The sequence below is a fragment of the Nicotiana sylvestris genome, chromosome 5 (assembly GCF_000393655.2).
Source record: "Nicotiana sylvestris chromosome 5, ASM39365v2, whole genome shotgun sequence".
Taxonomy (NCBI): Eukaryota; Viridiplantae; Streptophyta; class Magnoliopsida; order Solanales; family Solanaceae; genus Nicotiana; species Nicotiana sylvestris.
This window is the reverse complement of record NC_091061.1, coordinates 171,842,960-171,915,048: the sequence shown is the minus strand read 5'-3', so window position 1 is coordinate 171,915,048 and position 72,089 is coordinate 171,842,960. Positions and strand designations below refer to the sequence as shown.

Below are 72,089 nucleotides of genomic sequence, written 5' to 3'. Positions count from 1 at the left end.
CTGCTCGTTTCATTTGTATTACTTGGATCATGCCGAAAAGAAAGAAGGGGTATCCTTAACATACCTGAATCGATTCTTTTGACAATCCATTTAACACCCGTTGATTACAACAACACGTAACGGCAGATCGAAGTAGGAAAAAATCCATATGATATTCTTGAGAAAAATTATACCGTACTCTCTTAGAATTGTAAAATCTCGTTGCTACTACGCTGAGAAGTCTCATATGAATTCTTGTTGAGGTGATTCGCGTTGTCGGTGAAATGTACGATCTTTGTTGAATCATTTGGTAGATGATCCGTATGAGACTTCCCAATGAACGAATGGCTTTAGAAATATCACTTTTTATAGTGGTGTGGGCTCCACTTAATAATTCTTACCTTAGCCACCCACATCTCTTAAATTACCATCTAATAATGTAAGTAAGAGTCATTAAACATGGCTTGAGTTGCTCTACGTTTGGTTTTCCAAGTTTATCCAATAATTCCCGAATTTCCATCATTAACTTATTAAATTCCTCACTAATCTAATAATTAACCAATTACCCACATAATTGAGAATTATCTCAATTTACTTAAAATACTACTCACTTTTAACACACCTTATAAACCTCACTATCATGGTCATGTAGTACCTTGTATGGTACTAGTGCATAAATATCGAGTATTATAGCTCGAACCGTATTTTATTCCAAATTGACAAATTTCGATGAAACTCATTCTCTTCGATTTGCTTGCCCTCTCACCTTCACGAATTTACTTATCCCTTGTTTGAAATAGCATAATACTTATAATTCCAAAATAATCTCATTCCCGAGCTTACGTCGATTAACTTATGACGAAACATCAATGTACAAAAATGCAGGACGTAACATCTCATTTTCGATTTTATATCAATTTGCTTATGGCGTACTTCCACGTACGAAAACAAGGGGTGTAACATCATTCCCCCTTTGGAACATTTGTCCTCGAATGTTGACTGATACACTTATCATTCTCATAACCCATAGCTCTTGCGAATACTTTTAGTACTCCTCTTGCCATCTAAGCGACTATTCTGTGAATGAATCCCAAAGGCCAGGGCACTCCCCCATTTAAGCCTCTTTCTCACACCACGACTTGTAGTCGGAATCCTTCTAATCTCGTAACTTTTGCTACCTTCTATCATGCAGCCTTTACGACTCTAACTTTGTATGTGTGCCTATACGACTCTTCTCTTCTCTTTCCTCCAGCTTTTAGCCAATCTCTAGGCTTCACTTTGTGAACATAGACAAAATTATGTCAAGCTGTCCCTCTGGGGGTCATTAGCTTTACTACATCTATATAGGCCATACTATACCATAATTCTTACTTCGATTCATCGTTACTGAGGTCTGCTACCGAACTCCAGGTTACTCTCATTGCTTATCCTATATGCATAAAGCTAAGTCCTTTAATGCTTCTTAATTACCGTCCATCTTAAGACTGATGGCCCAATCTCATCTTGTACTTTGCAACTTTTACCCACCCATTGTTAATTCACCTCAACGTTGATCTACAATCATCCATTGATAACTTGAATTTTTTTACGTAATATATTCCCACTAGGGTTTACATTTTATCAGGGAACATCTGGAGTAATTTCCACAATCGTATTTCATAGTATCCCAATATGATTCACCTTATGGAGGGGGGGGTATCCAAATCCTGTGCCATCCATGAAATCTTTTTTTCTTCAAATCATTACTCAATCGAAGGTCCAAATGTCATTCTTTATCTACCATAATTACACCCTTATCTCTTCCAAATAATGTTAGTCTTAGGCTCTTTTGAGTTCATTCAGGATATACTGAGCTTTCTATAACTTAGAGAAACCATTAGCTCGCTTGTTTTCATGGGTTTAATCCTGAGGACTTATCCATTCTCGTCACCTTGTCACTCGCCTTTTTGTATCCTTACTCCTGCCTTCCTAAAACCTTGTCGCTTTGACATATTTAAGTTTGCGACCTAACCATATCTATTTACATTACTCACAACCTTCCTTCAACTTACTTGCATCATAGGTTTTCTTATGTCATTCTGGAACATCAAGCGAGACATCACATCGTCTCTAACTCTTCTTTATTGTCTTAATTAGCCTCCTCGATACCTAGAAAACATAGGCTAGAAGACATGCCACTGACGATGCCGCTATCATTCTTGGATACTGAATCATGGCGCTTCTAGCCTTCTGTCTGAAGTATGAATCATTCATAACCTTTTGCACTTGAGTATCTCGTACATTGTTCACCTTTACCTTACTCACCTTAAAATCTTGCATCACATCTTTAATTTCATTCATAACCTCCCTTCGACATAGGTATAATTCACATCCACAACTTGAAGCTCTATTATAATAATTGCACCTCTGGTGCATACACAATCCGGTGGGAGCTTCATACTGACTTCTTATGAGGCTGGTATTCTTCTAACAGGCTTTATCGTAGAGCCATTATAAAATATGGCTACTGTACAATCTCTCTTGTACCTCTAATATTAAGAGTGATTCTGCAATGTTCTCGATCATGATGTCTATAATTTTCTGGGTCCAATAATCAGACTCCTGATTTACTTGGTTGACATAACTCTTTAATTTACTCTTCCCTCTGATCAACATTTATGTAGGCTTAAGCTATCTTTCAATCTGTGGCTCATGCTATTAGTTATTACTTTAGCCTTTGATGGACGTTATGGAATATCTGTGATACCATCATCTAACAATTCAATTCTTGGTTTATGAGTTGGACTCAACTTTTTCCTTTTAGCTTTTACCGGAGTCTTTTACGGCTATATGATTGTCAACATATATGCGACATGGATAATACTCCAAAATCTTAAATGCGTTCATACTGTAACTAACCCTGGATAATTGATTGAATAATTCCTTTTGTTCCTTCTCAGCTTTCTTTAATGTAAGTTATTACTTTTCCTGGTCTTTCTGCCCCCTTTTTGTGTGCATACTTAGCTTGGTGCCCATGCATATTGGAATTCCATACAACTCATATGATCTTGAATATCATTTCTGATTTTACTTCCCGTTCATTAGCCATAGTAGATGCCATTTTCTTATGGAGTGCATACAATGTTGTTGTGAGACTATTTTTATAAGACCATTTCCTCCTTAGGTCACCCAGCTTAGGTTAAAGCTTCCTTCCTTACTTTCTCAGCTAGTCTTTCATTGTAGTATTTAGGGAGGATCCTCTTACTCTTGTAAAGATACGAGCTTATTACACCGAATACTTGACAATTTTTTTGCTGATGTCCTTTCTTGCCTATAATTATCCGTAGTTTACACTCGTGTGCTTGTAGGGTTGCTTCTGAACTTGATATTTTGACTGTCTTCCCAGTGGCTTTCTCTTTTATTTCAGTAACGCTCATATGGTACCTTTAACTATCCCGACTCCTATTTGAATATATCTCAAGTATTATAATGATATTACCGCGAGGCTGAATTCTCCATGTTGGGGTTTACTATATTTATCTTGCATGATCTGCTGATTTGTCTGTAACTTCTTGTCTAGTCATGACGAGGCTCCTCCTGAATCAACTACTAACTACTCGTCGGCCCATTCTAATATCTATATTCCGTGTAATCTTTCTTGGGTTATTTCCTTGTCTTAACTTACCTCACGTACTGGCTCCTTATCTATCAATAACATCTCGGGCATGAACTCTTACCTTTTTTTGATGTCGTGCCTACATAGCATTTTGGAATCATAACATATCTGTAACATTTGGATAAGTGCAATCTCATCTCTTTCTTATTTTTATCACGTTTTTCCTTTATCATTCCATATTCCCCCTTTATAGGGGAGTACTAAGACTTGGAACTATGACGACTTACCTATAGATGTTTTTCCTCTTCATCTTTGGCATCCTTTCACATCACCTTTACTTGCCTTACGGTAATCCTTCTGTACCAAGGATAACAAAATTCCTCACACGCGATGGTGACACTTAGTGTAACTGGCACATACAGTCCCTTAAGCTTAACTTTGCTCATATTGCTTGCCTTAAGGAAGCGTCTTCCTGAATGACCTTTCTCTGAATTTCTTATGAATCTTCTTCTGTTGTCAATTCTATTATCGTCGGAACACAATATGAAATTCTCATGATGCCAACCATAATCAAATCACTCAGTCCTTAATTCATGTTTAGTTTACCTTGTTCACCAGTCCATACTGATTTCTATTACTTTGGGCTCTAACTTTTCCTTTTGGTAGTCGCGTTGGAGTCACGAGCTTATTTCTCGAAATGAGGATGACTTTATGTCCAATATTCTTTTGTTGTCTCAAGGCCTTTCACCTCTCGTCTTTTCCTTCACTTGACTATAGAATCTGTAATACTGTCATATATTACTCATAATGCTTCATTAACCCTTTTATTGTTTCCCGCTAACATTTATGTCTATCACTTTATTTTGAAAACTCGAACAAAACATTCTTTTGCTTTTAGCTCCCTTTTGCTCCATCCAGTGGCTCTTTGGGTTGGTTAACGTTCTCTCTCTACTAGGAACGGGAGCCACACTAAAGTAATATTTATCCCTTCAAGGTTTCTAGTTCCTATCATTGTAGTACTCATATTCAGCTGAGTGCACCATCTGGGTGTCTCACAAGGAAATCTATTAGCACATTTACAATATCCTTCGGAAATGTCAACTAACACAAAAAATCCATTCACCATTTTGGATTACTCTAAACCCAGCCGGATCCTGCTATCCTACCCTTCTCTTAAACCATATCCGTTAGCTCCCATAGGGCATGAATGAGTTAGGTTTGGCCGATTGTACGTACATCTATTACTGTTGAAGGTAATTCAAAATGCTTATATCTCCCTTCCTGAATGGTAAATAATGATAATCTTTATTAACTGGGTACTTCGTACCCTTCTTCACCTTGTTTCTTTTACTTGCTGCAACTTGTGTCTAACTTCCGGTTCTATTATTTCTTTTTACCGTAAGAGTGGATAAGTATTCTTTCCTAAAAGATCCTTATCAAGAACCGTACACCTTTTAGTACACGCATGATCTATTGAAGACCTCACATTTACTCATTATAAGCAAGATGCAAAATCGAATTCCTCTAACTCAACATTTCCACAGCTATATCTCTTATCGATCGTCTTTCTGAATGTAGGCATCGTCTTATTACGAATAAAATAAAAGGTTGGAATTTGAATTCTTATAAGTGAGCTCTACCACACGATCTAGAGTAAGAAGAAAGAGTGACAGTCCTAAATGCCCTGTAGCCTCCTGCTTATAAGTGTGGTGCGCGACATACCCATAAACAAGACTCTACTAGACACGACTTGTAGATTCCCTAGGACAGAACTGCTCTGATACCACTTTTGTCACGACCCAAACCGATGGGCCACGATGAGCACCCGGTATCTTACTCAATCGAGTACCAACATAACATATCTTTTCGTATCATACTATCATAGATAACTGAGCCGGAGAGGATGTCGTGAGATAGGTAGAATACAACATGTAATACCAACTTATACATAAGACATATGGGCCTCTAAGACCAAAATAACCACTCATATACTGAACATATGCAGACAAGGCCATACAATCTTTTACGTACATGACATCTGTCTACAAGCCTTTAAGGATACATAATTATCATAAAGTTCGGGACAGAGCCCCGCCATACAAAACAATATATATCTAAATCATATTGACTAAACAAGCAACTCTGGAGCAAATTGAGAGCACCAACATCTTCCGTTGAGCTGATCGCCTACTTGGAGGACTCTCGACCTGTCTATCGAGATCTACGAGCATGAAACGCAGCGTCCCCAAGCAAAAGGGACGTCAGCACAAATAATGTACCGAGTATGTAAGGAACATAAATAAGTACGTAAAAGACATGGAAGATATATAGAGTAAATGACTCAACCTGTAAGTCTGGATAACTCTGTAAATCATAAAATACTTTTAGTGTCATGCATATACGTATGAATGTCATGTCGTGCATAGGTACATGTGTTCATAACATCATCAAACCTTTGAGGGCATCCTATCATATCATCTCAGCCACTGCGGGCAAAATCATCAACGTATACCAGCTGATCAGGTGGTGGTGCATATATAACACCGTAACTTCTTTCCCATATCCCATATAAATATAATATACATATATACGTGTATATAACTCCATCTGGTCATGGGTCAATGTACATGTATAAATGAATGAAATGCATAAGAAATACGTTAATAAGATTTTCTTGGAATGCTATAAAACTCAATATGCCTTTCGGATAAACTTTATCAAACACACATTTTTCTGAGACCCATGAAAAGAAGATATAATAATAATTTACATAGGGAATCAAGAATATGGACACCCTTAGTATTTCTATGAATAGAGTCATTTATAAAAGTTGCGTATTCTGCTCGTTTCATTTGTATTGCTTGGATCATGCCGAAAAGAAAGAATGGGTAGCCTTAACATACCTGAATCGATTCTCTTGACAATCCTTTTAACACCCATTAATTGCAACAACACGTAATGGCGGATCGAATTAGAGAAAAATCCGTATGATATTTTTGAGAAAAATTATACCGTGCTCCCTTAGAATTGCAAAATCCTATTGCTACTATGTTGAGAAGTCTCGTATAAATTCTTGTTGAGGTGATTCACGTTACCAATGAAATGTATGATCTTTGTTGAAGCATTTGATAGATGATCCGTATGAGACTTCCCAAGAAATTAATGAATGGCTTTATAAATGTCACTTTTTATGGCAGTGTGGGCCCCACTTAATAATTTTTACCTTAGCCCCCCACGTCTCTTAAATTGCCATCTAATAATGTAAGTAAGAGTCATCAAATATGGCTTGAGTTGCTGCCACATTTGGTTTTCCAAGTTTATCCAATAATTCCCTAATTTCCATCATTAACTTATTAAATTTCTCACTAATCCAATAATTAATCAATTACCCACATAATTAAAAATTATCTCAGTTTACTTAAAATACTACTCACTTTTAACACATCTTATACACCTCACTATCATGGCCATGTAGTATCTTGTATGATACTAGTCCATAAATACCGGGTATTATAGCTTGAACCGTATTTTATCCCAAATTGACAAACTTCGATGAAACTCGTTTTCTTCAATTTGCTTGCCCTCTCAGCTTCACGAATTCACTTATGCCTTGTTTGAAATAGCATAATACTTATAATTCTAAAATAATCTTATTCCCGAGCTTAAGTCGATTAACTTACGACGAAACATCAACATACAAAAATACGGGATGTAACATCTCATTTTCGATTTTATATCAATTTACTTATGGCGTACTTCCACTTAAGAAAACATGGGGTGTAACAGTAAGCACGTGGCGGTGCCTTCGCCTGAGGAAGTGATTACTACCCACATAGAGGGTTTTTAGGTGTTTACACTTATCCCTTCACGTTAGGCCCCTTGGATCCGGTCATCATTGCCTTCTGTAAGAGGTACGAGGTGACCCTCGATCAAATCCACCCCTCTTTCTAGAGGATAGTAATTCTCCTCTGCTTTTTCGTAAGCAAAATCGAGGGGTGTCCCTTCACCATCTATCACATCATGTGTTTGTACAGTCTCCGACTCTATCAAGGGAGATTAATAAAACTTTTTCATCGGGCCAGTAAGGCCCCATTCTTGAGTATAGACAAGGATTGGTCCCGAGGCTGGTTGGGCCGATTCGTTCGAGTAAAGACCTCGAATTTAATCCTGGCCGAGGACATGCCATTTCCTGATAAATGGAACATGAAATGTAAGTATATCCTTGCCTGTAAGATTTCGTTTATTGCTTTTCCTTTTCCCCTCTTCTTATCGATGTTTTGTGGTATAGCTGTTGCTCGAAAGATCAAGGAGCTTCAGTCCCAGTTGAATTTGGTCGTCTCTGATTGAGAAAATTTGGCCATGGAGCTTGAAGCGGCCAAGTCGGAGGCCAAAGCAATTAAGGCCGATGCCGATGAGATGGTGGTTGTTTATAAGGCCGATGCCAAGGCGGCTCAGGTTCGAGAAAAAGACATCATCGAGCATGCTAAGTGGCAATCTCGAAGGGAAGGCCTTAAGCAAATTCATACTCGGGGTTTCAACTTATCAGTTGAGATTGAGAGCTCCAAAGAGCCCGAAGCCGAGGCCAAAAAATTAGCCTATCCAGAAGACGACGAGGAGCTCGAAGACTTGGGAGAGTCCGAGGATGCCGAACATCCCAAGGGTGATGATGTTTCCCCTGACGAAGACTAGGCCACTTAGGCCTTTAGATGTTTTATTTTTATATTTTTGTTGAGGCCGTTCGGCCTTCGTAAAAGTTTTTATCGGGTTGTTTCGCCTATTACATCCCGTACCTTAGCATTAGGATGTGTCGTAGTATATCCATATGAGTTCGAAGAGATTATGTGTAACGACCCGGCCGGTCGTTTCATGAGTTACATCTCCTTTTCCTCCATTTCTGTTTCTTATTGTCTTGTTCAGATGTATTATGTGATATCAGGTTGGTTGGTTCGAGTTCGGAGAGGTTTTGGAAAGGAATGAGATACTTAGTCTCTTTTGAGTAAGCTTACGTTGGAAAAGTCAATTGGATGTTGACTTATGTGAAAAAGGGCTTGGATGTGAATTCTGATGGTTCACATAACTTCGGAAGGTGATTTGGGACTTAGGAGCATGATCGGAATGTGTTTTGAAGGTCCGGAGTAGATTTAGGCTTGAATTGGCAAAATTGGAATTTTGGCATTTTTCGGTTGAAAGGGGAGATTTTGATATAGGGGTCGGAATGGAATTGCGGAAGTTGGGGTAGGCCCGAGGTGTTATTTGTGACGTGTGTGCAAAACTTCAGGTCATTCGGACGAGGTTTGATAGACGTTTTGATCGAATTCGGAATTCGGAAGTTTTTGGGATTCTTACGCTTGAATCAGATGATGATTTGAGTTTTGATGTTGTTTTGAGCGTTCCGAGGGTTGGAACAAGTTTGAATGATGATATGGTATGTGTTGACATGTTTGGTTTAGGTCCCGAGGGCCTCGGGTGAGTTTCGGGTAGTTAAACGGATCAAATGCATGTTTGAGAAATTGTAAATTTTCTTCAGTTCTGCTGCAGGCATTTTGTTCTATGCGATCGCATAGTTAAGGCTGCGATCGCGTAGGCTTAGCCAAGCAGGGGTGAGATTTTATTCTATATGATCGCATATTTGAGGATGCGATCGCCTAAGGCTGTAAGATTGTTGTTCGCGAACGCGTGGGTTAGGTCGCGTCGCGTAAGGTTAAGTGGACCAGAGGTTGACCACGCGTTTGTTCATTGCGAATGCTGCCACTGCTTCATGATCGCGTAGGTGTAGGGCTACTGTGCATCGCATTCTCGTGGGAACGTGTTCGCGTAGGGTAAATTTTGAGTCAGCGAAGTTTGTGCTACGCGATCGCTGTTAAGGAATCGCTGGGCAGAATATTTAAAAGGTCATTTTCGCGATTTTTGGCCATAGTTCACCATGTTTGAGTCGGTTTTGGAGCTTCTTGATGGAGATTGAAGAGGGGATTCAAGAGAACTTCTTGGAGGTAAGATTTATGGACTTAATACTCGTTCTTATTGTGATTTCTACCTAATTAAATATGGAATTTGTGGAATCTAAAGCCTAAAATTAGAGAGTTAGGGCTTGAAATTTGAGACTTTGATTTGAGGATTTGAGGGGTCGTTTGTTGTCGGATTTTGATATATTTGATATGTAAACTCGTGGGAGTGTAAGGATTCTAGTTTTGTGATTTTTTATTGGAATCCGAGACGTACGCTCGGGGGTCGGGTTTGATCAATTTCCGGATTTTTGATTTAAATTGGTTATTTTCGAGTGAGCTTTGTTGCCTTAGCATATTTTGATGGTATAAATCTATTTTTGGTTAGATTTGGAGCATCCAGAGGCCGAGTTGAGAGGCAAAGGCATCGGGGGTTAGAGTTTGGACCGGACAGAGGTACGTAATGATTGTAAATGCTGTCATGAGGGTATGAAACCCCGGTTTCACATTGTTGTGCTACTTTGAGGTGACGCACACACTGGATGACGAGTGTGGAGTCGTGCACCATTGGGGATTGTGACTTAGTCCATCTTGTATGATTGTTAAGTCGCGTATTTGATTGAAAATTGTTTGATATCATTGTGTTTTGAAAAGTATTATCATGTTTTGGGTTGAATGCCATATTTGGGCCTCGTGACAATTGTTTTGGACCCTTAGGGGATTTTTACTACTATTCTTTACTGTTTTGACTTCATATTTGTACTCAGTCATGTTGTATTCTACTGTTTTCATAACTCAGCCATATTTACTCCGTTTTTGATATTTTAAATGATAGTTTGGGCTGAGCATCATGTTTTACTGTTGCCCGAGTGGCTTGAGAGATTTCTGACTGAGTGGGACCGAGGGCTTGTGTTGTGAGGTTATTATGGGATCGGGCTGCACGCCGCAGCAATGTTGTACTGATTTATGATTATGAGGTCGAGGGCCTAAATTGTTACGCCACGAGGTGGCTTGTTATGAGACCGAGGGCCAGTTTGATTATGCCACGAGATGGCTTGTTATAGCGCTTGGGCTGTAGGAGCCCCTCCGAAGTCTGCACACCCCCAGTGAGTTCGGGTATCCAGTGTGAGATATGATATTTCCCGAGGGGCTATTGTTGTTTCATGTTATTGCCCGAGATGCTGATATGAGTGATTGTGAGGTAGCCCGATGGGCTGGTTCTGCTGATATTATGCCCTAGGGGCGGTTGTGGTATATGTTTTGCCCGAGGGGCTATTTATGTTTCTATCCTTTTTCTCACTATTTTCATCACTTTTTTAAACTACTGAAAGATGTTTTAAAAAGGGTTTTACTGAACTGAGATGTTTTTACGAGTTTTACCGCTTTACTGCATTGTTTTGAACTTATAGTATTTTGTTGTAGCATTATGTTGTGGTTTGCATGTTTTCTTACTGCTCAGCTGCCTTTACTTTTATTACTTACTGAGTTGGTGGACTCACATTACTCCCTGCACCCTGTGTGCAGATCTAGGAGTCTTGGGTCACGAGTGTTGATTATCTTCTAACAGGCTTTTCGGAGTTGACTAGGTAGTTGCTTGGCATTCGCATCCCAGTGCTTCTCCTTCCTATCTTTATTCCGCTTTGTATTAGCTTTGTTTCATACTATGTTGTCTTTTCATATTTTTTAGATGAGTTGTAGTTGCTCATGACTGGTGACACGCCGATGTCGGGCTGTGTTTTGTTTCTGCACTGTTCTATTCTACCTTATACTATAGGATTTTAGCTTGTTAATGCCTTTAAATGACATATTATAATTTGTTTGGTTGGTTTTGGGGTTTGTGTTGGCTGGCCTAGTTTCACGATAGGCGCCATCACGACCGGGTCCGTTTTAGGGTCGTGACAAGTTGGTATCAGTGCTTAGGTTACATAGGTCTCACGAGTCATAAGCATGTTTAGTAGAGTCTCGCGGATCAGTACAGAGACGTCTGTATTTATCCTCAGGAGGCTGCAGAACCTTTAGGAAAAACTTCATATTCTTGAATTCTTGTCGTGCGAATCTGTTGATCCGAGTACTAAACTTTTGTTATTTTATTCTCTCACAGATGATGAGGACACGTGCTACCGGTCAGGATGGACGACCACCAGTACCACTAGCTGGGGTCACTAGAGGCCGAGGACGCGGTCGAGGCCATGGTAGGGGTAGGGGTGTAGGCCACACAACAGCTAGGGCAACACCTACAGATCCACCAACCGCCCCAGTTCATGATCAGGTCCCAGTTGTGGATGCTCCAGCAGCACCAGCTGTGCCTATTGTGATTCAAGGCCTTCAGGAGGCCCTGGCCCAGATTCTATCAGTATGCACTGGCCTAGCTCAAGCGGTCTCAGTTACTATAGTCGCAGCTACTTCTCAGGCCGAGGGAGGCACTCAGACTCCCGCCGCTTGCACACCAGAGGCACCTCTAGCCCAGCCGGTTACAGCTGCTCAAGACTATGCAGCTCCTATTATGCCAGAGGACGAGCAGCGCAGATTAGAGAGGTTTGGTAGACTTCAGCCTCCGACCTTTAGTGGTATAGAGGGCGAGGATGCCCAGGGTTTCTTGGACAAGTGTTAGAGGATTCTTTGTACAATGGATATTTTGGAGACCAGCGGGGTCGAATTTACTACTTTTTAGTTTTCTGGAGCTGCCTTCACTTGGTGGGAGGCTTGTGAGAGACGTATGCCTGTTGGTGCAGTGCCCCTTACCTAGCAGCAGTTCTCCGTCCTCTTTTTGGAGAAGTATGTGCCACAGTCTCATAGGGAGGAGCTGCGCAGGCAGTTCGAGTAGCTGCGTCAAGGGGATATGACTATGACACACTATGAGATCAGGTTTTTGGAGTTAGCTCGTCATGCTGTTTGGTTGGTTCCTACAGACAGAGAGAGGATAAGGAGGTTCGTTGATGGCCTCACATATCAGCTTTGGATTCTCATGACTAGGGAGAGGGTGTCAGGTGCTACTTTTGAGGAGGTTGTTGATATTGCTCGCGAGATTGAGTCAGTTTGCCGCCAGGAGAGAGATGAGAGGGAGGCAAGAGGCCTCGGGGATCTAGTAGTTTTGGTGGTGCCCCTTCGAGAGGTTAGTTTCAGCACGGCAGAGGCCATCCATTCAGGCATGCTCAGTCAGCTCGTCCAGGTTATCGTGGGGCATTATCAGGCTATGGTTCCCATAGTTCTTATTAGGGAAATTTATCACTCAGTGCCCTTCCAGCCTAGAGTTCGTCCCGTTCTCCAACAGTTCAGGGCTCTTCTATGCCAGACGCATCTGCTAGTCATCACGGTGCTCGGGGTTCCCTTCAGTCCCCGTCTCTAGCACCAGGGAGTTGTTATGAGTGTGGAGAGTTGAGTCACATATGGAGGCAGTGTCCTCGTCGTCTTAGAGGTTTGTCTCCGCAAAGGAGTCAGCCATCGGCTTCAGCACCAGTTACTTCACCACCCACCACCCAGCCAGTTAGGGGTGGTAGAGGACAGTCAGCTAAGGGTCGCCCTAGATGGGGAGGTCGATCAGGTGGTGGTCAGGCCCGTTTCTATGCACTTCCAGCTAGACCCGATGTTATTACTTCAGATGCTGTGATTACAAGTATTGTCTTAGTCTGCCACAAAGATGCCTCTGTATTATTTTATCCCGGTTCCACTTTTTCATATGTGTCATCATATTTTGCTCATTATTTGGATACGCCCCGTGAGTCTCTTGTTTCATCTATTCGTGTATCTACTCCGGTGGGCGATACTATTATTGTGGACTGTGTGTACCGGTCGTGTGTGGTGACTATTAGGGGTTTGGAGACCCGAGTGGACATGTTATTGCTTTGTATGGTGGACTTCGATGTGATATTGGACATGAATTGGCTATCTCTGTGTCGTGCTATTTTGGACTGTCATGCTAAGACAACGACATTGGCTATGCTGGGTGTGCCACGGATTGAGTGGCGAGGTTCGACTGATTTTGTCCCCAGTAGGGTGATTTCGTTCTTTAAGGCCCAGCGGATGGTTGAGAAAGGTTGTCTTTCATACTTTGCCTTTGTGAGGGATGTCAATGCAGAGATTCCTAGTATTGATTCTGTTTCTGTAGTGAGGGATTTTTTCGATGTGTTTCCTGCAGATCTGCCGGGCATGCCACCGGACAGGGATATTGATTTTGGTATTGATCTGGTGCTGGGAACTTAGCCTATTTCTATTCCACCGTATCGTATGGCACCAGCGGAGTTGAAGGAGCAACTTTAGGAACTCCTTGATAAGGGGTTTATTCAGCCTAGTGTGCCGCCTTGGGGTGTGCCTGTTCTATTTGTGAAGAAGAAGGATGGCACGAAGAGGATGTGCATTGATTACAGGCAGTTGAACAAAGTAACAATCAATAACAAGTATCATTTACCTCGTATCGATGATTTATTTGACCAGCTTCAGGGAGTGAGAGTGTTCTCCAAGATTGATCTCCATTCAGGGTATCACCAGCTAAAGATCAGGGACTTGGATATTCTTAAGACAACTTTCAGGACCTGATATGGTAATTATGAGTTCCTGGTGATATCTTTTGGGCTGACCAATGCCCCTGCGACATTCATGCATTTGATGAACAACGTGTTTCAGCCTTATCTTGACTTATTCGTGATTGTTTTCATTGATGATATTCTGGTATACTCGCGTAGTCAGGAGGAGCACACGGAGAATTTGAGAGTTGAGTTGCAAAGATTAAGGGAGGAGAAGCTTTATGCAAAGTTCTCCAAATGTGAGTTTTGGCTCAGTTTAGTGGCTTTCTTGGGGCACGTGGTGTCCAGTGAGGGTATTCGGGTTGATCCAAAGAACATAGAGGCGGTTCAGAGTTAGCTCAAACCATCCTCAGCCACAGAGATTCATAGCTTTCTTGGATTGGTGGGATATTACCGTCGGTTTGTTCAGGGATTTTCAGCTATCGCATCACCCTTGACCAAGTTGACTCAAAAGGGTGCTCCATTCAGATGGTCAGATGAGTGTGAATAGAGCTTCTAGAAGCTCAAAACTGCCTTGACCACAGCTCTAGTGTTAGTTTTGTCATCAGCTTCAAGTTCATATACAGTGTATTGTGATGCTTCAAGAGTTGGTATTGGGTGTGTGTTGATGCAGGAGGATAGAGTTATTGCTTATTTTTCTCGTCAGTTGAAGCCCCATGAGAAGAACTACCCTATTCATGATTTGGAGTTGGCTGCCATTGTGAACGCGTTGAAGATTTGGAGGCATTATTTGTATGGTGTGTCCTGTAAGGTATTTACTGATCACCGTAGCCTCCAACACTTGTTCAAGTAGAAGGATCTCAATTTGAGGCAGCGGAGATGGTTGGAGCTGCTAAAGAACTATGATATCACTATTTTGTACCATCCAGAGAAGGCCAATGTGGTGCCCGATACCTTGAGTAGGAAGGCGGTGAGTATGGGGAGTTTGACATATATTCCTGTTGGGGAGAGACCTCTTACAGTTGATATTCAGGCTTTGGCCAATCGGTTCGTGAGGTTGGATATTTCGGATCCCAGTCGGATATTGGCTTATGTGATTTCTCGGTCTTCCTTATTTGATCGTATCAGAGAGCGCCAATATGATGATGCTCATTATCTTATCCTTAGGGACAGAGTTTAACATGGCAATGCTAGAGATGTAACTATTGGTGATGATGGGGTGTTAAGGATGCATGGGGGGATATGTGTGCTCAATGTAGATGGGCTTCGAGAGTTGATTCTGGAGGAGGCCCATAGCTCTCGGTATTCTATCCATCCGGGTGCCGCAAAAATGTATCAGGATCTGAGACAACATTATTGGTGGAGGAGAATGAAGAAGGACATTGTAGGATTTGTAGCTCGGTGTCTCAATTGTCAACAGGTGAAATATGAGCATCAGAAACCGAGTGGCTTGCTTCAGCAGATGCATATTCCATAGTGGAAGTGTGAGTGGATCACCATGGACTTTGTAGTTGGGCTCCCGTGGACTTTGAAGAAGTTCGATGCTATTTGGGTGATTGTGGATCGGCTGACCAAGTCCGCACACTTTATTCCTATGTGTACTACCTATTCTTTAGAGCGGTTGGTAGAGATATATATCCGACAGATTCTTCGTTTACACGGTGTCCCAGTTTCTATCATTTTAGATAGAGATATTCAGTTTACTTCATAGTTTTGGAAGGTTTTACAACGAGAGTTGGGTACTCAAGTTGAGTTGAGCATAACCTTTCACCCTCAAACGGATGGGCAGTTCGAGTGCACTATTCAAATATTGGAGTACATGTTGCGCGCTTGCATCATTGATTTAGGAGGGTCATGGGATCAGTTTCTACCACTTCAGAGTTTGCTTATAACAACAGTTATTAGTCGAGTATTCAGATGGTTCCATATGAGGCTTTGTATGAGAGACGCTGTAGATCTCTAGTTGGTTGGTTTGAGTTGGGCGAGGCTAGGCTATTGGGTACAGACTTGGTGCAAGATGCTTTGGACAAGGTGAAGGTGATTCAGGAGCAGCTTCGTACAGCGCAGTCGAGACAAAAGAGTTATGTTGACAGGAAAGTTCGTGATGTGCCCTACATGGTTGGTGAGAAGGTTCTATTGAAGGTTTCACCCATGAAGGGTGTTATGAGATTTGGGAAGAAGGGTAAATTGAATCCTCGATTCATTGGGCCTTTTGAGGTGCTTTGGAGGATTGGGGAGGTGGCTTATGAGCTTGCTTTGCCACCCAGATTATCGAGTGTACATCCGATATTTCATGTTTCTATGCTCCAGAAGTATATTGGCGATTCGTCTCATGTTTTGGATTTCAGCACGGTTCAGTTAGATGATGATTTGACTTATGATGTGGAGCCAGTATCTATTTTGGAGCGTCAGGTTCGAAAGTTGAGGTCAAAGGATATAGCTTCAGTGAAAGTGCAGTGGAGAGGTCGGCCCATGGAGGAGACTACCTGGGAGACCGAGCGGGAGATGCGGAGCAGATATCCTCACCTATTTGAGGCTTCAGATATGTTTCTTGACTCGTTCGAGGACGGACGTTTGTTTAAGATGGGGAGGATGTAACGACCCGGCCGGTCGTTTCGTGAGTTACCGCTCTGTTTCCCCCATTTCTGCTTCTTATTGTATTGTTCAGTTGTATTATGTGTTATCGGGTTGGTTGGTTTGGGTTCGGAGAGATTTTGGAAAGGAATGAGACACTTAGTCTCTTTTAAGTAAGCTTAAGTTGGAAAAGTCAACCGGATGTTGACTTATGTGAAAAAGGCTCGGATGTGAATTCCGATGGTTTAGATAGCTTCGGAAGGTGATTTGGGACTTAGGAGCATGATGGAAATGTGTTTTGAAGGTCCGGAGTAGATTTAGGCTTGAATTGGCGAAATTGGAATTTAGGCATTTTCCGATTCTTAGGCTTGAATCTGATGATGATTTGATGTTGTTTTGAGCGTTCCGAGGGTTGTCACAAGTTTGAATGATGTTATAGGATGTGTTGGCATGTTTGGTTGAGGTCCCGAGGGCTTCAGGTGAGTTTCGGGTGGTTAAACAGATCAAATGCATGTTTGAGAAATTGCAGATTTTCTTCAGTTCTGCTGCAGACATTTTGTTCTATGCGATCGCATAGTTAAGGCCGCGATCGCGTAGGCTTAGCCAAGTGGGGGTGAGATTTTTTTCTATGCGATCGCATAGTTGAGGACGCGACCGCGTAAGGCTGTAAGGTTGTTGTTCGCGAACACGTGGGTTAGGTCGCGTTCGCGTAAGGTTAAGTGGACCAGAGGTTGACCACGCATTTGTTCACCGTGAACGCGGTCACTGGTTCGCGATCGCGTAAGTGTAGGGCTGCTGTGCATCGCGTTCGCGTGGGAAGTGACGTGTTCGCGTAGAGTAAATTTTGAGTCAGCGAAGTTTCTGCTTTGCGATCGTGATGGACTTCCCGCAATCGCGATTAAGGAATTTAAATCGCTGGGCAGAGTGTTTAAAAGGCCATTTTCACGATTTTTAGCCATAATTCACCATTTTTGAGTCGGTTTTGGAGCTTCTTGAGGGAGATTGAAGAGGGAATTCAAGAGAACTTCTTGGAGGTAAGATTTATGGACTTAATACTCGTTCCTATTGTGATTTCTACCTAATTAAACATGAAATTTGTGGAATCTAAAGCCTAAAATTGGAGAGTTAGGGCTTGAAATTTGAGACATTGATTTGAGGATTTGAGGGGTCGTTTGTGGTCGGATTTTGATGTATTTGATATGTATGAACTCGTGGGAGTGTAAGGATTCTAGTTTTATAATTTTTATTGGAATTCGAGATGTGGTCCTGGGGGTCGGGTTTGGCCAATTTTGGGATTTTTGATGTGAATTGGTTATTTTCGAGTGAGCTTTGTTCCCTTAGCATATTTTGATGGTATAAATCTATTTTTGGTTAAATGTGGAGCATCCAGAGGCGAGTCGAGAGGCAAAGGCATCGCGGGTTAGAGTTTGGACCGGACAGAGGTACGTAATGATTGTAAATGCTGTCCTGAGGGTATGAAACCCCGGTTTCACATCGTTGTGCTACTTTGAGGTGACGCACACGCTGGATGACGAGCGTGGGGTCGTGCACCGTTGGGGATTGTGACTTAGTCCGTCCCGTATGACTGTTAAGTCGCGTATTTGATTGAAAACTGTTTGATATCATTGTGTTTTGAAAAGTATTATCATGTTTTGGGCTGAATGCCATATTTGGGCCTCGTGACAATTGTTTTGGACCCTTAGGGGATTTTTACTACTATTCTTCACTGTTTTGACTTTATATTTGCACTCAGTCATGTTGTATTCTACTGTTTCATAACTCGGCCATATTTACTCCGTTTTTGATATTTTAAATGATATTTTGGGCTGAGCATTATGTTTTACTATTGCCCGAGTGGCTTAAGAGATTTCTGACTGAGTGGGACCGAGGGCCTGTGTTGTGATGATATTATGGGATCGGGCTGTCCGCCGCAACAATGTTGTAATGATTCATGATTATGAGGCCGAGGGCCTGAATTGTTCCGCCATGAGGTGGCTTGTTATGAGGCCGAGGGCCAGTATGATTATGCCACGAGATGGCTTGTTATAGCACTTGGGTTGTAGGAGCCCCTCCGGAGTTTGTACACCCCCAGTGAGCGCGGGTACCAGTGTGAGATGTGATATTGCTCGAGGGGCTGTTGTTGTTTCATTTTATTGCCCGAGGGGTTGATACAAGTGATTGTGAGGTAGCCCGAGGGGCTGATTCTGCTGTTATTATGCCCGAGAGGCGGTTGTGGTATATGTTTTGCCCGAGGGGCTGTTTATGTTTCTTTCCTTTTTCTCACTGTTTTCATCACTCGTTTAAACTACTGAAAGATATTTTAAAAAGGTTTTTACTGAACTGAGATATTTTTACGAGTTTTACCGCTTTACTGCGTTGTTCTGAACTTATACTGTTTTTCTGTAGCATTATGTTGTGGTTTGCGTATTTTCTTACTGCTCAGCTGCCTTTACTTTTGTTACTTACTGAGTTGGCGTACTTACATTACGCCCTACACTCTGTGTGCAGATCAAGGAGTCTCGGGTCACGCTAGCGAGTGTTGATTATCTTCCAGCAGGCTTTTCGGAGTTCACTAGGTAGCTTCTTGGCATTCGCAGCCCAGTGCTTCTCCTTCCTATCTTTATTCCACTTTGTATTAGCTTTGTTTCAGACTATGTTGTCTTTTCATATTTTCTAGACGAGTTGTAGTTGCTCATGACTGGTGACACCCCGATGTCGGGCTTTGTTTTGTTTCCGCACTGTTCTATTCTACCTTATACTATGGGATTTTAGCTTATTAATGTCTTTAAATGACTTATTATAATTTGTTTGGTTAGTTTTGGGGTTTGTGTCGGCTGGCCTAGTTTCACGATAGGCGCCATCACGATCGGGTCTGTTTTAGGGTCGTGACATTATGTCTATTAGGAGGTTGTAGAGGGTTTACGACATTATTATTATAAGACCCTATAAGTTTACAACCTTGATAACGTTAGATATTATGTTAATATGGTATTTTCTTGTAAGTAAAGTATTTTAGTAAAAGTTTTATAAGTATAATTTTATTTTGGCACTGTTATTTATACATTCTCGATTTCTGAAGATTCAATTTATATAGGAGCGTATTGGTATTCCCGTTAACATATTTATGGATTGAGTTTTGAAACATGAATTTTGCATGTTGCTAAATGGGAAGTGTTGTTTCAAAATCAGTTTATATGTATTAGTTTGGATTAATTAGCTAATGATTTTGTTCTTTCTTTTTGATAACATAATTTGCTAATGATTTTGACTTAGTTCTTATTTTGTGAAGATTATCTTCTTCCTTATTTTTTTTACCATTTTAAGAATTAAGCGTACGAGAATTTTTACTTTTTATATGAGATTAGGAAAATTATAAGTTGAGAAAATATATGTATTTTTACATGGATGTTTTAATAAAAAAATAATAGTGTATGTAATTATTTTATGTGGTACCACATGACCATGATAGTAAGTTATATAAAGTGTGTTAAAAATAAGTAGAATTTTAAGTAATTTGAGACAATTCTTAACTATACGGGTAATTAATTAATTACCGAATAACGAGACATTATCTAATTAACTAATAAATCGGATAAAGATTAAAATTCCCGTCCCCACGTGGAAGCAAGCCACTCCTTAGCCAAATGATCAAGAGTCATCCAAGTGTATTAATTCCAAGACTAGTTTCAAAGATGTTTTACAAACAAAAATTGATGAACATAGTGTCATGTCCTGGCAGTAGTTAACTGGCTAAGGGAGTTAGCGTGGCCTTGAGGATGAAATTCTAGACACAGAAGGATCAAGAATTATGGGGAATGGGAATAAAATAAAGTTGTCACATCTATTTTTTGTCGTCTTCTTTTAGAAATTGCTACCTCAATTCCAATCAAGAGTAGTATATCTATATAGATTATTATATCGAGCTTATTTTTGACAGAATAATTTTTAGAGGTTGACGGAAGTATTTACAATAGTGCTTTAAAATGTGATAAGGTGAAATAACTAGTAGGATGTCAAATAAAAGTTTGAACAACCTAAATTAACAGTATCTATTGTTGAACTAGTGTTCTTGATGGCATGCATGCATACTTAATGTCTCTTATTTCTATTCCAGTAACTATTGAGAAGAAAATCAGTAGATTGAGGAATAATTTTTATGGGAAGGCAATTCAGAAAGGAGACATCATTTAGTTAGATGGGAAGATATGATGGTATCCAAAAAGGGAGGAGATGGTAGTCAAGAATCTCAGATAGCATAATAAAAGTCTAATGTATAGTGCCTCTGAGATAAAATGAAGATAGAGTTGAGTTGTGTAAAGAGGTTAATAACACTAAGTTTGGCAAGGAAGATTGGTGGAAGCCAAACCATGTGGTACAGGCAAGTTGGGTGACTATCTAGAAAAGCATCAGTAAGTCATGGACGGATTTTTCCCTAATCCAGGTATGTTAAGGCTATCCCTTCTTTCTTTTGGCATGATTCATATGATATAAATGAAACGAGAAAAATACGCAACTTTCATAAATGACTCTATTTATAGAAATACTAGGGGTGCCAATATTTTTGATTCCCCATGTGAATTATTATTCTATCATCTGTTCATGGGTCTCAAAAATACGTAAGTTGGCAAAATTTATTCCATGATAGTAATTAGAGGCATAATGGTTTTATGATGTACCGAGAGATTTTATTAACGTATTTCATATGCATTTCATGAATTAATACATGCACATTGACCCATGATCAGATTGTGTCATATATGCGTATATATATATATATATATATATATATATATATATATATATATATGGGATATGGGAAAGGTTATGGCGTTATATACGCACCACCACCTGATCAGCTGGTATACGTTGATGAGCTTGCCCACAGTGGCCGAGATGATATGATGGGATGTCTTCAGAGGCTTGATGATGTTATGAACACATGTACCTGTGCACGACATGACATTCATACGCATATGCATGACACTATAATTATTTCATGATTTGCAGAATTATCCAGACTTACAGGTTGAGTCCTTTACTCCATGTTTCTTCCATGCTTTTTATATACTTATTTACATGCCTTACATACTCAGTACATTATTCGTACGGACGTCTTTTTGTTGGGGACGCTTCATTTATGCCTGCAGGTATAGATAATCAGTTTGATGAGTCCTCATAGTAGACGAGATTGACATTCAGTGAAGGATCGGTAAGACTCCACCTCATTCGGAGTGCAGCCGAATCTATGTGTCATCGTGTTAGAGTTTTGCTACAGACTTACGGGTAGGCCGATACCCTATCCCATTTGATGTCAATTAATCTTAGAGGCTTTGTAGACAGAGGTTCTGTTTCTACAGTATGTCATAGGCTTTGACGACCCATATGTATTCATGTTTTAAGAACGATGATTCATTAATATAACATTTGCCCACTTACAGTTGTACATTACGAGTTGTGGTCATGTTGGCCCATGATAGTTACAAAAGAAATGAATGAGTTACAGAGTGGTTCGCTCGGGCCAGTGCGGCACCGGGTGCTAGCCATACCTCCCAAGGTTGGGGCGTGGCATGGCCCTTGTAAAAAGAACTTTGATTATGAATATAAGTCTTTTTCCCTTCAATAGGTTTCGATTTTTCACTTTGCCTTATGTACTTTTATTTGCAAAGATCTAAATGCCTTAGCATGAAATGGTTAGGTTTTGTTCAGAAACTCGAAGAAACCTTGCCTTCAACTTTATTTCGTTTAAGGCATCGTGGGGGTTCGCTGTGACCGAAAATTTTCTTTCCCCCAAGTACTTAGATTATTTTTTATGTCATAGTCTTCCGAGGGTAGCCTTTAGAACCGGTTTAGAAATTTTAAAGCCTTGTTGTCTTCGTTACGGGTCCTCAGACATCTCCGAGCTGTTTTAGTTTGGCCGTGGCCTTTTTAGTTTGGGTGTCACCTAGTGGGCTCATCGTCCTGATTTATTTGGGCTTGCCTAGGATAACAGTCCCCGAGTGGGGATGGTCGTGGCCGTTAAGATTTGGGCATTGCTTGATAGGTCTTATGCCCCCGAGCTCCGATGGCCCAGACCATTCGAGTTTGTTTTTGGACGGTAGTCCCTGAGTGAGAGTGATTGTTCGAACTCGGATTAAGGTGTCCCTTGGGCTCGATACCTTTAGGGGATCGGATGTAAGAAATTCCTTGAGAAATGCAAGAATGTTTTTTAAAAGGACAAAATATTTATCCGCAAAGGAGAGACTTCTTTTTATTCTTGTGTAAAATAGTTATACATGCGTACATGATTTGTGCTAGGGCTCGAGCAATCTATATGGGCATGGTTCGTTTGATCATTTGGCTCTTACAATAAATCCTGCATATCGAGGCCTTTTCATCACGAAGTTTCTTTCCTTGCTAAAGTCGATATCCGAGGGTAATACCACCCCCCCCAGTATTCAAGGTTGATCATAGAGAGAATCCTCAGATACAGTTGGTATGATCTTTAACACCGATTCATGGTTGGTCTTCTATTCTAAGTTAGCACGATCCACTATTTTCTCGTAAAAAACCTTGCCGAAATTCCCATTTGGGACAAAATCGGTTCAAGGGAAAAAGAGTACAACGCGTGCTTTCAAACCTAAAAAATTTGTACCGCTGCTTGTTGGTTCCCTACAAGTGTTAGTTCAAAAATAAGTAAAAAGGAAATGAATGGGGTCGTACCTTAGCAGTAGTATCGCTGCAAGTGAGTTACGTTCCAGTTATTCGGTAACCTTCCATCGTTCTTTGCCCCGAGTTTGTACGATCCTTTTCCGGTAACCTCGAGAATTTGGTACGGTCCTTCCCAATTCGGCCCCAACTTCCTTTCTTTCAGTTTATGGGTGTTTAGTGTGACCTTCATTAGTACTAAGTCCCCGATGAAAAGTGTCGAAGGTTGGCCATTCGATTGTAATATCTTTTGATTCGTTGTTTTTGGGTGGCCAACCGGACGAAGGCGGCTTCGCGCTTTTCATCTAATAGCTCTAGGCTCGTGTTCATGTTTGATTCCTTGGTAGCATATCAAAATCTGATACTTGGTTCACCGACCTTGACCGGTATTAGAGCTTCAACGGCGTATACCAACGAGAATAGGGTGGCCCCGGTACTGGACTTTGAGGTCGTACGGTATGCCCATAAGACTTCGGGTAGGATTTCCTTCCATTTTTTTTGGCATCGGTTGAGCTCTTTTTGAGGTTTTTGAGTATAGTTTTGTTGGTCGATTCGGCTTGTCCATTCCCACTAGGGTGATAAGGTGTTGACAGGGTCTTTTGATCTTATGATCCTCGAGAAATTTGGTCGCTTTGCTGCCGATAATTTGTTTCCCGTTGTCACATATGATTTCGGACGGCATTCCAAACCAACATATAATGTGGTCCCAAATGAAGTTGATGACTTCCTTCTCCTTGACCTTCTCGTATGCCTAGACTTCAACCCACTTAGAAAAATAGCCAGTCATAAATAATATAAATTGAGCCTTACCGGGTACCCATGGAAGAGGGCCAACGATGTCCATTCCTTATTTCATGAATGGCCATAGTGACAAGACCGAATGCAGCAGCTCACCAGGTTGGTGAATCATCAGAGCATGTCTTTGTACAAACTCCTTCACGTCTTTTTCCATGTCGTTCCAGTAATAGCCGGTTCTGATTATCTTTCGAACCAATGATTCGACGCCTGAATGATTTCTACATGTGTCCACGTGGACTTCCCTCAGAATGTATTCGGTATCTCCTGGTCCTAAAAATATTGCTAGTAGGCCATCGAACATTCTTCTGAACAAGGTTCCGTCTTTGGACAAGCTGAATACGGTTGCCTTTGTGCGCAGGGTCCTTGATTCTTTTAGATCTGAGGGCAGTTTCCCGGTCTTAAAATATTCTACATATTTGTTTCTCCAATCCCAAGTCAAGATTGTAGAGTTTATTTCAGCGTGACCTTCTTCCACTACCGATCTCATGAGCTGTACAACTGCCCCCGAGTTGAGCTCGTCATCTTCGATCGACGACTCTAACTTCGCAAGGACATCAGTCTCGCTATTTTGATCCTGAGGTACGTGCTACAAAGTCAACTCTTTGTACCGATATAATGTTACCTGCAACTTATCTAGGTACCTTTGCATTTGTTCTTCTCTGACTTCGAACGTTCCATTAAATTGCTTCACCAAAAGGGGGGGAGTCGCACTTAGCTTCGATTACCTTCGCCCGTAAGCTTTTGGCCAGTTCGAGACCTATAACCATGGCCTCATATTCTGCCTCATTATTAGTCGATTTCACAGTGCTAATGGATTGTGTAACTACATTATATGTGGGTGGCTTCAGTATGATGCCAAGTCCGGACCCCTTTGCGTTTGAGGAGTCGTCTGTAAAGAGGGTCCAGATTCCCAAGGACGTTCTCGATTTTACCAACAACTCTTTTTCGACCTCATTATTAGGGTCGACATAAAGTCGGCCACGAAATCTGCCAAAATTTGAGACTTAATGGTTGTCCCGGGTCGATACGCAATATTGTACCCGCTGATTTTCACGGCCCATTTGGTCAATTGTCCCGAGAGTTCGAGTTTATGCATTATATTTTGCAACGGGGAAGTTGTTATAACACATATATGATGGCACTGAAAATACGGTTTTAGTTTCCTAGAGGCGCTTAGCAAAGGGAGCGCTAATTTTTCTTGGCGAGGGTACCGAGTTTCAGCCTCACCTAGGGTCCTGCTAACATAATAAATTGGAAATTGCGTACCTTGCTCTTCCGAACTAGGACTCCACTTAGCGCTATCTCTAATACCGCCAAGTACAAGTATAGTTGTTTGTTTTCCTTCAGCGTGTGGAGCAGTGGCAGGCTCGATAGATATCGCTTGAGTTCTTCCAAGGCCCGTTGTCATCCTGGGGTCCATGTGAAGTTATTTTTCTTCTTCATTAACGAGAAAAATTGGTGGCTCTTATCAGAGGACCTCCAGATGAATCGCACCAAGGCGGCAATGCGCCCGGTTAGCCTTTGTGCGACCTTCATGTTATCCACTACCGTGATATCTTTGATAGCTTTGATCTTGTTGGGGTTGATCTCAGTTCCTTCGGTTGGATACCATGAACCCGAGAAATTTACCTGACCCGACATCGAACGCACATTTCTCTGGATTCAGCTTCATGTTGTACTTCTTCATTATACTAAAGGTTTCCTGCAAATGCTTTAAATGGTCCTCTGCTCGCAGGGACTTAACTAGCATATCGTCAATGTAAACTTCCATAGATTTCCCTATTTGTTGTTCGAACATCCGGTTTACTAGGCATTGGTAAGTGACACACATTTTTTAATCCAAATGGAATCACTTATAGCAGTATGTGCCATACTTAGTGATGAATGAGGTTTTTTCCCGATCGTCCAGGTTTATTCGTATTTGGTTATACCCGGAGTAGGCATCGAGAAAATTGAGGATCTCGTGGTCGGCCGTGGAATCGATCATGATCGATGTTGGGCAAAGGGAAAGAGTTCTTGGGACATGCCTTATTTAAATCTTTATAATCTCCATACATTCTCAGTTTGTTCCCTTTTTTAGGGACTACTACTACATTTGCTAACCATTTCGGGTATTTGACTTCCCGAATGGACCCTATTTTAAAGAGTTTAGTTACCTCGTCCTTGATGAAAGCATGTTTGATCTTGGACTGGGGTCTCCTTTTCTGCTTGACTGGGTGGAATTTTGGATCCAGACTAAGCTTGTGAGTGATTATCTCTGGTGGGATCCATGTCATGTCGAGATGGGACCAAGAAAAGTAATATATATTAGCGAAAAGAAATTGAATAAGTTTTTTCCTGAGCTCGGGGGTTAACCCCGTGCCCAGGTATACCCTTGGGTAGATGTTCAATCAATATGACTTGCTCCAGCTCTTCAATCATTAATTTTGTAGCATAAGAATCATCGGGGACTATAAAAGATTTGGGAACCCCGTAATCATCGGTCCCCTGTTTATCCGACTGGGTCGTGGCTGGTGTCGATAATTGCTATTTAGTTTTTTGCTTTGTATTCGAACTCGGTTCTTTTGATGTCGCCAGTGTTGATACCAAAATTACTTCTTCGACTGCAAACATTTCCTTTATGGCCGATTGCTCCCTGTAGATTGTTTTAATCCCTTCTGGCATTGGGAATTTTAACACCTGGTGAAGAGTCAAGGGCACTGCCCTCATGTTGTGGATCCATGGCCTCTTGTACAGGGCGTTGTACCTTATGTCCCCCTCAACCACATAAACTTAGTTTCCTGGATAGTTCCGGCAGCGTTTACTGGTAACGTTATTTCTCCATCAGTAGTTTCACATGCTATGTTGAATCTGTTTAGCATTCGGGCTGCAGGCACAATTTGGTCATGTAGGTCGAGCTCTTCTATGATCCTTTATCAAATGATGTTGGCCGAGCTACCTAGATCAATTACCATACGTTTAACTCGAGATTTATTCATGAGTACAGATATTACCAGTGTATCGTTGTGGGATTGCATGGTTCCTTATGCGTCCTCGTCGCTAAAAGACAAAGTTCCCTCTAATATGTAATCTCGAGTCCATTTCTCCCTTGTGATGGTGACTTTGGTGCGCTTTAACATCGGACCTTGAGGAACATCGACCCCTCCGATGATCATATGAATGATGTGTCAAGGTTCTTCTTGCTCGGTTTGTTTATTAGAGTCCCTATTTCTAAAATGATTCTTGGCTTGGTCCCTTATGAATTCTTGAAGATGCCCATTGTTAAATAACCGGACTACCTCCTCCCTCAATTGTCGGCAATCATTTGTTCTGTGGTCGTGAGTGCCATGATACTTGCGCATCTGGTTTGGATCCCTTTGGACTGGGTCAGATTGTAGAGGTCGAGGCCATTTGGTATCTTTGATGTGTCCGATAGCCGATACGATGGCAGCATCATCAACGTTAAAAATATATTCTGATAACCTTGGTGCTTCTTTAGGTCCGATAGGCCTATCGAAACTGTTCTTGGTCATGAGTCCCCGGATGCTCTGGCCTCGGTCATTTCTCCTTTCATTTTGCATAGAATCCCATTCGGACACACAGTTTCTTCGATCCTTATTGTACGGCTGATACTGATCCCTGTTGGGCCTTGGTTCACGATCGATGTATCTCTTGACTCTGTCGATGGGTCTAATAGGATAGACAGACCCGGAAGGAGACCCCAGTTGATCATCTTCGACTCTGATCTTTGATTGATATCGGTTATGCACATCAGCCTAAGTGACATCCAGGTATTTTATCAGATTCTGTTTCAATTGCTATGAAGCCACCGAACTTCGAACATTGAGTCCTTGGGTAAAAACTTGAATGGCTCAATCATCAGCGATCAGTGGCAAGTCCATCCGTTTCATTTGAAACCGAGATACGAACTTTCTAAGCATTTTATTATCCTTTTGCTTTACTTTGAAGAGGTCTGATTTCCTGGTTTCGACCTTGATAGCCCCAGCGTGTGCTTTCACAAAAGAGTCTGCAAGCATAGTAAATGAGTTAATAGAATTAGAGGGTAAGTTGTGATACCATATCATAACTCCCTTTGACAGGGTTTCTCCAAATTTCTTCAGCAAGACAGACTCGATCTCATCATCCTCCAAGTCGTTTGGGTCAATCGTTTTGTTGTATTTAGGAATCTCAGGCATGCGAAATTTTTTAGGAATTGGCTTTGGAGTCGCACTTGGAGGGAAAGGTTTATGTACAAACTTCTTGGAATCCAAGCCTTTCAATATCGATGGTGCTCTCAGGATCTGATTGACCCTGGAATTGTAGATTTCCACCTTTTTGTCGTTTGGGTCGATTTTTTTCTCCCCTGATTCTATTCGTTTTGTCAGCTCCTCGAAATTTTTTATGATCTCGGGGTTATTAACCGACTCGTTCCCACTCGACCTTTCCGCGACCGGTTCCTCCCTGCGAGTGATTGCTTGAGACGGATCGGGCACGATCCTACTTGGTACGTGGCTCTAGTTTTGTAACTGAGCTATCACCGCCTATTGAGCCTGTAACATTTCGAAGATCATCCCAAGATTGATCTCGTCTCCTATATTGTTTATTCTGTGTTGTCGACCGGGATCCACCACGGATGCTATTCTCAGGGTCAGTAGGGAGGCTTGTGTCGATATCCACATGCGAATTAGCGTCCAACAGGTCCGCAATTGGAATTCTGACGGGATCAACGAGCGGTACCTCATTGCCGGGCGCTATGTTATTGTTTTCATCGTGGTGACCAGACTCATCGTCAGCAGGTAAAGGTGCTAATTGCGAGTTTGACATTTCGAGCTTAAGCCTGAAATTAGAGACACTCCAAAGAACAAGTGTAAAATAATATGTGTTATGAAAATTTGTATCAAATAACCACTATTATCCCCAGCCCCACGGTGGGCGTCAAATTGTTTACCCTCAAAATAGGATAACAATTTAATTTATAAGTGGTTTTAAGGATACGCACAAAGCGATATATTGAATTAAAAGGCAAAATGGTTTCATGACCACTTAAACTTGCACCGAATTGTCAACCCGATAGACAAACTTATACATTTTTCATTTGAACAATCTAACTCCGATATTTATTAACTAATAAATCACTTTGACCGTTGACCATGCCTATGCGAAGGCAACATAACTGACGTGGCCAAATTGTGTGCACACCATGCTGAAAAAACCACGTGAATGTAATACTTTGATGGAAAAAGTATTTTAAAAAATATAAATAATGAAAAGATAACAAAAAGAAAAAAAACTAAAGCTTCCTCTGTTCCTCCCAGCCCACTTCGTCCATCTTCCCCTTCCCCATCCCCATTTCTTTAGTTTCATATCCCATCCCCTAGTGATTCAATTCCATCTCATCCCCATCCCCTTTCCATTATTATTTTTTACTTGAAAAGGCTTAATCTTGTTTTATTGAGTACAAGAATGTAGAAGAAGAAAGATAGAAAAGGTTAGCCACACAACTCGATGTCGGCAAAAGAAAATCTCCAATGATGGTGCTGAAGAAATTTTTCTGGTCATTGCTCCTTTCTTTTTCTTTCTTTAAATTTTTGTGGCAGAGGATATTGAATTGGGTTATGTTTGATTTGTTTGGTCTAGGCTTGGTGAGGAGGAGGTTTAACGGAGATGGTTTGTCGGCAATAGCTTCTTTTACTGGGGGATGTAAGTTCAGCAATGAAGATGACATGAAATTTTAATATATTAATTTTAAAAATGAACCCACAAATAATACATGGCAAGTAATAAATAGTTTATCATATGATGTGTTGACATGTTACCACAATTGATATACACGTGTTGTTGGATGTGTTTCTTAATACTCATTCTGTCAAGTTGGAGTGTTCAAATAGAAAATGTGTAAGTTTGTATACTGGGTTGGCAATTGGACGCAAGTTTAAGTGGCCACGAGACCATTTTGCCAATTATAAATAAAGTAAACAATTTTAAAGTAAATTCAAACTATGTGACTTGAACAGTTATAGCCTTGGGAAATAGGTCTCACTCGAACTAAATGTGAGTCAGGCGATGTCAAATACAGAAGAACAGTAGCTTGCAAAAAGAAAATAATATTATAATAGTTTGGGATGCGTGTTACAATTTGTCTTGCAAATAATTAAACCCCCTTTATATAGTAGGGGAATCCTACTTTAGGTACAATTCTATAAAAGGAAAAAATCTCATGATTTGCTGATTAACCGGTTCTTCATTGATACATATCGAGATCCCCTCCGTGACATCTGATCGGTTACGGATATTTCGACCTTTTGTTATGTGGTCCGAAAATGTTACCTCATGCTCATTCGGAATCGGGGTCGATTCTGGGGTCATGGACTCGGTAACCTCGAACACGGGTTTTCTAACCTCATAACATGTATTCGCTTGCCTCATAAATCAGTTTGTCCATGAAACAAAGGGGAGTCAAAAGGTCAAGAGCGATAATTTTCAAGAATATTGGGCGTAATTCCCAGAAGAGGTTATAATTGAAAAACTCTTGGCAGTACCAAGAGCAAACAACAGCAGATGTAGTTGAACAGTGTTAAGGTACGATATCGACAAAAAAATTTCATTATTAAATAAGGTGACTAAGAAATAAATTTTCATAACAAGTTTAAATAATATCATGGAAGATTGAATAATAGCGTGATAAAATCTCATTGATATTGTGAAATTTCTTTCCCCTATACTTTTAATTCTTCAGCGTAATGTCGAGAGACTTTAGCTTAGTCTTTTTCATTACACACCTTTGTTAATGTTGTATATTTTGTTTCCGTGTTAGGTTATTATTATTGAGTTCGATTTTCGAAGACTTACTACCAGCCAATTATTATTTTCCTGAATTGGATCTAATTAAGGTGTGTTTGGTATAAAGGAAAATATTTTCCAAGAATTTTTTTTTTTAGAAAACAAGTACTCCTAGTAATCTTATTTATTTTTCGGTGTTTGATTTACAAATTAAGGAAAATGACTTCTCAAGAGTATTCATAAATAATTTAGATATAATAAACATGAAGCTATAAACTTTCAAACCAACAACCTTCCGAATCCACAAATTTCATAAACTTTCGAACCGCTAAACTTTCAAAACCACGAAATTTCGAACCCGTAAACTTTATAATTTCTAAACCCGAAAACTTTCAAACATATAAATCTCCGAACTCATAATTTTGGAACTTGTAAAATTTTGAACATTTAAACCGATAAATAAAAAAATTAAAACTGAAAAATATATCTAAAAAATATTTTTCTTTCGGGGGGGGGGGGGGGGGGGGGAGGTTGACAGTAAAACGAAAAAAAACAGAAATTTAAATTACAAAAAAAAGTAAATTTTTTTTTTGTGCGGGAGGGGGTTGGGGTGAGTGGTGGGTGGTGCAGAAAAATGAAAAAAAAAAACAGAAATTTGAAATTAAAATTATTTTGCGGTGTGGGGGTGGAGGGTGAGGGGGGTGCAGTGGGGTGGAGGGGTAGTAGGGTGGGTGGTAACGGAAAAACTGAAATTGAAAAAAAAGCCTTTTTTGGAGAGGGGGTGGGGTGGTGAAGGTTGACAAGAAGTTTTGGAAAATGTTTTCCCTTCTCTTGATAAGGAAAACATTTTCCTCCATTTGGAGGAAAATGAGTTCATAAGGAAAATGTTTTACAAAATATTTAAGCCAACCAAATATGGGAAAATTGGAAAACATTTTTCGAAAAATATTTTCCTTCATACCAAACACACCCTAAGTCTATTGTAATATCATTTCAACCTTTTGGCCAATTTCTTAGGCTAAAAATGAGTAATAGGGAGGGACTTCGGGACCTAGTCCTAGACTCATCGGGAGGGATTTCAGGTCGGGTCATCACTATTTGCTAGAGAGAAAAAGAGAAAGAGTTCCAAAATCAATTGAGAAAGGGATTGGAGAATGACAAAAGTAAACTAGTTTGTGACACAATTATAAAAGGCAAAAAGGAATTTGCTTGACAAGGAGAAAGAAGAAGAGAAGAATTTTTCTTACGAGCATAGGAAATGTTGTACAGAATACTCCTCGTTTGATGCTTAGATTAAAGCAATGACAGCAGCGAACCAGAAGAGCCTAAAGCTTCTTAGTAAAGGATAAGAGAAAAACCCTAGTTTGGCACCAGAGAAGGAGGATGAGGAGAAGAGGCAAAGAGGATCTAGTTTGATACTGTTATCAGAGGAGGATAAGAACGAGGAGAAGAAGCGAGAAAAACTTCGTTTTGCAGTCGTAAATCTAGCACTGGAAGCAATGAAACAGAGGGAAAGAGAGGAGAAGAGGCTAAATGAAACTAGATTGACACTGTTATTAGAGAAGGAGAATGAAGCAGAGATTCGAAAACAACTTTGTTTGGCAATGTTAATTCTATCACGCGACGCAATTAGGGAGAGGGAAAAAGAAATTTGTTCGACCTCGTTATCGGATTTGGAGGAGCAGAGGAAAAAATACCTTTTGTTGCAGAATCATCAGAAGAGGAGGAGAAGCAGAGGAAAAATGAGGCACACCTGGAGAAGATGCTTAAATATTTCTTCGGAAATGCAGAGGAGGCTATGAGGAAGAGAGAGAGTAATCTTGCAACCTTTAGAGAGGCACATAAGAGGTAACGAGAATTCGATGAAGCAGAACGTCGGAAGCCGGAACAACAACTTCTTTTGGAAAAGATGGTGTGGGAAAGAGAATTCTACTCCTTCGAGGAGACGAGGCTAAAATCACTTTTAGGATCGAGTACTATTGGGTGACACCATTATCAAAAGAGGAGGAGGAGAAGGAGGAGGAGAAAAGGAAAAAAGAGCTGGCAGCAAAGAGGGGAGTAAAATGAAAAAAAATAGAAATTTAAATTACAAAAAAAAGTAAATTATTTTTTTTTGGGGGGGGGGGAGTGGGTGGTGCACAAAAACGAAAAATAGAAATTTGAAATTGCCAAAAAAAATTAAGGTAAAAAAAATTATTTTTTTGCGGTCTGGGGGTGGGAGGGTGAGGGGGTACAGTAGGGTTGAGGGGTAGTATTGTGGGTGGTAACAGAAAAACTGAAATTGAAAAAAAAAACTTTTTTGGAGAGGGGGTAGGGTGGGTTGGTGAGGGTGGGAAGGTTGAGAAAACGTTTTGGAAAATGTTTTCCTTTCTCTCGATAAGGAAAATATTTTCCTCCATTTGGAGGAAAATGAGTTCATAAGGAAAATGTTTTACAAAACATTTAAGCCAACCAAACATGGGAAAATTGAAAAATATTTTTCGAAAAATATTTTTCTTCTTACAAAACACACCCTAAGTCTACTGTAATATCATTTTAACCTTTTGGGCAATTTCTTAGGTTAAAAATGAGTAATAGGGAGGGACTTTGGTTCCTAGTCCTAGACTCATAAGGAGGGACTTTGGGTCGGGTCGTCACTATTTGCTGGAGAGAAAAAGAGAAAGAGTTCCAAAATCAATTGGGAAGGGATTGGAGAATGGCAAAAGAAAACTAGTTTGTGACACAATTATAAAAGGCAAAAAGGAATTTGCTTGACAAGGAGAAAGAAGAAGAAGTAGAGAAGAATTTTTCTTACGAGCATAGGAAATACTGTACAGAATACTCCTCGTTTGATGCTTGGATTAAAGCAATGACAGGAACGAACCAGAAGAGCCTAAAGCTTCGTAGTAAAGGATCGGAGAAAAACCCTAGTTTGGCACCAGATGAGGAGGAGAAGAGGCAAAGAGAATCTAGTTTGATACTGTTATCAGAGAAGGAGGAGGAGGAGGAGGAGAAGAGGCGAGAAAAACTTCATTTTGCAGTCGTAAATCTACCACGGGAAGCAATGAGATAGAGGGAAAGAGAGAAGAAGAGGCTAAATGAAACTAGATTGACACCGTTATTAGAGAAGGAGAATGAAGCGGAGATTCGAAAACAACTTTGTTTGGCCATGTTAATTCTATCACGCGACGCAATTAGGGAGAGGGAAAAAGAAATTTGTTCGACCTCGTTATCGGATTTGGAGGAGCATAGGAAAAAAACACCTTTCGTTGCAGAATCATCATCAGAGGAAGAGAAGCAGAGGAAAAAAGAGGCACACCGGGAGAAGATGCTTAACTATTTCTTCGGAAACGCAGAGGAGGCTATAAGGAAGAGAGAGAGTAATCTTGCAATCTTTAGAGAGGCGCATAAGAGGCGACGAGAATTCTATGAAGCAGTACATCGGAAGCCGGAACAACAACTTCTTTTGGAAAAGATGGTGTGGGAAAGAGAATTCTACTCCTTCGAGGAAATGAAGCTAAAATCACTTTTAGGATCAAAAGAGTACTATTGGGTGACACCATTATCAAAAGAGGAGAAGGAGAAGGAGGAGGAGAAAAGGGAAAAAGAGCTGACAGCAAATAGGCAGAGAGGGGAGTAAAACGAAAAAAAATAGAAATTTAAATTACAAAAAAAAAGTAAATTCTTTTTTGTGGGGGGGGGGGGAGGGGCAGGTGGTGCAAAAAAATGAAAAATAAAAATTTGAAATTGCCAAAAAAAAAATTAAGGTATAAAAAATAAATTTTTTGCGGTGTGGGGGTAGGAGGGTGAGGGGGGTGCTGTGGGGTGGAGGGGTAGTAGGGTGGGTGGTAACGGAAAAACTGAAATCGAAAAAAAGCCTTTTTTGGAGAGGGGGTGGGGTGGGTTGGTGAGGGTGGAGAAAGTTGAGAAGAAGTTTTGGAAAATGTTTTCCCTTCTCTTGATAGGGAAAATATTTTCCTCCATTTGGAGGAAAATGAGTTCATAAGGAAAATATTTTACAAAACATTTAAGCCAGCCAAATATGGGAAAATTGAAAAATATTTTCGAAAAATATTTTCCTTCATACCAAACACACCCTAAGACTACTGTTATATCATTTCAACCTTTTGGATAATTTCTTAGGCTAAAAATGAATAATAGGGAGGGACTTCGGGTCCTAGTTCTAGAATTATCGGGAGGGACTTCGGGTCGGGTCATCAGTATTTGCTGGAGAGAAAAAGAGAAAGAGTTCCAAAATCAATTGGGAAAGGGATTGGATAATGGCAAAAGGAAACTAGTTTGTGACACAATTATAAAAGGCAAAAATGAATTTGCTTGACAAGGAGAAAGAAGAAGAAGAGAAGAATTTTTCTTACAAGCATAGGAAATGTTGTACAAAATACTCCTCATTTGATGCTTGGATTAAAGCAATGACAGCAGCGAACCAGAAGAACCTAAAGCTTCTTAGTAAAGGATCGGAGAAAACCCTAGTTTGGCACCAGAGAAGGAGGAGGAGAAGAGGCAAAGAGAATCTAGTTTGATACTGTTATCAGAGGAGGATGAAGAGGCGAGAAAAACTTCGTTTTGCAGTCGTAAATCTAGCACTGGAAGCAATGAGACAGAGGGAAAGAGAGGAGAACAGGCTAAATGTAACTAGTTTGACACCGTTATTAGAGAAGGAGAATGAAGCGGAGGTTCAAAAACAACTTTGTTTGGCCGTGTTAATTCTATCACGCGACGCAATTAGGGAGAGGGAAAAAGAAATTTGTTCGACCTCGTTATCGGATTTGGAGGAGCATAGAAAAATAACACCTTTCGTTGCAGAATCATCATCAGAGGATGAGACATAGGAAAAAAGAGGCACATCTGGAGAAGATGCTTAAATATTTCTTCGAAAACGCAGAGGAGGCTATGAGGAAGAGAGGGAGTAATCTTTCAACCTTTAGAGAGGCGCATAAGAGGCAACGAGAATTCTATGAAGCAGGACGTCGGAAGCCGGAACAACAACTTCCTTTGGAAAAGATGGTGTGGGAAAGAGAATTCTACTCCTTCGAGGAGACGAGGCTAAAATCACTTTTAGGATCAAAGAGTACTATTGGGTGACACCATTATCAAAAGAGTAGGAGGATAAGGAGGAGGAGAAAAAGGAAAAAGAGCTGGCAGCAAAGAGGCAGAGAGGGGAGTAGAATGAAAAAAAATAGAAATTTAAATTACAAAAAAAAGTAAATTTTTATTGTATGGGGGTAGGGGCAGGTGGGGGGTGGGTGGTGCAAAAAAACGAAAAATAAAAATTTGAAATTGCCATAAAAAAAATTAATTTTTTTGCAGTGTAGGGGTGGGAAGGGGGTGCAGTGAGGTGGAGGGATAGTAGGGTGGGTGGTAACGGAAAAACTGAAATTGAAAAAAAAGCTTTTTTTGGAGAGGGGGTGGGGTGGGTTAGTGAGGGTGGGGAAGGTTGAGAAGAAGTTTTGGAAAATATTTTCCCTTCTCTTGGTAAGGAAAACATTTTCCTCCATTTAGAGGAAAATGAGTTCATAAGGAAAATGTTTTACAAAACATTTAAGCCAACCAAACATGGGAAAATTGGAAAACATTTTTCGAAAAATATTTTCCTTCATACCAAACACACCCTAAGTCTACTGTTATATCATTTCAACTTTTTGGGCAATTTCTTAGGCTAAAAATGAGTAATAGGGAGGGACTTCGGGTCCTAGTCCTAGACTCATCGGGAGGGACTTCGGGTCGGGTCATCACTATTTGCTGGAGAGAAAAAGAGAAAGAGTTCCAAAATCAATTGGGAAAGGGATTGGAGAATGGCAAATGGAAACTAGTCTGTGACACAATTATAAAAGGCAAAAAGGAATTTGCTTGACAAGGAGAAAGAAGAAGAAGAGAAGAATTTTCTTACGAGCATAGAAAATGTTGTACAGAATACTCCTCGTTTGATGCTTGGATTAAAGCAATGACAGCAACGAACTAGAAGAGCCTAAAGCTTCTTAGTAAAGGATCGGAGAAAAACCCTAGTTTGGCACCAGAGGAGGAGGAGAAGAGGCAACGAGAATATAGTTTGATACTCTTATCAGAGAAGGATGAGGAGGAGGGGAAGATGCGAGAAAAACTTCATTTTGCAGTCGTAAATATAGCACAGGAAGCAATGAGACAGAGGAAAGAGAGGAGAAGAGGCTAAATGAAACTAGATTGACACCGTTATTAGAGAAGGAGAATGAAGCGGAGATTCGAAAACAACTTTGTTTGGCCGTGTTAATTTTATCACGCGACACAATTAGGGAGAGGGAAAAAGAAATTTGTTCGACCTCGCTATCGGATTTGGAGGAGCAGAGGAAAAAAAGCACATTTCGTTGCGGAATCATCAGAGGAGGAGGAGAAGTAGAGGAAAAAAAAGGCACACTTGGAGAAGATGCTTAAATATTTCTTCAGAAATGCAGAGGAGGCTCTGAGGAAGAGAGAGAGAGTAATCTTGCAACCTTTAGAGAGGCGCATAAGAGGCAACGAGAATTCTATGAAGCGGGACGTCGGAAGCCGGAACAACAACTTCTTTTGGAAAAGATGGCGTGGGAAAGAGAATTCTACTCCTTCGAGGAGGCGAGGCTAAAATCACTTTTAGGATCAAAAGAGTACTATTGGGTGACACCATTATCAAAAGAGGAGGAGGAGAAAAGGGAAAAAGAGTTGGTAGCAAAGAGGCAGAGAGGGGAGTAAAACGAAAAAAAACAGGAATTTAAATTAGAAAAAAAATAATTTTTTTTGTGGGGGGAGGGGCAGGTGGGGGGTGGGTGGTGCAAAAAAGCGAAAAATAAAAATTTGAAATTGTCAAAAAAAATTAAAGTAAAAAATATAATTTTTTTTGCAGTGTGGGGGTGAGAGTGTGAGGGGGTGCAGTGGGATGGAGGGGTAGTAGGGTGGGTGGTAACGGAAAAACTGAAATTGAAAAAAAAAGCCTTTTTTGGACAGGGGGTGGGGTGGACAAGGATGGATCTTGGCGTTATGCACGGAGCCGGAGCTAATAGAAAATATTCGGGCTAAGGCTGTATTGTTGTCCAGGCCCGGCCCGGGACCTCGGGCCAAACGGACCGGTTCAAGTGGGCCCGGTCTCTAGTGGTGCATAAGCCCGTAGCGGGCCGGTCCAACGCAAATAGGCCGTGAGCCCGGGACCGGCAGGCGGGCCTGGGCCGGTTCAACTGGGCCAAACGGGCCCCAACGACTATTTGTTTTTTAAAAAACAATTTTAAAAAAATGACCAACGATCAGATTTTTAAAATCTAGCCGTTGGCCATCAAAATTCAACCGTTTGGCACTTTAAATAATAGCTATTTGGCCCCCAAACTTTGTTTTAACCCTAAACTTTTTATAATTACACTTTTTCCCAATTCTCAACTATAAATACCCCCCCCCCCCATTATTTCATTTTTACTCACAAATTCATCAATCTCTCTCTAATTTTCTTCTATAATTGTTTACTTTATTATTGCAATTTCGTGAAAAATTATGAAGTTGGTGAATTGAAATATTCAAGTCTCCAATGATATTCAATTTTCAAGAAGTTTCGTCAATTCGGTAAACTCGTTCCGACTCTTAAGTTTTACTATTATAGTTTTGTTAGTTTTATTTAGTATAATTATAATTAATATCGCATTTTCTTTGACATTTTTGGTGGTAAGGGTAAGGGAAAATCTAAAATTGGTGAATCTAGTAGCCAAGCTACTACTCTTCCCCCGCCTCCCTGACCAAGACCTGTTACCCGTCCTCCTCCACCTATTATTCTTGATAGTGATAACCCTTGTTTTCAATTTTTCGATAGTCAATCTTGTCACGATGTTGCACCAGGTCAACAATTAAATGAAGAAGTTATGAATGCTCTTTATCCTAATGAAACTATCTTTGAAAATGATGAGGAAAATGATGATTTAGATGAAAGGCAACCGGATTTAGATGATACACCTACTAGTCCTGTTAATAATCCAAATGATGCCCCGCCTGACCCTCCTGTAGTAACCCCTACTTTTAATATACAACCTGCTAAACGGCCTGAAACATCTCTTGTTTAGCACTTTTTTACTCAACTAAGAGAACAAAATAAGGGTAAGTGTAAAACTTTTGGGTCTCAACTAGTTCATAAATTTACTGGAGACCGAAGCGGTACGGGTAGTTTGACTAGACACATAAAGACACACCCTAGAGATAAAGCTAGATTTTTACAAATGAAAGCTGCGCAAGAGAGGACAAGTGTAGATACTACGGTTAACCCTAGTACAGGTTCAAATCTATTTCAACCGGGAATTAACACTATTACCGGTGGCATTTTATATTATGATCCAAATAAAGATCGTGAAGAATTGGCAAAAATGGTTACTGTTATGTGCTTACCCTATAGTTTTCCTTCTAACCCTCATTTTGTGCATTATATTAGAAGAGTTTTTAATCCTACTTATAAAGGATGGCCTCGCGCAACCGTAAAGAGCGATATTTATAAATATAAACATGAATATGAACAATATTTGCGCTATTTATTTACTCATATAGATTGTCGCATTGCTATTACTACTGATATTGGTAGAAGTGGTAATGACTGTGATTATCTAACTGTTACAAGTCATTGGATAGATGAGGAGTGGATAATGCAAAAGCGCATTATTGCTTATAGAATAATTAATTCACGCCACACAGGTAAGTTTATTGCTAACACAGTTGCAGATATTTGTAGATATTTTTGCATTAGAGATAAAATTATGTCGGTTTCAATGGATAATGCTTCTAGTAACACTAACGCTATAGGCTTGCTTACAACTATACTAAATCTTGCATTTAGTAATATTTTTCATATTAGATGTATTTGTCATATTTACCATTTAATCGTCGGTGCTGGTATGAAAGTTTTAAATGTAGAAATTGAAAAGGTTAAAATGGTCCTTAATTGGCTTTTTTATTCAAACCGTAGAAGTAGACTCAGAGACTATTTTAAAAAATGTGATGAATTTGGCCTTAGATAAAGAAAGGTTCCTAAAGCTTGTCCAACTAGATGGAATTACATGTATGAAAGTTTAGTTGTTACATATGAATATAGGAACCCAATAAGCGCAACGTATAATGCTCGTATAGGTGATGGTGATGATGATGATGATGATGAGCACCTTACAAATCAAGATTGGAGTAATGTTAAAATGCTTGTAGACTTTTTAGAACAATTTCATATTGCTACAAATGAATTATCTGGCCAATATTATCCTACTATTCTAACTGTTTAGTTTATATTGTAGCACTTATAAATTTATTTACTCAATTTTCAGAGGGTGGAGTAATTTATCAAGAAGCTATTAATTCAATGAAAGCTAAGTTTAAAAAATATTTTTTTCTTATCCCCCCTATTTTTGGTGTTGCTGCATTGTTAAATCCTACAATAAAATTAGGAGGTCCTCACTTTTGGTATTCAAAAAATTATAACGCTTTATCACTTTCAGCTGAGGAATTTGCTACACTTGGAGATGCATAAGCCTCAATTAAAATAAATGCTCAAACAATTTATAATGCTTATCAACTTGCCTTAGATCAAGCTAGACCAAAGTTCCAACTCCTACTTAGTCTAGTTCGCAAGCATCTAAAAGAACTGCGGGCCTAAAAGCCCTTAGTTCTTGGACGGAGTTCAGGGGTTCTCAAGGTGATAATTTTGGTGATAGTTCACAACTAAATGAGCTTCAAGTTTATTTGTCGCAGGGACTTGAATCAGAGAATCCCGACGGCTACTTCGATGTTTTAGAATGGTGGAAGGACAAACAAAAACACTATCCAGTTCTTTCAAGGATGACTCGAGATATTTTAAGTGTTCAAGATTTAACATTGGCATCAGAGAGCGCATTCAGTCAAGCGATACTTCAAATCGGTGATCATAGAGCGTCTATGAGGGAGAGCTTGGAAAAATCAGTACTCTTCAGAGATTGGATCCATTCGGAAAGAGAAATTTTGGACTTGCAGAATCACAACCGGAGATAGATGAAGCTTATGAAGAAATGCTAGCGGAATTTGCGCAGGATGCTGCTTCGCCCCGAAGCGATGATGAAAAAGCTTCTTTTCCACCACCACCAACGAAAATTCCTCCGGACCTTGAAGGATTTATGAGATTTGTTAGAGATAATACATAGACTAACATGTAACTTGTATTTTGGCACATCTTCCTTAGTTTTTTTCCTTTTAATGGTGGTATTAGTACCTTGTTGTGCTCATTCCATTGGGGGAGGAAGACTAAGAAAGATATTGTCATTCTTTGTTAATGTCGTAATAGTAAAATATATAAGACATTCCCTTGAATATTTCTTTGCAATTTATTTTGTGTTTAAATTTGATATAGTATATATATTATATATCTAATACATATAAACTATATATATATATATATATATATATATATATATATATATATATATATATATATATATATATACTTATATATAAGGCAACTATCTCTTTCTGATGTTAATATTTTTGATGCCTTGACTTTAAATATGAAAACGCATGATTATAATTATGCGTCTGGTTCTGAACTTATATGTTTATCTTATAGGATATATTTCAAATTATTATCAACTCTAAATTATGCCGGAAAAGGGAAAGAGGTCCCTGGGTTATGCCAGGGAGGTCCACGGGTTATGCCGGGGGAGTCATCGGGTTATGCCGGAAATCTTTCCTCGGGTTATGCCGGAAAGGGGAAAGAGTCCTCGGGTTATGCCGGGGAAGTCATCGGGTTATGCCGGAAAAGGGAAAGAACCATCGGGTTATACCGGGGATTTGGATAGAAAAAGCTCCTTGGGTTATGCCAGGGAGATCCGTGGTTTATACCGGGATAGTTGAGGAATGAGGTCCTATGCTACCACGATTTGTTTTTCTTTTGGGATTTTCATTTTTATTTCTTGTATTCTTCCTTTTCTTTGGTTTTCCTTTTTATATATATATATATATATATATATATATATATATATATATATATATATTTATTTTTTTTATTTATCAAAAATGCATGAAAGAATTTCGGGGAAACTTACTTTTGGTCGTTTTCCCGCTGCAAAGCTGTTTCAACGCTCGCGCGCTTTATTTCTTTTGGGCTACACCTGCTTATTGCATGGTTTCTTTGGATTGCACCTGTCTCAATTTTCCTAAACAAAGAAAAATTGTCAGTTTGAAAACAGTGATTGGTTCGGTGGCCTTGATCGTTCCAATTGCTTGGTCTCAGCCTAATTCCTGTTGAGAAACTCTGCCATTGATTTGGTTCACAGGCGACCCTTTTTTAACTGATCAGACTCGCATTTCCGGATTTTGTGATGATTTGCCCGTGTAAGGCTTTGGTTCTTTCATCCCATTCTGCTTGGGGATTTTTTACGAGACCAACTCAGTGGGGATTTTTATTGGGGAGACTCTGTGGGGATTTGTACAAGGCCGACTCGTTGGGGATTTGCTGGGGCAAACTCTTTGGGGGATTGTACAAGGGGAGACTCTGTGGGGATTTTTACAAATGGAGACCCTGTGGGGATCTGTACAAAGGGAGACCCTGTGGGGATTTGTCGGGTTTTTTTTTTTTTATGTGTCAGGATTTTTTTATCCTCAAACCTAAACTGCAGTGGCTAATCGCGTGGGACTTAACCTTTCCAACTTTATTTTGCCTTTGTAGGCTTTTCTTTTCTGTCTTCTCTCTTCCAACTTCAATTTTAGAGCATTTGGGGGTACCTTGTTTTTTTTTCAACTTCGCTAAGGTGATTAACCATGTGAAACTCAACCCTTTCAACTTCAATTGCCTTTATAGGCTGTCGTGGCCAGTCGAGGTCGTCTTGATGCCCCTGCTGAGGCTGGGTGCCTTTTGCACATTAGTGTGTATCAAACGAAAGCCCTGTAAATCAGTCTTGCCATCCTTTCTTTGTCTTGGTTTTGGAACAGTGTTAGACCAAAAGGGATTCAAAGAGAAACAAATAATTGAATGGAGAATGAGTTTAAAACTAGAAGTGTCCCTTTCGGGGAAAGGAGAGAAGGACTTATCCGGAGTACATGCGGACTTCAATGAACATGACATGCCTTTTGGACTGGATGCCTGATCTGTGCAAACCGTCTGACTCTCAAAAATTCATCACAACTTGCCTTGAACACCGAGGAACCTTGCTAGGACTCTGTTGATGCCGATGGCTGTGAGGATCTTATTTTCGATCATGGGCGCCCTTTGTGGGTTTTCGCAAGCTGGCATTTTTATTTTATTTCTGGCCATCTCCTTATAGTGCTCGTGTGGGTTTGCACTAAAAGGCTCTCATTTGATTTCCTTTGCTTACTGTCGCCTTACGGTGCCCGTGTGGGTTTTCACCAATAAGGCTCTCTCATTTCATTCCTCTCATTTTGTTGTATCAGACCCAAATAACTCCATCCTCCCATTTTGAACCGCTTTGCCGATTGATCAGAAGGACTTGAACAAGGTTTGGGGTGAAAAGAATTTGGATTGAACTATAACTTTGGAACCTTTTGGGCGGAATCATTGCCGAACCATTATAACTTCTGCCCCAGTTTCACTTTTGGGGGACTTCTTGGATTTTTGTTTTGGTGTGACTGAACCCCAATGAGAGGTTGCCTACGTATCCTTTCGGAATCAAGTCAAACATAGATCAGGCAACTCTTTTTTTTTTGGATTTTTTTTCTGATTTGCTTTGTTTTTCACTTCCCTTCCCTTTTTTTCATTTTCATTGTCTTTTTTTTTTATATATATTTTCTTATTTTTCAATTCTTTCTTCTTCTTTTTTTTCATTTCAATTTCTTTTCTTTTTTTCATTTTATTTTCAATAATATTTTCAGGTTCCAAAGAGGGTAATCAAAGAAGAGTAACCAGCTCAAATGGGTTTGCAAAGGGTTGATAGTGTTTGGGTAGCGAGAATTAAAGCCTTCGTCATCTCAACCGGAAAAGATTTTATTATATAAAGGATCCAACATAGTACCTTTTGACTGCATTTGCATTGACAGTTATTTCAAGGACGTTTCCTTCGATGTGTCCCAAGTACAACGCACTCTTTTGGCAGTACTCTTGTTGCAGTGTATGTACCTTTCCAATCTGGACCCAATTTTCTTTCAGCTTTTCCAAATCTTTGTCTCGTTTCCTTAAGCTATTCTTCATTGCGACCCAATTCTTGATTCATTATTTCGAGGTTTGACAGAGTTTTAAGATCCGGGCATGAAGTCCGCAAGCATGTCATATTATTGAAATCTGCATTTAACAGAACTAAAAAAAGAATGAGAAAATTGACAAGATTTAAGAAAAGAGACATTCCGGGAAAATGAAATATCAACTTCATTTGATTTTTTTTTTTAATTTTTGAAGGTAGAAGGGTTTACATCGGAAAGTAAGACAAAAAAGTAAAACATCTGGATCACACCCTGAGACAATCCAGATGCAGAAAAGATAGCAAGACTGGCTACCGAGACTCCCGTCTGATGGGGAACTTTCAGGCTTGGCAATCATTTTTTTTAGCTTTTCTTCTGTCTCGGCAATGGATGCGATAGCCTTCAGTACTGGATCAAATTCCTCTGCTTCACAGATCATTCCGTCTATTGGCCCATTTGTGAGAGTTGGCAGGGGAATATTCATCATCTTAGGAACCTTTTCGTCCCGGAGAATGATTCTTTCAGCTTCAATCAAGTCTTCAACTGCCATTTTGAGGGTCCAAATGACCAACAGTCCTTTGTACCGTATCCCACTTCTCCAGAGTGGTATTCACATCTAGTATCAACTTGATGCGGGGGGACTCGGTGTTTGGCCGATTTGGGGCCACTGGCTGCAGCAGACTTCGCCTGACTAGCTTTTGGAATAAGCCTGAGTATGATTCACCAATAGAGGTGAACTGATTCCTTTTGAAAGACTCTCTTGGGTGAGGATTGTACTGAGGAACATTTGATTGGGGACTATATGGAGCTTGGTAAGGATGGGCGTTTCTGGGAGGTGGAGCTCAGTTTTGTGTATAATGTTGTGGCCGTGTGCAAGGGTGCATGTTCATCACCGCATACCAACAAAACCAATCACCTGAATAGAAACTGGCTAATTTACTCACACACACAACCTTGTTAGTTTTGAGGCATTTAACATATAGGAAATCGCACGTTGGGATGCAATGCACCTAAACAGTTAAACGCTTTTACCATGTGTTTGAACGGGTTGCATGTTTCATCCCGGCCTTAAACTAGCCCTCTTCACTATGTACCTCTTTTCTTTTATTCCTACCTCTCTTTAACCACTCTTGATCTTGTTTTCGCCGCTCTTTTATTTTTTGCACTCTCTTTTTTTTATTTTATTATTTTGTCACTCTTTTTTTCACTATTTTCTTTCTCATTTTCTTTCAGTTTATTTTTTCACTCAAATTATTTTATAGCTATGATCGAATCCGATCGAGATTGCCTACGTATCATGACCCCGCATGAATCAGATCTTGCGTAGTTCAGGATTAACAAATGCAAAAATAAAGAAACAAGTGTTCATTTTGCATTGTGCTCATCCTGCACATTTATTAAGGTGATTTAAGCAAAAATGATTTGACTCAAAAATGATTTGACTATATTTTAGAAAGAAAGATCCGATTTTCGAACACGGCCTTTCAGCACTTCGGGGATGAAGATTTTAAGGCTGTGAGGGTCAACCGATCAAAACTCTAAAAGATGATCGAAAGTGGTCGTTTATGCAAAGTCAGCCTTCCGCCGTCCCTTTCGGGAACATTTGGTTGTTTTTGACAAAAACAGCATCACTTGATTTATTTATGACTCTTTTTTTTTCAGAATGGTGACCCGACATTGGGAATACGGCCTTACAAAGCCTCGAGGACGAGGATTCCAAGGCTGTTGGGCAAATTGGTCAAAGTTCAAAAATGACCAAAATGGCTGTTTGTGCAAAGTCAGCCTTCCGACGTCCCTTTCGGGAACATTCGGCTATTCTTGACAAAACGGCATCACCCGACTCATAAATTAAAATTCTGACATTTTTGTTATTTCTGAAAAAGGGGAGGTTGGACCCGATGAGGGTTACCTACGTATCTCATACCCTGTGAGAATCAAACCGGCGTAGTTCGGGCCATCGTGAATAGAGTAAGTAAACTCTTTTTTTTCTTTTTGGATTTTTTTTTTTAAAATGCTTAAAAAGAATAAAGGTTTTTTTTTGGATTTTTGCTTCTTTTGGATTTTTCTAAAAAAAAATGCTTTAAAGGAAGAAAAGGATATATTTTTTTTTGGATTTTTGAATTTGACTCCATTTTTATTTTTGAAAGAAAGACTTCTAAAAATTCCTTTTTTTTTGTTGGAACTTTGATAATTTTAGAAGTAAAAAAAATATTTTTGTTTGAATTTTCATTTGTTCTCTCTTTTTCTAAATAAGAAAGAAAATATTTTCTTTGGATTTTGGCTGTCATCTCTTAATTTTCGAAAGAGGCACTTTTAGGAAAATATTTTGGATTTTCGAGGTTTTTTTTTTATTATTTTAATTTACAAAAGTACTTCTAAAGAAAAAATGAAAATATTTTTTGGACTTTAATTTTTTAATTCTATGACATTTACGAAAGAAAGACTTTTAAAGAAGGAAAGTCTTTAAAAGAACGAATATATATATATATATATATATTCTCTTTTTTTTTTATTTTTTTTATTTTTTTTTTGAAAAATACTTCAAAATAAAGGAAACCCGTATTTTGGATTTTGATTTTTTTTTCTGCTTCTTTTTCCATATGAAATACTTCAGAAAGAAGGAAACTACCCCTTTTTTTGAGTTTTAAAAACTTCTTTTTTTTTTTTTTGAATTTTCTAAGGAAAGATTTCTAAAGAAGGAACTAATGAAAAAATATTTTTTTTGATTTTTTGAAAATTGGGGTCGAAACCGATGAGGTTTGCCTACGTATCTCACATCCGGTGAGAATTAGACCCACGTAGTTTGGTCCGATCAGGCGTAGAGGAAATAAACCAACCTTTTTTTCTGAATAAAATACTTACACGGAAAAGGAGAAAATATTTTTGGATTTCGGTTTTTTTAATTTGTTTTTTTTATTATTATCTTTTGAAAAGAGACGATGACTAAAGAAACATTTTGTCTTTGAATTTTAACTTCTTTTCACTCTTTTTTTTTTTTTGAAATTTCGAAAAATCTTCTAAGGAAGTATTTGGACTATTAGTCTGAATTTATAAAAAAGATACTACAAAAGAAACAACATTTTTTTTAATTTTGACTTTCCCTTTTTTTTTTACTTTTAAATAAATATATATATTTTTTGGATTTTGAAAGTGATTAAAAGGAATTTTTTTTTATATATGTTTTTTTTAATAAATCAAACTAAAAGACAAATTTTATTTTTAGTTTTTTTTTTTAAGAAAATTTCGGCGAGGTCTTGACACTACTTGGACATTGGTTTTATTTTTCCAAAAATAAGTAATTATCTCCCTACACTGTTATTTTCTTCTTCTTTTTTAAAGTTTTTTTAGAAACCGGTCAGCATGCAGATTTGAAGCAAATAAATGCGCAAAACAAACGGGATGCAGCAGGATGGTCTTTTCATTTCAGGTTGCATGTCCTAGACGGACCCAACCCCTGTGTTGAGTCCCCTATGTCAAGTGCAACATGATACAAATAAGCGTTCCTACTAGGGATCCGGCATGAGGTTTCGTTATACTAGGTTTATAACCTGGGTATATGTTCTAAACTGTGTACCCGAGCGGACAACTCGAGTCGAGGAGGGGGCTACGTACCGGGGACCCGCGAGATCGTCCGGCTTTATAACTTGTCCAACCTCTTTCTTATTTCAGGTATTGACACTAACAAAATAGGGAGTCTCGACCAGCGAGCTTCTCCCCGGAGGTAAGAAGAGAAGGGTTTCGACACAGTTTATATACAGTTCAGATAACATCAAAGCGGTAAAAGACAACATTTAGCACGTCATGCCAAAACATGTAATGAATATCAAATAATAAAGCCAAATATAACAATTACTCTAAGCTCGAATTCTTGAACCCTAAACCGGAGGTTCTGGGTTTACAATCCTCAGCAGAGTCGCCAGAGCTGTCACACATCCTTTTTGCGCGCCCACCCCGAAGGGTTAAATGCGCGAGGGAGTTTTTCCAATTTAAGTGACGATATTCGAAATGAGATTATTTATTTAATTCAGAGTCGCCACTTGGGAAAGGTTTGGCTTTTGGTGTCCCAAGTCACCGGTTTATCTTGAATCCCGAATTGAGGAAAATATTCGACTTTTCCAAATGAAGTCTGCGAACCAGAAATTCTAAGTAAGGAATTCTGTTGACCCGAGGGAAGGTGTTAGGCACCCTCGAATCCCGTGGTTCTAGCACGGTCGCTTAAATTGTTATAATGGCTAAATATCTGATTTAAATACATGTTGTGACTTATGTGCTTTTATTAAGTTTAAACTGCTTTTATTATTATCATTTATTTTTATAGAATTGCAACGTCGTGAAAATGCATCTCGAACCACGTCACAATCAATGCACCCGTAGTTGTTAACATATTTCGACTCCGTTGAAGATTTGAATTTGGGTCACATAAATGCGCACCCGAATTTAAGAATGTAATTTAATTAAGTCGCGCCTAAAGAGTCTAATGCGTTATTATCTTTGGGGAAGGCAGTGAAATTCACTAAACAGTCCATCCCAAATTCTAAGTATTTATTATGATCAATTATTGAGGGCCCCGCAATTTGCATTTTTATTTGGCGAGGCTCGTCTCATTATTTTTTTTAAAGGATAATCTTAGCACGACTACATTTTCTATTTTTTGTTTTCTAAATAAATGAATATAAGGTCCTACTTTATTTACATACTTTCGAGTTATTATGGTTAAGTTCCAAAGTGAGCTGTTTAAGGAGTTTGCATGGCAATGCATAAAATATTCTACATACAGACAGAAAAGAAAGAAAAGGCTACATTAAATTACAACTTCAAATCTTTCTCATTTTTGCATTCATGCTTCGAGTGGCTTACAAGATGAACCAGTGTATCAGTTTGTGTACCTGGTATTTGGAAAGCAAGAAAAGAAGATGAAGATCAGTAGAAGCAGTAGTAGTGTAAATACACAACATCAACAGCAACCCAACAGCAGCAATTCGAATCAGATTCAAGGCCCAGAAAACTTTGAAGAAAAACCGTACAACTCAAATAGAACAAACCCAAAGTTTGTAAACCAACTAAACAGCAACAAACCACGCGTTTAATAAAACCCGAAACTAAACTCGTTTCTCACTTTGTTTTTGTTTTCTCTTTTTAAACTCTATCACACTCTCTTCAGATTTTCAGAATGTGTTCCTCTCTCAAAATAATCCTCAAAAATCTTTCAAGTTTTAGTCTAAGTTTTTTTTTCTCTCAAGTCTTACTTTTCTTTCAATGTTCAAGTCTTAAAACTCTCTCTCCAATGTCCTCTTTTAATGTCAAGAATGACTCTATATATAGCAAGACAAGTCTTGAATCCCCAACCCCAAATATTCCCTCATAGCATGCTTTGTCTCCCACTACATTAAATAAATACATCAACCTCAACCCATTATATCTTGTCCCCCATGCCTAACATTAAATAAATACATCATCCCCAACCCATTATAATTTGTCCCTCATGCCTAACATAAACAAATACAATATTCTCACCCCACTATTTCATGTCTTGTCCCCCATTATGTTAAACAATGATATCAAACCCCACCCCATTATATTTTGTCCCCCATGCTTAACATAAAGAATTAAAATAATGTTCAATTACCAAACTACCCCTCCGACCTTATTGCAATTACCATTTACCCTTGAACGATACTACAATTTACCAAACTACCCCCATCAGCTCTAAACAATCAATTAATCATAACTTAACCAAAATATATCCAAGATGACCAATTTCTCAACAATCTTCAACAACAAATCATATGAACACAGATGAACAACAAATTCAAATTAATGGAAATAAGTTAACCATATTGGGAACCAATCCTGGTTAACTTAGACAAAAAATGAATGAACAAAGAGACAACAATACAAACAACAAAATACATGATTCAAACTAAATCAACAACTCAGAAACTTAAACTCACATTAAATTACCGGATTAAAAATGAACTTCAAACAAAGATGAACATGAACTAAATATATTTTTAAACAACAAACATGACGGATTAAATGATTCAAACAACATTAACAATTTCTGAAAATACATAAAACACATGAAACAAATTGAAGAAATAATTAATTAAATTTCAATTTGAATCTAACAAACATTAAACTAACAAATTTTTACCTAAACAATAAAACAAACATGAAATAAACATGAAAAACAACTAATTAAATTTCCATTTGAAATCTGAAAATTAATTCAACAAAACATATGAACATGAACAAAACAAAAAATCAAATATCTACCGATTTTAGATTCGAGAAATATCAGAACGAAATACGGACAAACATAAAACTCAAAATCTACTAACCGGATCGAAACGAAATATGTACGGACTGTTTTGACGAGCCTCGACCAAAGCTCGAACAAACGACGACGAACATGAATTTAAGAAGTCGACGCCGAAGCAGTAGTGATGAAACAGAAGTAGCTGGGGGTGCGTTTGGTTTGCTTGAAGCTGAAAGCAGAAGAAGCAGCGACGGAACAACTTGGCCATGGTGAGCTCAAGCTCGAAGAAGATGAAGTGAAGCAGCAGCGCGGCAGCAGCAGCTCGGAGGAAGGCATCCATGGCGATGAGCCTTGATGAAGCTGGAACAGCAGCGTCGGGGCAGCAGCGGAACAACAGCGAGACTTGAACATCAGCAGACGCAGATGAAGCAGCCACGTTCAGTTGGAGCTCGACGAAGACGCAACAGTGGCAGCGCTGGAAGCACTAGCCATGGCCGACGAACGCAGCGGTGGGGGTTGACGCAGCAACGATGGTTGCTCGTCAATGGCGGATGTGAGGAGGAGGCTTGTTTTCCGGCGATTGGAGGGGTCACTTGGAGGTGGAGGGTGACGAAGAAGACGCGGAGGGAAGCCATGAACGTTGGTGTTTGGAAGGTTTGGAGAAGAAGAAGCAAAAGGAAGGGGGCAGATGTTTTTAGTTTTTAGGGTTTTTGTGTTCTTTTTTTTTTGTTTTTTTTTTTGTTTTGTGTTTTGAAAAAAAATGAAGAAGGGTGTTGGGTATTTGGGTTAATGGGGAGGACCGGGTCGACCCGGTTTGAAGTGGACCGGGTCATGGGGAAGGTTGGGCAATTATTTGGGCCTGTGGTTTGAAAATTGAAGAAGTGTCCCAATCCGATTTTTCTTTGTATTTTTGTTCTCTTTTCTTCTTTTATTAAAACTAAATTATAAAAGTACTTAAATTATTATTAAGAACTAAATTAAGTTATAAAAGCACAAATTAACTCCCAATAACAATTAACGCACAATTAAGTGATAATTAAGCATAAAATTGTATATCTGGACATTAAATGCTAAAAATGCAAAAGATGCCTATTTTTGTAATTTTTAATTTTTGTAAAACAAATTTAATTACTAACAATTGTAGAATTAAATCCTACATGCAAAATGCGACATATTTTGTATTTTTTATTAATTTAACAAATAAACAAGCACAGACAAATACAAATAATTATCCAAAAATATCACAAAATCTCACAAAATTGCACACCAAGGAAAATCATTTTATTTTGAATTTTTTGGGAGTAATTCTTATATAGGGCAAAAATCACGTGCTTACATGTATTCAGATGTATATATGTATTCAAATGTATCTGCAGTATGTATTCATATGATTTTTTGCACGATAGATGACCTGCTATACTTCATGTATTCAATGTATTTTTATGTATTTAACTCTATTTAATGTAATTATATAATTTTAATATATAAATCTATTTGTAAAGATACCACTAAAAATATTTTAATAAAGATACCACTAAAAAAGAAAGGATGGATTGAATCTCTAAAGATTGCTCTGTTTTTGGGATGTTTTTGGTTGAGAATCTTTTCTATAACTGGGAATACAATTTTTGTGTGTTATAATTGATTTTGTTGAGTTATATTAGGAGTCTATCGCGTTAATTGATTCACTTACTGTTTTTAAACAGCTGAAAAACTATTTCGCTACTGTATTCACGAATACAGCTCGCGAATACAGTCGAATACATTCTCTGCTTAGCTGGACTCCCCTGTTTTTCGCCGAGTTTTGCTACTGTATTCATGAATACAGTAGCAAAAATACATCGAATACAGTCTATAACAAGTGAAAACATAGTTATAGGAAGTAATTCAGTAAATTGTAGTTATAGCAAGCTAATAATCACTAAAACATAGTGGTTTCTGATTTATTTATTTTTTGAATTTCTCCCACATATCACTTGTTCATTAATGGACTAGACTGCCACACGTTGGGAAATATTGATATGTAGTATATTGATAAAAATGTTCTTCTTTTCTTACTATTTTCCATGTATATCACAAAAGTACGGTAATCCTGTTTGACCAAAAATATAGATCTTGGTTCAATTAATTAGATTTATGTAAATAAGGGTTAATCTTAGTTAATAATAATATTCTAAAGACGAAATTCCTAGTATTATGATAAATAACACGTAGATCTATTCCGAAGGTTATGAGGATGCACAATAATGACGATATTGAGAATTTTCTATGGTCAACTGGTGCACTTTCTGAATTTCATTATGTTCGAACTCTTGATGTGAGTCTATACGGCTATACCACATCATGCTCTTACAACTAGATCAAAGTCCTCAAACTACTCCATGAAAGATAACTGAAGTGAGAAAAATCTGTAATGAGACCGTGGTTTACAAGACAACCATCTTCTATTTTGATATTTGAAGTTTGTTTCTTTTGGAATTTTTTTTTTTGGGTAGAAACCAGTAGATGATCCGTGAAAACCTAATTTTGCATTGGGATAAATTCAGGAAAGATCCTTGTCACACACGTAAGAGGAGAAAAAGTATACTTTTAAACTAGAAAATTGATATCCTTTTGAGTGAACACACGCCATTGAACTAAAAGTCAAACCGTTGAAAGAACAAAAAAAATATTCACACTAACACATAATTAAATACGTATGTGTATTTAAGAGGATATTTTTATCTAAAGCTCAGTCATATTTCAGATGGACATCAAAGAGATGTGTTTAATAACTGAGGAACAATGTTTTATCTGATTTTACCAATGTATTTGGAGAACTACAAAAACTAAAGCTACCAATACCAGCTTAATTATGAATACGAGATACTAATCAATAGAAACCGCACCGAATTCTTTTTAAAAAATAAATTTGTACAATTGTGGCATTATCCTCTTCGTTATCCACCAAACAAATCACTTTAGTTACCAATACTACTAGCTCAATTGTGAATACGAGATACTAATCAATAGAAACAACAAACTGTACATTTGTGGCAATACTCTCCCTGCGAAGGACTCTCCCAACAAAATTAAAGGTCTCCCCCAACACGAAATACTCTCCCAGCAAAATAGAAGATCACCAATACTAGTACCAACAATCCAGTAAAAACCTTCCAGCAGGCTGTCAATAAAAGAAAGATATAATCAGAAAATAGATAGATAAAAACTGAAAAAGAATTAGACTGTTAACACAATACTCACATCCGCTTCGAGGACTCCTCAAGAGGCACCATAAGTCGCCCAACGTTTTGATCAATTTGGTCACCAGAATTGTTTTAATCTTCCTAATGAATTGACCGAATGGTCCATCAACGAATCCATCTAAAATGTTGATGAATCCATCAACCAAATTAAAATCGTGCCCCATAAGCATCATTGACTCATCCCAAATTAGAGCAACGTCTTTGAAACTCCGGGATATGGGATAAATAATATAATAGCTTGAACATTTCATAAAGTGCATTAAAGAAAGCATTAAGTATTTAAATGCAAACATAAGAAAACTCAGTCATGAGACATCAAAGATAGTAAGCATAACATTTTTCGATACTTACTGAGTTTAATCCATAATGATATTCTAGCTTTACCGGTTGGCATACTATTATTCGGTCGAGCATGTAGGGGATCCCTCCAGCATGGATTGGAAAGAAGTTAGTAATCTCCCGCTTGGAGAGATCAAGGATCATTCATTGCCCTCAAAGCACTAAGTGATGCGCTAAGGGCGGACGCAACACACAATTTTGTTACATTTTAAAAAAGGTCACAAGAAATTTGGGATTCACTTTTAAGGATGTGAATTGAAATGCTCTTATATAAAAATTGATTAAAAAAATATGGGAATAGGGTAGAGTGCAATAGTTTCAGCAATACAACTATTAAGCCCATGAGATTTAATTATTTTTTAAAGTTTAACTTCATATGGTAATATTATTACTTATACTTGTGAGGGTTAATCAAAGCAATAAAATATTAGCCATGTGTTTCTAATATATCACCTTAGATCTTATTGTAAAATGTGTTATTTATTAATAAGAAGATTTAAGTAGTTTCATTCAAAGTTCTAAGATATTTTTAATGTTAAAAAATAGGCAATGTTTCTTTCTTTCCCTTTTAATTTTCTTTTTTGTACTTTTTTCCCCTAGAAAATTCAATATTATCTAAGAAAAAAATAAAATCATAAAATCCACTACTAAGACTAAAGCAAAGAATTTAATGGCATTCCTCTCGAGCTGCACCTATTTAGTTATGCAATTTAATAAAATATTATATTCTGTTATGAACTTCTCAAACAACACAATTGCAAATAGGAATTGTGAATTAATCAATAGATGGGATTAGAACATAAGAAGATAGACATTATCATAACAAAGATAGTAACAGAAAGAAAGGATAGGGAGAGACAGAGTCATAGAAGAAATAGACGAGGGAAAGAGAGACCAAAGAGAGAGGAAGTGTCTAACAATATTCAACCTACTACATCAGTGCTACTATTTGGCTATTTAACTATTCATGTGTCCTAGTTAATGTTCTCATTCCAATGTACCCAATTCATCAATCCGGATCCCGAATAAAGCCTTTGTGGTGGTTTTTTAGTTCTTCTGCTTTTTCTAATTGGCCCAATTCTTGCATCTTCAGACGGCCCAATACCATCCTTGAGCCCAAACTCCTCATCCACCATGACTAACATTTGTGAGTCTTTGATTTTTTAAGTGCTGTTAAGTGTTTTGATTGCTCCAACTAAACAATGTTTTGTGCATGCATATCAGTTTTTTTTACTGCGCAGACACTTCTGCCCATACTTATCATGTAACTTTTCAACTAACACTGTTTTTGAAAGATATTTACACCCCTGAGTTATCTCTTTATTTCATTAGATGCTATTAGCATTTTTGTAATTTTGGAAAACTTTGAGAACTTAGCTTTTTCTGGTACTCTTTTTGCCCATGCTAGCGTGTAACCTAAAAATAGTAGCCCAACAAATTATATTTCATCTTTTAACATCAACAAAGTAAACTCTATCTCACGTTTTATTATTAATGTGGATGTCTTACAAATATATTTGGGCGAAACTGTGGTAGTGTGTGATAATATGTTTAGCTATTCAAGAAGATAAATTAATTATTTTGAGCATAGAATTTGAATTCATAATTTCAAATTTCTACACTAAAACTAATATACTCGCTAAGATACAACTAATTTAACGTTTCTAATGAAGATGATAATCAACTTATACTGTAGAAAAATCTCATATATTTTCTTTACTGTTTAGATCAAAGAATTACCACTACTAGAAAACTGCCAAAAACTGTCCAAATCATACTGACCGATATCGGCCGGAAGGGAAAACCGACCGATATCGGTCGAAAAAAGTATAATTTAATCGCAAAAGTCAAATAACCAATTTCAATTAAATACACCGACCACCATCGGTCAGTAAATGTGGTCCCATAATATCGAAATATTGTATCATCCGACACATTTCACATTTTCGACTGACATCGGTTGGAATAATGTACTAATAAAATATTAAAATAAAATAAGCTCCTCATTTCCGACCGATATCGGTCGGAATACTGAATTAAATTTTTCCCGCTCTGGTTCTGTTTTATTTTTCCATAACTAATATAGTTTTTTTTTTAAAAAAATGATGAAGTTTCCAACAGATATCGTCGGTATTAGTGGTCAAACACGGTCAAACATTTATAGATTATTGTTCTTTACAATCTACATATATTTAACATCCTAAATTGTAATATGTATATATATTACAATCGTGCGAGTATATGTTGTTGCTACAACTTAAGTTTTAATATAGCACTACATCTTATAGCACTATACATTTTGCTTTGAAACGTGTTGTAGTGTGTTGGATGCTAATACTTAGACTCGATCGCTCACACATTAAAACTCAATAATTAATTTACTAAGGCCGCCAGTATGCCCGAACATCTTGTCAATTAAAATCAAGAATTATGCATGTTCTAGGTTAAATAAAGTGATAAAAAAAACATATCCTAGGTTAATCGAATATAATTGAATTTCTAGTTAATCCACTGGTCAAGTATCCGATCAAAGTAATAATCAGGTGATCGAGAATAACTAGATTATCACATAGAACATCGATTGTATAATCTAGTTCTCAGTTGATCCATTGGTCAACTATGAAGCATGACACATCACCTCTGTGATAATCTACCCAAAAAAGTCGCCACCAAAGTAGCATTGATATGTCGCCGTTTAAACCCAAACAGTCGCCACCAAAAGTAGAATTGTATGTCGCCATCTTCACTGGCGACCCAAAAAGTCACCACTAAAGTAGTAGTATTGATATCCCCGTTGTCAATGGCGAAGTCGCCACCAAAGTAGTAAAGTCGCCACTAAAATGTAGTGCTAATGCACTTAAGTAAAACAAAGTCCGTGATGGTACATAATTTTTTAAGCCAAATTGATGCCAGCATATTTTTACAATAAATAGACAATTAACTAGGTTAGACTGATACATCTTCTGTTCTTATTATTTTTTTTCTTTTTATTGGAAAAATATTATGATCCTTTCCTTTCCTTTCTTATCTTTCAAGAGTGAGGGAAAGAATAGAAAATAAGGTTGCTTCAATACACAACTTGAGCAGGAGCTATTGGTAAACGCATTGCAACTTACTTGGAAATGGAACACACACACATTGAAAATGTAAATTCCATTAATCACAGCACTAAGTGAGCGCTCAAAATTGTGTACAAGGACAATGGACATAGACCTTTTCATCATATAGGGAATCTAACAGTCTATACTCCCTTCGGTCCACAAGAAAATATAAAATTCTAGACGAAAATAGTTAGTGTGACTAAACTACCCTTCATTAAATGTTGCACCATAGTTATAGTAGCACTTACTTCTCTTAAAAAATGTGAGGAGTAAATGACTTTTTAGGAAAACATACATAAGGATAATTTTGGAAAAACTAATTGAATTTTTTCTTAATTATATAAATGGACACATATTTTAGACCAAAATAAAAGGCCAAATTGACCACTTATTGTGGACCGGAGGGAGTACTTGCTACTCCCTTCTAACCAGATTGTCATAGGATGCACAGAGTCGAAGCTCTCCAGTCTTTTCGGGGAGAAATCCAAAAACAGTCAGATTTACAAATGGTCATTCAAAAATAGCCACAGTTTCAAAAGTAATAGGAATTTAGCCACTTTTCATGTAAAGATAAATCTGAACGAAAACACTGTTCAAAATCCGAAAAAATACTCCAGTATATTATACTAGAACTTTTCGCGTGTTAGAATTCCAGCATAATATGTTGAAAGTTCATACACAGTGCACCGATCTCCAGTATATTATGCTGGAACTTTCGTGTTGCAGCAAAATAGTGGCTATTTTTCAAACGCTGGCTATTTTTGAATGACCAGTCCGAAAACTGACTAGCACGTGCTATTTTAACGTCTTTTCGGTTGATTCACTTGATATGCTGAACTGTTGCATTATCAAAAACATTTTTTGTGGTCAAATAAGTGAATTATTTATTCTAATATGTTTTGTAGTATCGTATTCATGAGATTACTACTAAATGATTTGCTCTATACCTCGACTGACCTGTGTATGCTTGAAGATCTTCATCCTGAACCAGTGAAATTGTATTGCAACAACTAGGATAGGAAGTGATGATGGAACCAGAAAGCAGTAATATCTGTAATCGGAAAGAATCACAGAATCAAAACTAATTTCCATAAGCATCAACACGAAAATGATTTTAATAATATCTTGAGATCATGCGCGCTTCAATGTAATCTATTACTCCCTCTGGTCCATAATAAAGTGATTTTTTGGCCTTTTTTTTGTAGTCCAAAATATCAATTTTTTCAGATTTCAAAAATGAATTAATTATTTTTTTTCCTACATTGCCCTTGAAGTAAATAGCGTTGGAGTAGCAAACTTCAGCTGTCAAGAAGCGGATAATGCATGGATAAACAACTTACACGCAAATTATGCCTAACATAAGAACCTTTCCAGATGTTTAGTATGATAATCACAGCCTATATATAATAGATCCAGTCATGAACTTGTTTTCATATTCTTAAATCCCAATAGTCTATGCTTGATCTTCAACTTATGACATTTTAATAGAGTACGTAAAGTTCAAATACTAATGGTAATTAATACTAGGTGAAATTAGCGTTTACGTTTTTATGTGAAAAGTTTCTGGTTATTATTTTTATCGATGGTTATTGTTTTTTCTAGCAATTAGCTCCTACTAGTTTTGTGTTGTTGCCAACTTCATCTACTTATTGTAAAACATGTTTTGAGTGTTGGTATTCGTTAATTAGATCATGAGTCCTCAAGTAATTACTATATATTAGTACTTAACTAGTAATATTAAACATTTCAAAGAAACTTTGGATCGGAATAATTTTTTCTTTTGGATTCCCGAATTGAAGTCTTACATTCTTTTTCTTCTAGATAGGAAATATACCGTATAGTAAGATTTTAGTCCCAAAAGAAATTGAAATATTATGTCACATATATGAACCTTAAACAAAATTAGATCATTTATTTTATATAGGAATAAAGTAGTCCACCAACTAGCAAAGGAGACTGATGCACAAACAAGGATGAAAAAATATTATGTGCAGCCTCCGCTTTTTGTTGAATCTTTTGTAATGAAGGATCAAAAGGAACAATGTGTTTTTGTCAAGTATTTAGCTAATAATGCATGTAATGTACTAGCAAGCCTAGGAACCTTATGTGTCCTAAGCGACATGGGCTATGTCCTGTAATGTTTTAAACCCTACGTAGTACTAATATAAATATTCCTGTTTGCTCCAAAAAAAAAAAGGTAACTTTTAGAACTTACTCTTTTAGGAAATGCTTTTGGCAGATGACCAAGCAAATCATATTACTGTGGAGCTGTAGTTTGGTGGTTCAAATGCCTCTTCCTTTCCTCCTGTGACACAACGCCTCCCCGGCAGCTTGCCAAAACAAAACTCACAGCTCGGCAAACCAACAATGGCCTGTAAATTAGTTCATAGAAACAAACCAAAGTAAAGTTAATTATCAACAAGTGCAATATCCACAGAAAGAAATGGCTATGTTACCATTTCCAGTCCCTTCTCCTCCATAAGTTATCAAATCCTAATCCAAACTTCAACTTTTTATTTTATGCAAGCGTTAACGATATAATTTTTACTGCAATGCAAATTTAGGATTTACACTTAAGGTAGTTCGGAAGGGGAAAACGAGAATCCAAAGATCTTTTGGTTTATCATACTTAAGCATCTCCGTATTCCTATTATCAAATCACATGCAGTGTTTTTAGTACAAGTAATATGAAAAAAGATTTTAAGATTTGTAAAGAAAAATGACTTTCAGAAAGTTATTTTCCATCATTTATAGCCTTACAGGTGGAAAATATTTTCCTAGGCGGAGACATGCTCCCAGATTCAAGCTTAACACCAGAAAATAGTTTCACAAGCATATTTTGTTTGGGCTTCTCCCAAAATCCAGCATATCATTACCGTGTTTGCACATAGTCATCCCAATAGAAAGCCTACCAAAGCTCAATCATCTCAAGATACCAAAACCCACAAATAAGCAAACTTCAAAACGCCAAAAAAAAAAAGAAGTTGTTGTTCCGGCTTCCGACTTCCTGCTTCATACAATTCTCGTTGCCTCTTATGCGCCTCTCTAAAGGTTGCAAGATTACTCTCTCTCTTCCTCATAGCCTCCTCTGCGTTTCCGAAGAAATATTTAAGCATCTTCTCCAGGTGTGCCTCTTTTTTCCTCTGCTTCTCCTCCTCTGATGATGATGATAACGGCAGCATTTCCTTTTCCAACTTCTCAGATCCTGAAGGTGCTTTTTGCCTCTGCTCCTCCAAATCCGGTAACGGAGACGAACAACAAATTTTCGATCCTTCTCCAAAGAGCTTTAGCCTCTTCTCCTCTCTAATAATGGTGTCAAACTAGTTTCCTTTTGCCTATTCTCCAATTCTTCTCCAGAAAGGTTTAGCCTTGTGGATTCGGCCATTTCTTTTCTCCAGCAAATAGCGATGACCCGAAGTCCCTCCCTATCACCCGGAACCTTTTAACCCTCACTATTATTAATATCAAATTTTAATTTTTGAGTTTAAAGGGGGTCGGCTGAGTAACAAATTGATTATGATATTCATTGGTAGGAACAGGGTGTTCATAAAAACCTGAAAAATCGAATAAAAATCTGATACTTTGTAGGTTTGGTTTAATTTTTTTTTTTGAATTTTAAAACCGATCAAATTTAGTTTGATTTTGGTTTTAATCGAAAAATAACTAAAAAATTCGAACCAAACTTACTATAAAAGTAGTTATTTAAATTTATTATTACACCTATATATATATATATATATTCCTAAAATTTTATGGTACATATTAGTCATTTATATTTTTAATCTTGTTTTTTGCTATTTAATAATTCAATTCTTTGTCTTTACATTCTAGTTTAATAGGTAGTTTTCTTTTGCAAAGTACAAGAATTTATTTCATGTTAAAAATAACTGATTTTTTAATTGAGTACTTAAATTATTCATTACTATTTGATTTAATTATCACCAATATATCTTGGTAAATGATAGATTTCTCAAACATCAATTGATTTGACAGTGTTATGTTGAATATATAGTCGCCGGAGTATGCGTTTGGTAGTGTATGTCTCATATTTAAAAAAAGAACCAATAAAAAACAGACTAAAACCGAATCGATAAAAATCGACTTCATTGGTTTGGTTTGGTTCCAATATTTCAAAATCTGACTTACTTGGTTTGGTTTCTTTTTAGGGAAACACCGACCCAAATCGAACCGTGAACACCCCAAGTTATGAAGATAGCCTCTACTTTCATATATTGTCTATATTTAACATCTGTTATACTATCAGACAAATTTATCCCTACTGTTATACTATCAGGCCAAATTTACTCCTACAATCAGCAAACTTTTAAAAATACTCCTTCATGTGTTAAGTAATCCAAAATCTCTCAAATTTTTTTATTTAAATCAATTCTTGTTGTTCTTGCTCCATTATTTTCAAAAATTACTATTGATGTGAATGCTAAAGTTACTAGGCTATATAAATTATTTATAATTTATTTTAATTAACAATGCACCCATTTTTTCTTGTAATAAATAAAATTGGTTTAGAATTTTATTTATTTTTCAATCATATACACATCGTAGAATTTAGTAGGTCTATTTATTGTGTATTATATGCAGCTGATCATCATGTGTGTACATGTATATTCAAATATATTTTATCATTGTCTAGGTATTATAGAGTTCGATCGACTAACTTAAGAGTGCACAATGTGTAGGCATTTTATTAAAGCAAAGTTGAATTAGACAATATGAAGTCTCCGAGGAACTTCTACTTCAATCACTGATCACGCCCAACTATGCCTTATAAAAAGGACAATGCGGTCGTTGCAAATATAATCCGGTTTATAAGTCCGGAGTCGAATCCCACAGAGAACTAAGGCTTAGCTACAGCTGTTCATTATCACCAAGAAGACAAGCTTGAACAGTTCCTAACTTATAGATATTTAGATTCTTGTGTTTAACTAATTGATTAACAAATTAAAATAATAAATTAACAACTAAAGATACTAAGAGTTAGAGACAAGATTAAGGAGGTCTAGAGTTATGATTTCCCCAATTGTCGGAATCCTTCCCGCTATGTCTTCTATAATTTCGCCTAAGTATTCTCTACCGATCATGAGCACTCTTATTACCGTAAATCTCTCCCGAGTAATCACGACAATTTACTAGACGCACTCTCCCGAGCTACGCTAGCTGGCTTTTGATACAGCTCACTTCAGATCGCACCCAAGGCTTCGTTATCCCTAATCCCGCCTTTAAACCCTCGGTTATTGATCCCTCATATACTCTGGGAGTGGTGTTGTTCAACAATTACCTAAATATGCACTCTCTCCCGAGTTATGCATACTAAATAGGCACAGCTAATTGAGAGCTCTTCAATTAACTACAATAAGAACGTAGTTGAACAAATAGAGATTATACTACGACTCAATTATATAAAAACATAACAAGAATTTATCCTACAAAAGGTTCTATCAAAACTCTAGATAACAAATTAGCTATTCATAATAGTATGTAAAACTGCAATACTAAAAGTCATAACCAACAATGAAAAACAGGAAGAGGAAAGAAAAAACTTGTAGAAGCATTCTCAAGCCTTGCTCCTATTGTGTCTCTGCCTCCTTAGGTCAAATTTATGTCAAAAATATGTCCCTTTCCCATTCTTGGCCGGCTTCCTTGGTTTAATATAGGGTTTAGGGCTTAAAATCCCGTGTTTTGCACTTTGGTCCCTGAAATTTACGCATCCTGCCGCGGTTCCACCGCGGTCGCGCCGGAACCGCGGCCAAACACCCTCTCAGATTCATCAGTTGTCCGCGACTGCCCTCTGCCACGGTTCTGCAGCGGTCGCAGTTTTTGACCCTGTTCCGTTTGGAATTTGGAAAAACGTAAAACATGAAAGTTGTATCCCTTTAAGTTAGCTTTCCAACCATATATTGTGGACTCAAATGGAGTTCTAAGTAAAAAGTTATGTCTATTTTACTAGACAGTGCGCAATATACCTCTTCGAGTTTTCGTTTTGTTGTTTTATCATCCGTTGATCCCCGAACGCGATCCCGGCTTAATTCCTTGAGCTATTACTCAGACGTCAAAGCTACAAACCACTAAAATTCATTACATAACATCTATATAGCTCGAAATCACACCTACAAGGCATAAAACACACAATTAGTGCAAAACACTAGCGATTAAAGCACAAACTCAACTAAAGTGCACTAAATTAGAGTGTAATAATCGACTAAAATACGTAATTATAGCCTATCATCAACACCCCACACTTAAACCATTGCTCGTCCTCGAGCAATCAAACTATATTTTTTTTATAGACACGACCTTTTTAAACAATTCTCCTAACTCATCACACCAAGAGTATTTAAAATAGACTAAGCACAAAAGCGTAACATCTTCACCTCAAGATTTGACTCATAAGTACCACGCATTATTCACAATTCACCTACTTACTCTAACATAGAGGTCACTGACATTACCTTTCCTTCATGAATCAAGTGCCCTCACACAACAAAAGAGAGTAGTTCCACACAATAAAATTTAAGAACACTTAGGAACTCAAGATAGAAAGAATTCACTCACTCTCAGAAATAACATTCATATGCCACAAAAGATGCACCATAAGCTTGCCCGTAGTGTACTACTCTACTAATGGAGCTCATTCAATCTAGGATCAATTAGGACTTTATTTGGTTGTAATGTAGGCTACGGGACGGGTAGGATACATTTAGATATAAGAGTGACTACACCTCCCTAAGCACTTTAATACATATACTTTAACATTCAAACCTCATACTTATGTCAAGCCAAACTCCACCTTCACATCAATATACATCAACTCCCAAATTATTTAAGCCCAATTATATCAAGAGTCACCACTATCAAAGAATATATTTTTTTTCACAACAATACAACTATATTATTATTTTTTTCATTCTTTTCTTTTAAATTCAAGTGGCTCTTGCTTTTCAAATCAATGCACCCTTTCTCCCTATTTCATTAGTTCCACTCAAAAGCCAAACCAACAAGCCCACACTTTAACTTTTACAAAGTTGATAAACAATTCAAGTGCTCATGAGAGGTTACAATGGTTTAAATAGATGGTTAATTCAAACAAATGGGTAAGGCTTGTAATGTGGTTGCCAAAGAAATAAGATTATAGGCTCAAAGGGGTTAACTACGATACATGACAATTAGGTGGGTAAAATATACATATCTGGTTCAACAAAGAAATGCCTATATCACTTCCTAGACTGAATAAAACAACTATTTCGCTTCGCAAACACACAGGGCAAGTTCTAGGCATCAAATGCAATGCACAGAATACAACAACCCTCACGCACACATGGCACATGACTGACTCACTCAAGATTGGAGCATCAAGACACTCTAGTCAAAGCAGTTAAGCAAAGTTAAGATCATACAATTTAAGGTACTTCTACAAGAGTCAAAAGCTGAGCCTAAGCGTCACAACCAAAGTACTCACTATTCTCAAGGCATAACAAAGTCAAGAGATATTGCTTCAATTCAATTCATCTCACACTGGCTCCTACTCCCAAAAAAAAACTAACTACACCCGGTTCAAATAAAACCCTTGGAAAAGAACCGTGGTTTAAAGAAAAACCAAGGGGGAATTATTACACTACCTAACAAAAGAAATTTTTTTTGTACTTTTTCTTTAGACTTAAATCCCTCAAGAAAATTGCCTAATAGATCCATCATCGGGAAAAGTCCAATCTTTTCTATTTAAAAAAAATATTATTCAATTAAACTAACACAACTAAAATAGCATAGAAAGTCACCTAGACAATCTTCTCACCCCACACTTAAAATTGTGCATTATCCCCAATGTACACCATAACTAATAAAAAGGGTAAAAGAGACTCCCTGGTAGGCCAAAGGCCGAAATATTAACAGCTCATGGGGTACTCAGACTTCTCCCAAGCTTGGTCCTTTGTGCAGGTACCTCACACTTAGTTTCAACCATTTGGTTTGTTGTTGCATCCTTCCAATACCTTTGCTTTCCATGCTCCTAGAAAATAAAAAATTGACACTACAAAAATAATACAATTAAAAAAATAAAAAATAAATAAAAGAAAGCAATAAAGTTAGGTTGCCTCCCAACAAGCGCTTGATTTAACGTCGCGGCACGACGCAGATCACTTTTTGCCTCCACATCGAGTTTATGAATTGAACCCCAAGTTTTGATTCAAGCTTATGATTATGGTCATGGGGCGGTGGAACGAATCTGACTGGCCCAATAAAATAATGTAGTATTCTGCACTTCTTGGCCTTTAGATGAGGTGTGTAATCCCGACTTTCTGGAAAGAAGAATTCCAGAATGTAAGCACTTTGTTCCTCATTCCTTGACTCCTCAAGTGGCTCGGATGACTCTATTTTCATATCATCATCTAAACACAATGTGGAAAAATGCTTGGAGTGAGGACCAATGCGCTCAACTACATGAACATTGGGACAGTCTACATTCTCAACACTAATGACAATAGAGTCAACTAAATATGTATCCTCAATATCCTTGGTTGACTCTAGTATCTCCTCTACGACATCGGCATCCTCAAAATCTAGATGGTTAGAGTGTTGGGGTTCTACTTTGGATCCCTCCATTGGCACCTCAATTTCCGTCTCTAATGCAAATTGCTCCTGGCTACTATCCATAATATTGACATATTGAGCATTAAAAGCTTCAACTAGTTGACTCACTTGAGCCTCTAAGTTGCGAATAGTTTCATCTTGCCTTTCTACCTGCAGCTGTATTTTACTTTGTTGTTCTATAATGTACTTTCTTATATTGCTGTTATTTTATTATGCATTTTTATGGTACTAATATATCGGCTCCTGTTGTTGTTTTGAGCCGAGGGTCTCCTGGAAACAGCCTCTCTATCCTTCGGGGTAGGGGTAAGGTCTGCGTACATATTACCCTCCCCAGACTCCACTTGTGGGATTATACTGGGTTGTTGTTGTTGTTGTTGTTCTATAATGCACTTTAACATATCTTCGATCTTCTTTAGGTCAGCTTCCCTAGGTTCTTTGTTCCTGTTATCCTCACAAGAAAATGTAGAATCATCATAATAAGGGGGAAGATAAGAAATATAAGCACAACCATGAAAGTGACCATCTTGACCACCACACATTCCACACATAAGATTGAGTTGGTGCACATAACTCGCTCTCGGGAATATTCTGATAATTTTGCCAAGGGTAGTTTTCATCACAATATTCGTAAGGAGGATTAAAAGTAGAATTACCAACATCAAAAATTTCATAATTCAATGATGCCATGTTTTTTTTTAAATCAACAAGTAAAACAAAAAAAATCAAATACAAAAAATAAAAATAAAAGTTCAAACTTGAAACCTAGCAATATGCACACCTACAACTACACCATTAGTTCCCCGGCAACGGCGCCAGAATTTGATCACGCCCAACTATACCTTATAAAAAGGACAATGCGGTCGTTGCAAATATAAACCGGTTTACAAGTCCGGAGTCGAATCCCACAGAGGACTAAGGCTTAGCTACAGTTGTTCATTATCACCAAGAAGACAAGCTTGAACAGTTCCTAACTTATAGATATTTATATTCTTGTGTTTAACTAATTGATTAACAAATTAAAATAATAAATTAACAACTAAAGATACTAAGAGTTAGAGACAAGATAAGGAGGTCTAGAGTTATGATTTCCCCAATTGTCGGAATCCTTCCCGCTATGTCTTCTATAATTTTGCCTAAGTATTCTCTACCGATCATGAGCACTCTTATTACCGTAAATCTCTCCCAAGTAATCACGACAATTTACTAGACGAACTCTCCCGAGCTACGCTAGCTGGCTTTTGATACACCTCACTTCAGATCGCACCCAAGGCTTCGTTATCCCTAATCCCGCCTTTAAACCCTCGGTTATTTATCCCTCATATACTCTGGGAGTGGTGTTGTTCAAAAATTACCTAAATATGCACTCTCTCCCGAGTTATGCATACTAAATAGGCACATCTAATTGAGAGCTCTTCAATTAACTACAATAAGAACGTAGTTGAACAAATAGAGATTATACTATGGCTCAATTATATAAAAACATAACAAGAATTTATCCTACAAAGGTTCTATCAAAACTCTAGATAACAAATTAGCTATTCATAATAGTATGTAAAACTACAATACTAAAAGTCATAACCAACAATGAAAAAAAGGAAAAGGAAAGAAAAAACTTGTAGAAGAATTCTCAAGCCTTGCTCCTATTGTGTCTCTGCCTCCTTAGGTCAAATCTATGTCAAAAATATGTCCCTTTCCCATTCTTGGCCGGCTTCCTTGGTTTAATATAGGGTTTAGGGCTTAAAATCCCGTGTTTTGCACTTTGGTCCCTAAAATTTACGCATCCTGCCGCGGTTCCACCGCGGTCGCGCCGGAACCGCGGCCAAACACCCTCTCAGATTCTTCAGTTGTCCGCGACTGCCCTCTGCCACGGTTCTGCCGCGGTCGCAGTTTTTGACCCTGTTCCGTTTTGAATTTGGAAAAACGTAAAACATGAACGTTGTATCCCCTAGCGTTAGCTTTCCAACCATATATTGTGGAGCTAAAATGGAGTTCTAAGTAAAAAGTTAAGTCTATTTTACTAGACAGTGCGCAATATGCCTCTTCGAGTTTTCGTTTTGTTGTTTTATCATCCGTTGATCCCCGAACGCGATCCCGGCTTAATTCCTTGAGCTATTACTCAGACTTCAAAGCTCCAAACCACTTAAATTCATTACATAACATCTATATAGCTCGGAATCACACCTACAAGGCATAAAACACACAATTAGTGCAAAACACTAGCGATTAAAGCGCAAACTCAACTAAAGTGCAGTAAATTAGAGTGTAATAATCGACTAAAATACGTAATTATAGCCTATCATCAACACCCCACACTTAAACCATTGCTCGTCCTCGAGCAATCAAACTACATTTTTTTATAGACACGACCTTTTTAAACAATTCTCCTAACTCATCACACCAAGAGTATTTAAAATAGACTAAGCACAAAAGCGTAACATCTTCACCTCAAGATTTGACTCATAAGTACCACGCATTATTCACAATTCACCTACTTACTCTAACATAGAGGTCACTGACATTACCTTTCCTTCATGAATCAAGTGCCCTCACACAACAAAAGAGAGTAGTTCCACACAATAAAATTTAAGAACACTTAGGAACTCAAGATAGAAAGAATTCACTCACTCTCAGAAATAACATTCATATGCCACAAAAGATGCACCATAAGCTTTCCCGTAGTGTACTACTCTACTAATGGAGCTCATTCAATCTAGGATCAATTAGGACTTTATTTGGTTGTAATGTAGGCTACGGGACGGGTAGGATACATTTAGATATAAGAGTGACTACACCTCCCTAAGCACTTTAATACATATACTTTAACATTCAAACCTCATACTTATGTCAAGCCAAACTCCACCTTCACATCAATATACATCAACTCCCAAATTATTTAAGCCCAATTATATCAAGAGTCACCACTATCAAAGAATATATATTTTTTTCACAACAATACAACTATATTTTTTTTTCATTCTTTTCTTTTCAATTCAAGTGGCTCTTGCTTTTCAAATCAATGCACCCTTTCTCCTTATTTCATTAGTTCCACTCAAAAGCCAAACCAACAACCCCACACTTTAACTTTTACAAAGTTCATAAACAATTCAAGTGCTCATGAGAGGTTACAATGGTTCAAATAGATGGTTAATTCAAACAAATGGGTATGGCTTGTAATGTGGTTGCCAAAGAAATAAGATTATAGGCTCAAAGGGGTTAACTACGATACATAACAATTAGGTGGTTAAAATATACATATCTGGCTCAACAAATAAATGCCTATATCACTTCCTAGACTGAATAAAACAACTATTTCGCTTCGCAAACACACAAGGCAAGTTCTAGGCATCAAATGCAATGCACAGAATACAACAACCCTCACGCACGCATGGCACATGACTGACTCACTCAAGATTGGAGCATCAAGACACTCTAGTCAAAGCAGTTAAGCAAAGTTAAGATCATACAATTTAAGGTACTTCTACAAGAGTCAAAAGCTGAGCCTAAGCGTCACAACCAAAGTACTCACTATTCTCAAGGCATAACAAAGTCAAGAGATATTGCTTCAATTCAATTCATCTCACACTGGCTCCTACTCCAAAAAAAAAAAATTAACTACACCCGGTTCAAATAAAACCCTTGGAAAAGAACTGTGGTTTAAAGAAAAACCAAGGGGGAATTATTACACTACCTAACAAAAGAAAATCTTTTTGTAATTTTTCTTTAGACTTAAATCCCTTAAGAAAATTGTCTAATAGATCCATCATCGGGAAAAGTCCAATCTTTTCTATTTAAAAAAAAATATTATTCAATTAAACTAACACAACTAAAATAGCATAGAAAGTCACCTAGACAATCTTCTCACCCCACACTTAAAATTGTGCATTGTCCCCAATGCACACCATAACTAATAAAAAGGGTAAAAGAGACTCCCTGGTAGGCCAAAGGCCGAAATATTAACAGCTCATGGGGTACTCAGACTTCTCCCAAGCTTGGTCCTTTGTGCGGGTACCTCACACTTAGTTTCAACCATTTGGTTTGTTGTTGCATCCTTCCAATACCTTTGTTTTCCATGCTCCTAGAAAATAAAAAATTGACACTACAAAAATAATACAATTAAAAAATAAAAAATAAATTAAAGAAAGCAATAATATTAGGTTGCCTCCCAACAAGCGCTTGATTTAACATCGCGGCACGACGCGGATCACTTTTTGCCTCCACCTCGAGTTTATGAATTGAACCCCAAGTTTTGATTCAAGCTTATGATTATGGTCATGGGGCGGTGGAACGAATCTGACTGGCCCAATAAAATAATGTAGTATTCAGCACTTCTTGGCCTTTAGATGAGGTGTGTAATCCCGACTTTCTAGAAAGAAGAATTCCAGAATGTAAGCACTTTGTTCCTCATTTCTTGACTCCTCAAGTGGCTCGGACGACTCTATTTTCATATCATCATCTAAACACAATGTGGAAAAATGCTTGGAGTGAGGACCAATGCGCTCAACTACATGAACATTGGGACAGTCTACATTCTCAACACTAATGACAATAGAGTCAACTAAATATGTGTCCTCAATATCCTTGGTTGACTCTAGTATCTTCTCTAAGACATCGGCATCCTCAAAATCTAGATGGTTAGAGTGTTGGGATTCTAGTTTGGATCCCTCCATTGGCACCTCAATTTCCGTTTCTAATGCAAATTGCTTCTGGCTACTATCCATAATATTGACATATTGAGCATTAAAAGCTTCAAGTAGTTGACTCACTTGAGCCTCTAAGTTGCGAATAGTTTCATCTTGCCTTTCTACCTGCAGCTGTATTTTACTTTGTTGTTCTATAATGCACTTTCTTATATTGTTGTTATTTTATTATGCATTTTTATGGTACTAATATATCGGCTCCTGTTGTTTTTTTGAGCCGAGGGTCTCCTGGAAACAGCCTCTCTACCCTTCGGGGTAGGGATAAGGTCTGCGTACATATTACCCTCCCCAAACCCCACTTGTGGGATTATACTGGGTCGTTGTTGTTGTTGTTGTTGTTGTTGTTGTTCTATAATGTACTTTAACATATCTTCGATCTTCTTTAGGTCAGCTTCCCTAGGTTCTTTGTTCGTGTTATCCTCACAAGAAAACGTAGAATCATCATAATAAGGGGTTGGGGAAAGATAAGAAATATAAGCACAACCATGAAAGTGACCATCTTGACCACTACACATATCACACACATTCCACACACAAGATTGAGTTGGTGCACATAACTCGCTCTCGGGAATATTTTGATAATTTTGCCAAGGGTAGTTTTCATCACAATATTCGTAAGGAGGATTAAAAGTAGAATTACCAACATCAAAAATTTCATAATTCAATGATGCCATGTTATTTTTTAAATCAACAAATAAACAAAAAAAATCAAATACAAAAAATAAAAATAAAAGTTCAAACTTGAAACCTAGCAATATGTACACCTACAGCTACACCATTAGTTCCCCGGCAACGGCGCCAAAATTTGATCACGCCCAACTATGCCTTATAGAAAGGACAATGCGGTCATTGCAAATATAATCCGGTTTACAAGTCCGGAGTCGAATCCCACAGAGAACTAAGGCTTAGCTACAGCTGTTCACTATCACCAAGAAGACAAGCTTGAACAGTTCCTAACTTATAGATATTTAGATTCTTGTGTTTAACTAATTGATTAACAAATTAAAATAATAAATTAACAACTAAAGATACTAAGAGTTAGAGACAAGATTAAGGAGGTCTAGAGTTATGATTTCCCCAATTGTCGGAATCCTTCCCGCTATGTCTTCTATAATTTCGCCTAAGTATTCTCTACCGATCATGAGCACTCTTATTACCGTAAATCTCTCCCGAGTAATCACGACAATTTACTAGACGCACTCTCCCGAGCTACGCTAGCTGGCTTTTGATACAGCTCACTTCAGATCGCACCCAAGGCTTCGTTATCCCTAATCCCGCCTTTAAACCCTCGGTTATTGATCCCTCATATACTCTGGGAGTGGTGTTGTTCAACAATTACCTAAATATGCACTCTCTCCCGAGTTATGCATACTAAATAGGCACAGCTAATTGAGAGCTCTTCAATTAACTACAATAAGAACGTAGTTGAACAAATAGAGATTATACTACGGCTCAATTATATAAAAACATAACAAGAATTTATCCTACAAAAGGTTCTATCAAAACTCTAGATAACAAATTAGCTATTCATAATAGTATGTAAAACTACAATACTAAAAGTCATAACCAACAATGAAAAATAGGAAGAGGAAAGAAAAAACTTGTAGAAGAATTCTCAAGCCTTGCTCCTATTGTGTCTCTACATCCTTAGGTCAAATCTATGTCAAAAATATGTCCCTTTCCCATTCTTGGCCGGCTTCCTTGGTTTAATATAGGGTTTAGGGCTTAAAATCCCGTGTTTTGCACTTTGGTCCCTGAAATTTACGCATCCTGCCGCGGTTCCACCGTGGTCGCGCCGGAACCGCGGCCAAACACCCTCTCAGATTCTTCAGTTGTCCGCAACTTCCCTCTGCCGCGGTTCTGCCGCGGTCGCGGGTTTTGACCCTGTTCCGTTTGGAATTTGGAAAAACGTAAAACATGAAAGTTGTATCCCTTTGCGT

General features: G+C 38.2%; 2 protein-coding genes and 1 long non-coding RNA gene across 7 annotated transcripts; 2 read left to right on the top strand and 1 right to left on the bottom strand.

The window, feature by feature from the left end:
* Positions 1-29,336: 29,336 nt before the first annotated feature.
* On the top strand, positions 29,337-29,854 carry LOC138891142 (uncharacterized). Its single transcript, XR_011407465.1, has 2 exons — positions 29,337-29,565; positions 29,649-29,854. It is a non-coding gene; the product is annotated as an uncharacterized lncRNA (long non-coding RNA).
* A 4,085-nt stretch (positions 29,855-33,939) lies between these two features.
* On the top strand, positions 33,940-34,410 carry LOC138869660 (uncharacterized). Its single transcript, XM_070147294.1, has one exon. The coding sequence runs from the start codon at positions 33,940-33,942 to the stop codon at positions 34,408-34,410; it is 471 nt and encodes a 156-aa protein (XP_070003395.1).
* An 18,628-nt stretch (positions 34,411-53,038) lies between these two features.
* On the bottom strand, positions 53,039-60,292 carry LOC104249807 (uncharacterized). Of its 5 annotated transcripts, none has more exons than XR_011399964.1 (5): positions 59,728-60,292; positions 59,067-59,223; positions 57,799-57,902; positions 53,410-57,688; positions 53,039-53,329 (listed from the first exon to the last, which is right to left on the bottom strand). XR_011399964.1 is itself a non-coding variant. In XM_009806300.2 (5 exons), the coding sequence occupies exons 2-5, from the start codon at positions 59,105-59,107 to the stop codon at positions 53,238-53,240; spliced, it is 357 nt and encodes a 118-aa protein (XP_009804602.1). In that variant the 5' UTR covers positions 59,108-59,223; positions 59,728-60,292; the 3' UTR covers positions 53,039-53,237. The 5 variants fall into 5 exon arrangements, 1 of the variants encoding a protein (XP_009804602.1); XR_011399966.1 differs by having other exon boundaries at positions 57,809-57,902; XR_716852.2 differs by having other exon boundaries at positions 53,410-53,529; positions 57,809-57,902.
* Positions 60,293-72,089: the final 11,797 nt, after the last annotated feature.

Bases quoted from the DNA above. Each gene is read 5' to 3' on its own strand.
- LOC138869660 (XM_070147294.1), top strand. From the start codon at position 33,940: ATGTTAATTCTATCACGCGACGCAATTAGGGAGAGGGAAAAAGAAATT.
- LOC104249807 (XM_009806300.2), bottom strand. From the start codon at position 59,107: ATGATTTGCTTGGTCATCTGCCAAAAGCATTTCCTAAAAGA. The intron at 57,903-59,066 runs GTAAGTTCTAAA...TTCCGATTACAG, and splicing joins CAAAAGCATTTCCTAAAAGA to ATATTACTGCTTTCTGGTTC. The intron at 53,330-53,409 runs GTGAGTATTGTG...TTTTATTGACAG, and splicing joins GAGGAGTCCTCGAAGCGGAT to CCTGCTGGAAGGTTTTTACT.